At 46.5% G+C, this 72,089-nt stretch overlaps 1 protein-coding gene across 1 annotated transcript; it reads right to left on the bottom strand.

Moving 5' to 3' along the window:
• Positions 1 to 14,981: 14,981 nt before the first annotated feature.
• B3GNT7 (UDP-GlcNAc:betaGal beta-1,3-N-acetylglucosaminyltransferase 7) lies at positions 14,982 to 47,615 on the bottom strand. Its single transcript, XM_029616838.1, has 2 exons — positions 47,391 to 47,615; positions 14,982 to 17,943 (listed from the first exon to the last, which is right to left on the bottom strand). Exons 1-2 carry the CDS (start codon positions 47,432 to 47,434, stop codon positions 16,782 to 16,784), a joined length of 1,206 nt encoding a protein of 401 aa, XP_029472698.1. The 5' UTR covers positions 47,435 to 47,615; the 3' UTR covers positions 14,982 to 16,781.
• Between the last annotated feature and the right edge of the window lie 24,474 nt (positions 47,616 to 72,089).

Raw genomic sequence — 72,089 nt, 5'->3', positions numbered from 1 at the left:
TATTGTTCTCCAGGGGCTGGGTTGTCTTTTTTTAAACAACATCTTTATTGCTTTTTTTTTTTCCCCATAACCATCTCAAACATCATATAATACCAGGAACATCAATGGATAACCTATTTAACCCACCCCACCAGCCTCCTCCCGACCAGAGCACATATATGTGACTCAAGTGAGCCAATAATGGAACTCTTCATAACTCAAGTAAAACAAAGTCCCTTTTGCATATCCATTGGGAGCAGATGGATATAATTCCTTCCCATGTCCGTGTACACATTTTGAAAAACCTCGGTGGCTTGAAACTTGAGTCTTACACTCTAAACTCATTAATTCCAACAATTCAGACTTCTAAAAAGTAACATCTGGTGCTGACGTATCCAACCACTTGAGAGAAGACATTTTTGTAAGTAGGCAAGAAAACAGAAAGCTTTTTCCCCAGACCCTGAATATCTGGAGGAATGCCCAAAATAAACAATAGAGGTGACATAGACAGCCACAGGTACAACTTTGATTAATAACCTACCAAACATTCTGCCAGAACCTACAAACCACATCAAATTCTCACATACAGTTACTGCTACTGAATTGATTTCTTGGCATTTAAGACAAAAATTTGTTGATAAACCTGCCCTGAATGCCCAGTAAGGTGAAAAAATCATCCATATGTATAATTTTCCATTGACGTTCTCTTAACAATACCCATTTCATTTATATAGCATGGAATTACTAATTATCACTGCGTGTTCTGAAATGTCACTAGAGAATTCATTGCTCAATGAAACAGCAAGTGTTTGGAGAACCAAGTATGACGAGGGGGAATGAAGATGTTTGTAGAGGGAAGATAAGGAATATTTGTCAGTTTTAAAAATGTGCAATAATCTTTGAAACCCTTCACCGTATTCATCTGAAATTTAGACATAATAAAGCTAAGAATTTGAAGATAAAACATGTAGTCCCAGATTCTTAACAAAATAGGTAAAGGGATGAACTGAGTTGTCGTTCCGATCAATAAAGTCCATAAAGGTTCGCTGGCCCAGCCTCACTAATCTACCATAAATGTTTTACATATTCCCAGGAGGAAGTAAAGGGCTACCTTGCCCTGGCAAACAGAAAGACCTATCCCATCATAGGCACAAAGACTTCCAAGCGAATTACATAGACTTTATCATTAGAGAAATCATCAAGTTGCTAGATAGTTCCTTGTCAATATGCAATTTATACCTTAGCTCCAGTGGATGTTATCGTAGCACCCGCCAACTCAAGATCCGAAAAAACATAACTGTCCCATAACAGATACCCTAAGGGGCACAAAAGACAGGTCAAATTATAGAGCATGAAATCCAGGAACCCCAAAGCTTCTGGATTGTTATTCTGACCCTCTTCCCTTTCCAAATAAAATCTAAACATTATTATATAAGTTATGTGCAATCTTTGGACAACAAGTGCACTGGGATCATTTGTAGTGCATAAAGTAGTTTGGAAAGCAAGATCACTTTAATAAGCACAATCCTACCTATCCAGGCAAAAAACAGGTGCATCCAGCTCTGCCATGTGCTCTTGAACTCCCTAACGATAGGGAGAATATTCAACCCATACCGATTACCTGGTTTCCGATGGATTTTCACACCCGAACATTTAATAGAATCTGTGGCCCATTTTAAAGGGAAATCAGTCCGTGTCTCACTCCAGGAATCTAAAATATCAAAAGGTCCCCAATCTGTCCGAGTTTAATTTCAGGCCTGAAACTCTCCAGTACCGTCTGAAGGTTGAACTTTGCACCCGCAAGCAGTAGAAGGATATCATCTGCGAAAAGTAGAGCTTTTAAACCTGCATCCAGTGCACACCAGTCCTGGAGGCCTCCGATTTATAAGCCAAATAAATAACAGAGGTAAGGGGCAGCCCTGCCTCTACCTCTGCATAGAGCAAATGATGCTGACAAAGGCCCATTTGCCCAAATTCTAGCAACCGGGTTAGAACAGAACCCTTCAGTGTAACACGACATGAAACCCATGTAACCTGTATTTGCTAAGCGTGGCCTCCAAAAAAAACTCCAAGATATCCTATCAAAGGCTTTTTCTGCATCAAAGCCAATCACGAATGGGTCTGGAAGTTTTCCCCAGTGATTAACAACCTACGCAGAGAAATACTACATTTCAGCCCCTATACAAACCCCACCTGTCCAGGGGGAATAATGGTTTATAATAGACCATCCAGTCTACTGGCTAACACTTTATAAAGAAACCTTGATATCAACGCTTAGCAATAAGATCAGGGTGTGTGAAGCCAGAAAAAGCAAGTCCGTTACGATGTTGAATTTCACTTGCACGCACATGTGACGGGGCTATGCCAATCACTGTTTGCTCCCATTTACGTTTTTCCAGCAATGGACAGGGGGGAAGGAATTTTTGATATTCAGAGTTTCTTTCCTTGCTATAACCCCAGCTCTAGACCATTTAACCCTGCTCGCCAAACTCAAGAGTCCTCTTCATGGAGTCACCCTTGGCTCTCTGACCTGGCCCTTGTTTACTTGCTATATGCCTTGTGACCTCTCTAGGCCTTGCCTTGCCATGTGGCTTTTGGGCCTTCTTGCTCCTTATATCTTGCTCTGCAGCATTCTCAGAGATTACCTTGCCTTGCGGCCTCCGGACCTGCTACTCTCTTGTATTCTGCCTTGTGACCTATCCAGGCCTTTCCGTACCTATGAGCCTCCAGCCTTGTTGCCTTTGGGTTTCTGTGTTCCTTGTTCTGTGTTGTCTTGCCTTGTCCTTGGCCAGTCCTGTCTCTATTTGGTCTTGCCGTGCCCAGCCCAGTCCTGTTCCTGGTATTCACTCCCTGTCTTGTCGATACCCTGTCTGTATCTAGTTCCAGTCCCTGTTCAGTATCCTGCCTTGCCCTGTGTCTCTCCCCCAGTCTGTGCTCGGTACCTTGCCTTGTCTCTGCCCTCACTCAGCCCCAGCCCTTGTCCTGTATCCAGTCCAAACCTGCTCCAGCCTCTGTCTACAGTCCAACCTCGCCTCATCCAGCCTTCGCCAAGCCTTGCCTCGTCCAGCCTCGATCCCGCCTGCTGCACCTTGCTCTCGCCTACCTGGACTCACCTTGTTGTACTGTCGCAGCAATGCCCTACTGGCCCCCAGAACCCAAGGGCTCAACCTGCTTGGGAGAGGGCTGGCTTAGGTGGAAGATGGGCTCTTGTTCAGTCCGGTGTCCTGCCTTGCAGTCCTGCACAGCTGCAGGGATGGTGTAACCAAATCCCAGTAATCCTGACACACCCATTATTACTGAGCTGCTGATTTTGCAAGCTTCCCTAATTTCTCTTTGCAAGTCATTGTCTGTTTGTTCATTCTGGCCAGGTGGACTGTAATATGCCCTCACTGCTGTTTTATTCCCCTTTTCAACTAGAATTTTTATCTATAACAATTCATCATTGTATTTCGTTTCCCTGCAGAACTTTGATCCTGTTTGATTCATTGCCTGCTTTAATATTTAGTGCCACACCTCCACCAGTTTGATCCATCCTATCATTTCAATATAATTTGTACCCTGGTATCACAGTGTCTCTGAGATGCCGATTATATCTACCTCTTCATCCATCTTATTTCTCAGACTTCTAGCATTTGTAGACAGACATTTCAAAGTATGTTTCTTGTTTGTATTAACAACTCGCTCATTGGTTGACGGGTAATTTAGAATCTTCCTGCACTTTACTTAAAGGCACCAGATTCCCTCTGGCATTTATTGCAAGCTCTTTACTGGGATGACCTATTTTTCCTGTTCTCCTGATATACTTCAAAGATATAGCAGTCCGAACCATGCACTGCTGAGTGACTGTCGGCTTTCCCCTTTGTTCTAGTTTAAAAGCTGCTCTATCTCCTTTTTAAAGGTTAGCACCAGCAGTCTGGTTCCACCCTGGTTAAGGTGGAGCCCATCCCTTCGGAAGAGACTCCCCCCTTCCCCAAAAGGTTCCCCAGTTCCTAACAAAACTGAATCCCTCTTCCTTGCACCATCGTCTCATCCACGCATTGAGACTCCGGAGCTCTGCCTGCCTCTGGGGCCCTGAGCATGGAACAGGGAGCATTTCAGAGAATGCTACCTCGGAGGTTCTGGATTTCAGCTTCCTACCTAAAATCCTAAATTTGTCGTCTCCTCCCCGGCAGTATCTAAAATCCTATCTATGTGATGCATGAGATCTGCCACCTTTGCACCAGGCAGAAAAGTTACCAAGCGATCCTCACGCCCACCAGACACCCAGCTATCAACCTTCATAATAACTGAACCACCAACTACAAAGGCCGTCCTAACCCTTCCCTCCTGGGCACGTGCTCCTGGAAACCTATCCTCTGTGTGAGAGGATATTACATAGGGGGGGGGGGGGGGCACTCCATGAAGATAGCAAGCAGCTCATTTAAAACAAACAGAAGAAAATTGTTTTTCACTCAGTGCATTGTTAAGCTCTAGAATTCATTGCCAGAGGATGTTGTTACAGCACTTAGTGTAACTGGGTTTATGGTTAATCTGTTTTTTATTATTATAATAAATGCAACATAATGCAAATATGCATTTAACATACAACTTAATATCTTAGTATAGCATAATAAAGGGATACAACTTCGACTCTTGGGACGGGTCAGGTTTGGATAAGATCCTAGAGGAAAAATCCATAAACTGCTATTAATTAATTAATAAGCAATAGTAGCTTGAGATTTATTTAATCTGTGGGTACTTGCCAGGTACTTGTGACTTGGCTTGGCTTGATGGACCCTTGGTCTGACCCAGTAGGGCAATTCTTATGTACATCATCTTGAGGGCAGGTCCTTAGCTACAGGATTGCTTTCTTCTCACCAAGGTGATGCTCTCCTTCCAGGTGACCTTTCTCCTCCAAGGCATCACAGGGGCTACCAGATTGGAGGTGGGACTTCTCTACTATGACCCTGAAGGACTCCTCTATACACCTCTCCGTCTCCTGTAGCTCCTCCAGGTCTGCCACTCTAGCTTCCAGAGATCAGACTCGTTCTCTGAGGGCGAGGAGCTCTTTGCCCTTAAAAGCTGTAATTTTAAAGAGCCCGCGCGCACAAATACCAGGGAATGTGTGTGTGTGTGTGGGGCTGGGCCCTGCGCGTGCCAAGCGCATTTTTGAAAGGGACCCAGCCACACGTGTATCTCCCGATACGCGCAGAAGTGCCAGGCCATGCAAAAGGCCTGGCACTTCTGCGCGTGTCCCTGTGCGGGGTCAGTCGGAACAGCGGCCATTAGGTCCTGTCCCGGGAAAGGGCGTGCCGGCAGCTGGCCGGCGTGCGGAACTTACTTCATCTATTCGGATGAAGTAAGTTCCAAAATAAATAAATAAAGGTGAGGAGAGGGGAAAAGGGAGGCAGAGTAGGAAGGGGGTAGGGAAGTTCCCTCCCAGTCCCTCCTGCTGGTGTTGCCACGCGTTGTTTTTTGTTTTTTTTTTTTTTTTAATTCCCCCCCCCCCTGCGCGTACGCGAGTCCTGACCCGACTCGCCCGCACATACGCGCTGGATATTAAAATCGGCTCGCATGGACGCGCGCTCCTTTAACAATTCACCTCTTAGTGCACTCATTTGACCTCTCACCAGCTGGGAGGTGATCGTACATGTGGCTCTCAGTGCAAAAGACGGGAAAAAAACAAACCCTCTCACTGCTGGACTGCAATCTCCATCTTAATTTTTATTTATTTTTTTTTAACTCTTTATTTATGAACTTTTTTTGGCATACAGAAAAAGAAATACAGGATCAAAACAGACAGAAAAAATATGTAGATGGTATATATACTCCAAATCAAGCGATACTTGAACAGTTGGACCCTTCAAAGCAGAACGAAGTAGTTCTAGATCGGCTACCTCTTTCACCTGGGACTTCCAGTAAGAAACTTTGGGAACAAATTTCCAAAACGTTGCAATAGTGAATCAGGCAGCAAGCAGTAATTGAGCAATGCCCGATGTTTCACAGGGACACCAGACCCAGCAGGAAACATTTAGTACAACATAAGTAATCCTGACCTTTCTCCGAGGTCCTCACACATGATTCACATCATCGAATGGAGCCAGACACGGAAAACTTGTGTCAAAATTTCCATAACTTTGATTTGGCCACACTGAGCGTGCCCAGCATGCATTGTACTACGCGTCCACGTGGGACCCCCTTCAGTCTCTTTTCCACAGAGCCTATAGCTTCACGATTGAGTGAGCCTCACTCATTTTGGGTCTACTTTGCCTGTGTTGAAAAACCTTTTTCATGTGGTTTTCTTCATGGTGTTCTCTCATCTGCCTCGTGCGATCGATGCTGGGTTCCCTTCGATTCTCCCTCTAACTACATAGATAGGGTTTTCAACATTTTTGACAAGCTTTTTTTTTTCGTCTCGATACCCTCAGGGCAGTGCAGTGGTATGGTTGATGCCCACTGGCCATCGATTTCGACATTATCATACCTGGGAACTCTCCGGATTTGGCCCGGAGACTCAGGAATTCTAAAAGAATTACCAGGTCTCCGGGCCAATACCGGAAATCTCCGGGCGCTGCAGCAAAACCGATCTGCTTGGACCCGGAAAGAAGAAAGGAACATCATTAGTCTCGCGCAGCTGAAAAAGGAGGAACTCGACAGTGATTTCTACCATCTCCGGACCTTTTTAACTCTTAACTTCACTTCCTCGTGACACCACCTGCTCCTGCACAGCCTGTTTCCTGTGTCCAGCCACTTGCCCGCCCCATCCTGTCTGCCTTGGCCAATCGACATTGCGATTTCCCGCCCGTGCATCAAACGAGGAGTAAGAAATAGGCAGAGTCCACTTCCGCAGCACAGGAGCATCTGGTCCCACCTTGCAGTTGCCCTCCCTCCGCTAATCCATGGTAATTTCAGGGTGACTGAAAGTCAAAAGTTCCCAGGTATGATTACCAGAGACAGATGCCAGAGAGGAAGGGAAGAAGACAGGAGGAAAGAGAAGAAACAGAAAATGGAAAAGAGACACTGAAAAGAACTTAAAGACCAACATGGGGATAGAGGAGAAAAGAGACCGATTACCCTTACAAAAATAAAAAGATCAGATGATAAAAGTACAAAAAAGTTTTTTTATTTTGAGTTTTTAGCGATTGTAGGTATGCCATTTTTGGAAATGTGCATTTCTTATATTTTTGTATTTTGTTCTTTCTTCAGTGTTCCACTGCTCACAGGGTTTTGCTTATCAGGCTTTTCACTTCCGTTTTGTCTGCACATTTTTGTTTCTAAAATGAGGTCCCTTTTTCTGTATTGGGTAAAGGTTGGTCTGTGTTGTGTGTGTAACTGAAGTACAGTATTTCTGCTCGTGTGTAGTTTCTTTGTAGGGATTTGTAGCAGTCTGGCTTGTTCCGTTTTTCCAGTAGGAGGTGTACTAGGGCCTGGTGGAATATTTACATTGCAGCCATTTCATGGATAATGGTGCTGCTGTTTGAATCCTGGAAATTAGTGCTGTTATGATACGGCAACATTCTAGGTGTCTGGTTTTTTGTTTTTTTTTGCTGGGGGTTTGTGTTACTTCACAAAATGTTTGGCAGTGGAGGAAGTTTGTTTTGCTGTTACTGAGATGAAATTGAATATATACTGTATTTTTATCATATTGGGTTATAAAATGAATTGTCCTAGTGCTGCTCTGCACCCATTGTAAATCTTAAGTTAGTATGATGATTATTGCTCTTTTATTGTAGTTCTCATGTTCTCTGTCTTTCTGGAAAGTGGAATTAAAAATACATTATTTGTTTTATGATTGATTTGGTTTGATGGTTCTGTAATGTGTTGTTTTTTAAATTATATTTTTTTGTGCTTTTAAATATAATTATAAAATAATCCTTCAAAGGTATTTACCTGTTTTATTAATACAGATTAATATTTATTTATTTATTTAAAAACTTTTCTATACCGTCGTTAAGTTAGATAACCATCACAACGGTTTACATAAGGGCACAACAATAAACATATGGGTGGTATAGATTACAAATTGGTTATGTGCCATCATTGTATGGTAACAATTCATAATTATAAACTAAGTGTGTGTGTTAAGCGTGTTTGTTGGGAACATTTAGGCGGTTTGGTTTTACCATTCCTATGCATTGGAAGGTTAAAAATAACAGCTTCTAACTTAGTGCATCTTTATTCATCATCTGTTTTTCTCCTCTTTATCTTTATAAAAAGTTTGTTTAAAGAGCCAGGTTAGATTTGAATATTTTCAAATTTCTCTGCAGCCTAATTTCGAGTGGCATGGTGTTCCACTGGGGAGTAGTTACGGGTGGGCAGTAGCCCACCCACTTTCCATTCAGGCCCACCCAAATTTGTTTGCAAGACACTGCAGCCAATAAAAAGCAGGCAGCATCAGCAGGCACCCAAGGGAGAAAAACAATTAATAAAACCAGCTGCTGTGTTGCGGCTCCCGGTGTCCTACAGCCTCAGTAATACTTTACCTTCTTCCTGCCCCCGCGGGCCAATGGGAAACCTCCTCCCTTCTTCCTGCCCCCGGGCCAATTGGAAGCCTCCTCAGTTCTTCTTGCCCCCGCGGGGCCAATCGGAAGCCTCCTCCCTACCAGTGGGAGGAGAAAGCCTCTGATTGGCCGGTGGGCAGGAAGAAGGGGGGGCATCGGGCTGGGAGGAGTGGCAGTGTTCAAGCCACGGGCTGCAAGTGCTGAAATGCGGAGAGCCACAAAGAAACGAGGCCAGGAACCACGCTAGAGCAGGGAGTCCCCAAAGCCAGCATGCAGAGGCCGGTTGCTCCGTGGAGTCTCCTCCTTCCCCCAGTGTGCGCGCGGCAGAACCGCATTTAAAGTAAAAGTGGCACTCAGCCTTGCTGATTTCAGATGGGGCAATTGGAGCTCCCAGCAGCCCTAAAAGCAGGCAGATGGGGGGTGTGGGAGCCTAGGGATATCCTGACAGAAGAAAGGCTTGAGTGCTGTGGTATATTTTTCTAAAATAAATGTTTGCTGCTTCAGTGCGGCTGAGAAGGCAGTGGCAGCACTAGGAAATCTGCCACTGCGAAATTAAAGGGCAACACAGCACTGGGGCTCTAAGCAAAGTGTGTGTGAGAGACAGAGACTGGGCAGGGAGGTGACTAGGGGGTGTGTGAGAGACAGTCTGGGCAGGGAGGTGACTGGGGTGTGTGAGAGAGACAAAGACTGGGCAGGGAGGTGACTAGGGTGTGTGAGAGAGACAGAGTCTGGGCAGGGAGGTGACTGGGGTGTGTGTGTGAGAGACAGTCTGGGCAGGGAGGTGACGGGTGTGTGTGAGAGACAGTCTGGGCAGGGAGGTGACGGGTGTGTGTGAGAGACAGGGTTTGGGCAGGGAGGTGACTGGGGTGTGTGTGAGAGACAGTCTGGGCAGGGAGGTGACTGGGGTGTGTGTGTGAGACAGAGACTGGGCAGGGAGGTGACTGGGGTGTGTGTGTGAGAGACAGGGTTTGGGCAGGGAGGTGACTGGGGTGTGTGTGAGAGACAGGGTTTGGGCAGGGAGGTGACTGGGGTGTGTGTGAGAGACAGAGACTGGGCAGGGAGGTGACTGGGGTGTGTGTGTGAGAGACAGGGTTTGGGCAGGGAGGTGACTGGGGTGTGTGTGAGAGACAGGGTTTGGGCAGGGAGGTGACTGGGGTGTGTGTGAGAGACAGGGTTTGGGCAGGGAGGTGACTGGGGTGTGTGTGAGAGACAGAGACTGGGCAGGGAGGTGACTGGGGTGTGTGTGAGAGACAGAGACTGATCGTAGGGTTTAATTGGTGTGTGTGTGTGTGTTCGCGCGCATGCGCAGGGCCAGTGCTTCCATTAGGCAAACTAGGCGGTGGTCTAGGGCGCCACAATTTTGGGAGGTTGCAAACTCCCACCAGCACAAAAGGTCCTGTGACAATCCAATACCAAAGGAGGGGGCGCTGTGCCGGAGCTGCTGCCAATAGGTAATCCAGGGGAGGGGTTGCATTTCTGAAGGTTCGCCTAGGGTGCCAAATACTCTTGCACCGGCCCTGTGTGTGTGACTTGTGGGCCGTAAGGACAGAGCTTCAGCAGCCGCTGCTGCTCCTGGTCTGTGCTTTCAAAGGAAAGGAGAAGGAGAGTTGCTGGAGAGGGTAAGTAAAGGTGGCATTTTAAGTTTATTTTTCTTGATTGACTGCCATTTTAATTATTGAGTATTATGTGATGTGTCTGCTGTTTTGAAATATTTTATTGATATTTGGACAATTTTTAATGATTTTTATGAGTTTTGTTGGATGTTATTCTGTTCAGCTGTTTTGAAACATTTATTAATATAGTTTTACAGTTATTTCTGTGTGGGGCTCTATAGCAGCTTGGCTTATTCTGTTTTCCTAATAGGAAGTGTTTAGGACCTGATTTAATATTTGTAGTATTGCCTTTTCATAGATAGGGTTGTTATATGTTCCATAATGCAGACTTTGTTTAGTGCCCACCCATGTTAACCTTGGGCCCAGCCAAAAATTCATTTCTGGCTACGCCACTGGTTCCACAGCACAGGACCAGCCAGTGACAGTGCTCTTTCCCTTACTTGCGTGAGACGTGCTGATTTGACAGAGGGGATGGTTAGAAGAGCCTTATTAGCAGATCTCAGGTTTCTCTATGGAACATGGACGCGTAGTGCCGTGTTAAGCCAGTCGGCTTTTTCATCGTGGATTAGTTTATGGATTATACATAATGCCTTGTATTGAATTCTTTGTTCAATTGGAAGCCAATGAAGTTCAGCAAGTGTTCCTGTAGTAATGTGGTCATTTCTTTTTTTGCCTGTCAAAACTCTGGCAGCGGAATTTTGCAGTATTTGCACCGGCCGAATCGTAGATTGAGGTATTCCTAATAGCAGGGAATTACAGTAATCTGTGCTTGCGAATATCATTGCTTGTAGAACTGTGCGAAAATTGTTTGTCGTTAAAAGAGGTTTTAGTCTCCTCAGGATCATAAGTTTTGCGTATCCTTCTTTTATTTTCTGTGAGATGTGTTGTTTCATGTTTGGTTCAGGGTCATCTATTACTCCTAGATTTCTTGTTTTTATTGCAAACTCAATGTCTTGAATTTTTTTGGTTGTGAGTGTTGGTTGTATATAGTGTGTGTTTTTTCGTTCAAGGTGTAAGAACTCGGTTTTGTCAATGTTAATTACCAGTTCCATCTGGTTTAGGAGTTGTCTGATTATTTCAAGATACATATTGGCTAGTTTCATTGTTTCTTCAATGGTGTTTACAATGGGTAATAATAGTTGTATATCGTCGACGTATATGTCGTGAATGATTCCGAGTCCTGCTAGTAGGTGGCAGACTGGGAGGAGATAAATGTTAAAGAGTGTTGCCAATAGGGTTGATCCCTGTGGGACACCGGTTTGCAGTGTAATTTTTTCTGAGAGTGTATTTTTGATTTGTACCTGGAAACATCTATTGATTAGGTATGACTGAAACCATTTCATTGTTTTATTATAAGGCATTTTTTGTGATAAAACAAAGTTGAAGGATATATGCTAAGTTATATAAATTCTTTTGTCATAACATCAGGTGGAGCTTTAGAATACTTTGCAGGACATCGTGATGTATGTTGAGATTGTATAATACCCTTGTGCCTGGTCAACTTTAAGTTGTGGAGTATTGTTTCTTGAGATACCTGTAAATGTAACTGAATTGTTTCCATAAGTATGTGTGTATAATTTAGTGTTGGCTAAGTGCTTGGAATAATTGAGTTAAAATATTTTAAGGTGACGCTCATGATGCATGACAGATGTTGCAGGCTATTTAGATATCCATTGTCAGAATACAGTCTAAGGGGGTAGTTTTTAAAACATTGCGCGCGCACTACCCGGCGCGCACACATGGACGCAGTCTGGGAGGGAACGTCCCAACCCCCTAGCCTGACCTCCCTTCCCCTCCCCCTCTCCTGCCCTCCCCCATCCCTATCCTAAATCATCCCCAAATGCTTTGTCCTAGCTTTTGCGCGCACGCCGGCACCCTGCTGGCACGCGATTTCCCCCGGCACAGAGGCAAATGGTCGCTGTGCCGGGCGCCTCTAGTCCCACCCCCACCCCCCGACCACCCCTTTCACTAACCCCGGGACTTACACACACGTGGCCAGGCCCTTTGAAAATTGTCCCAGCGCGCGTAAAGGCCCGGCCACTCGCGTAAACCTTTTAAAATCCGCCCTTAAGAGAGAGATTTTAAAAGTGTTGCTCGTGCAAAAACAGCCACATACATGCAAATTTTAAGAAGCTGTGGGAAGGGACACATGGGTGTTCCAGCCCAAGACTGATGTGTGTAAGCATGAATTTGCAAAGGCAACACGCATGTGTAACTTTGCTACTGGTCCTCATCAGGTGTGTGTGAGAGGGAGGGACAGAGACTCTGTATAGGGTCAGTCTGAGACTCTATATATACGCAGCACTGTAGAGGGGGCACTTTGAATCGGGGTGGGTTTTCGGGAGGGGGGCTGGGGTTAGGTGTGGTGGTGTTGCAAACACTTTCAGAGGTGTTCATTGTAAAATTGACATCACTAAAGAATTTTAAACCTTATAATCGATGAAAAGGAGTTGGTTTGTACAACACAGCCAGCAGAGACTGCAGGATACAAATCTACTCCTCGTTAGACTTTTCATTGCATACAAGGAATTGGGGGAGTGAGACTTGAGGGTTTAGGACTACTGGGAGGGGGGCGAAGAAGGACAACTGGGTTATTCATGGGGATGAGGCTGGGTACAGAGGATCAGGATCCCCAGGGCAGAAAGAAAGAGAAGGGCTCCATACTCTCTACCCTCCCTCCTGCTCCTTACCCGAGTGATCCTCCATCCCCAGCCCCAGCCGTGCTCATCAAACTGGGAGCTGAGAAGTGGTGGGGGCTAGGGATGGAGGATCACTGGATAAGGAGTAAGGGACTGATCACATATGTGTATGTGAACGAGAGTGAGAGGGAGCTCATACCTGACCCTGGCCCATCCCCGGGTCACACCTGGCCCTGCTCCACCATGCCCCCCACCCCCAAACTCCACAGTTCCACATAGTAAGCCCTGGTTCATATTAACATTGTAGATGATGCAAAAGATGACCAATAAGAGCACGAGACTTGCCACACTGGGTCAGACCACAGGTCAATCAAGCCCAATATCCTGATTCCAATAGTGGCCAATCCAAGTCCCAAGTGCCTGGCAGGATCCCAAGGGATCTTATCCCAGGGATAAGAAGTGGATTTCTGCAACTCTGCCTAAATAATGGTTTATGGACTTTACCTTCAGGAACTTGGCCAAATCTTTTTTAAATCCCAGTACACTAACAGCTTTTATCACATCCTCCGCCAATGAATTCCAGAGTTTAATTGTGCATTGAGTAAAAAAATATTTTCACCTAGTAACTTCATCGCATATCCCCTAGTCTTTGTACTTTTGCATTTATCGAAAAGTACTAATCTCTTTAGCTTTTCCTCATAGGGGAATCATTTCATCCTCATGGAGTGATAGAGTCATTATGATATTGGCCATTTAGCCCTACTCTCTGTTTTCTATCTTTTTAACCAGTTCTCAGTCCACTATAGGACACTGCCACCACCTGTCCCATGACCTTTTAATTTCCTTTAGAGTCTCTTATGAAGTATTCTGTCAAATTCTTTCTGAAAATATAGATACACTATAATCAGCTGGCGCACCTTTATCCACATTTATCCATTCAGACTGCCCGGCTATTCCTCCTCACCTTGCAAGCATCCAGGTAGGATATCACTCCATATTCAGCACAATCTGTGTCATCTTCCTCATTCGTACACCGCTGTCTCAGGAAAATAAGCATACAAGATCCTTCACTGCCTGTGACAAACAGAAAGGTTTATAATAATCTCAATAGCTACCAATACTGGCACAGCCATTGCCCTGATGCCTAGCCTCCAAGGTCTGCCTGACGGACAGAGCACCGGCGTTTCTACTAGGGACTTCTACTTATTGCAGACCCAGCTGCTGATCCGATTCTGTCATCCCAGCCTGATCTAACGCGCTCCACTACCGGCGAGCCTCTCGGGTCATCCCCCCCCGCCAGACAGATCTGGCAGTGTGAGTCCCTAGGACTCCAAGCTATTACATGCGGCCTGCCAGAGAGAACTCCCCCGCTGCTGGTTTAGTTTTTGGAAAGCTTGGTAACGGAATTACAAAGTGCGTCTCAGAGATTTTCAGAATACAAGAGTGCAGGTGAATATCCCCTCAGGAACTAAGAGCGCCCTTGCAAGGGTGCAGAGAGATTCACTGGCAATTAACAGATATTGCAACAGAAAACCAATCACTCACAGACTCTTTCCATTTTTCAAGACCTTTATTTAGAAAGAAGGTTCCCAATGTGCGGAAAGCACTGCCATGCACCCAATATATAAGGCACAGATACACAATATGATTATATGTGTGTATACGTGTTCCTATACATTGAGCACATAGATCAATAAATACATCACCCAGCTCTTGCAGCAACGCACGCTGGGACTTAGTTCTAGCATCTTTATTATTATTATTATTATTATTAATATTATTATCATCATCATTATTGTGAACACTAGAAATCCCAGCTAGAAATTCAAAGTGCCTAGGGACACTTGTTACACAATAATTCATTCCATCACCCACCTAAAGCAGCCCTGCAAAATAGACCATTTATAAATAAATTTTCACAGTAACTATGAAAGTAAAAAACAAAAAACAAAAAAAAACCCCCGCAGGCATCACATCTTTTCTTGCAAAGGTGAGTCAGAACTGCGCGGCGTGAGGGTTGGACCCATGATCGCGGCCCTTCCAGGATTTCTTCGCTCGGCGCTCTCTCTTTCTTTGCCTTCTAACCGGGAGCAAGCAGCTTCGGCACAGAGCACTGGACCTCTCAGCACATTGGGGATGGGGGTCCCCGGGAGGTGGCGGAGTTTCCCTTCCACAGGCAGAGGCTGGAAGATGATGGACCCGTGGGCTGAGCAGCTACGATGACAGACAATTCCCTACCGTTTATTTATTTTAAAGGGTTTTTACGCCACCTCGTGGGGTAGATTCAAGGCGCTTTACATAGATAAACACACGAGTTACGGTGACGGACAGAAGACTTATCTCATAAAAACAACGCGAGAAAAACAAAAATCATCAAATGATACAGCTCTGCCCAGCATTTTGCTGCAGGTGGCACCCGAAGATGGGGGGGGGGGGACCGGCGTGGAAAGCTCATTTGCCAGGTCACCTGTGAAAGGCATCGCAGGTCCCAGAACTCAGAAGCTCCTTCAGGGCTGCTGTGGAGGGGGAACGAGGAAGGAAGAGGCAAGGGGGACTCCCAGCACCACAAGGGGGATCCCTAGGCTAAATGTAATACATGACCCTCTCTGCAGGGCTGCATTAACGGGGAAGGCCTCAAGTCAAGACATCGTCAAGCGGCAGCAGCAAGAGAATCGGCACAGGGACCCGGGAGCCAGCATGCACCCAGTCCCTCGGTGGCTTTCGGGTCTTCTGCACCTCAGGTTGGTCGGAGACGCTGCGGAGGCAGCATTCACAGCCCCCCCGCGGGGGGGGGGGGGGGGGGGGAGAGGGAGGGCGACACCTGGTGGTTGGATTTAGGGCATGGAGGTTGCAGAGTCTTGGCCCAGGACTATGGCTGCAATAACTGGAACTGGGATATTTGGGGAGGGTACCAGGATCCCAGCCCTGGTTCTGAATACATTGGCGACCCAGAGGAGCAGGAGGAAAGTGTTGGGTCAGAGAGAAAGGGATGTGAAATCAAGCAGGGGAGGGAGTGGGGGGGGGGGGGGGACGGGACGGGACCCTGGGTACCAGCGTGTTTGACAGAAGCCCTGAGTTCATGATGCAGGAAACACAGCAGAAAGGCCTTAAATGCAAATCTGCCAGTGCATTATGGGTTTGGCTTAAGTTTCCTGCTGAGAGATTTCACCTGTAAAAGGAATTACTAGAAAAGACAGAAAGAGAACAGAGTGAAATTTGGTGACAGAAGTTCGTGGAGACTCAGCAATACAAAGGTCATCTTAGTTCATATCCCAGGACCCCCAGGAGCCAGCGCCACAAGCGGGATCAGAAGAGGACCTGGGGAGCTGAGCTTGGTGTCCCACTCAGTGACTGCCCAAAACGTGTGGGAGCGATGCCGAGTCACTTTCACCGTTTCTGAGCCGAGGGCGGCCAACGGGCCTGACCTGAGATACCTGAATTGGCCAATTCATGTGAAGTTTGAGGAGGGGGGTCTCTGCCGCCAGCTGCTTTACACAATGTACAGTAAACCATAACCAACTCACCCTTCCTAAAAAGGGTCACATGTGTGACAAGTAATCATGGGATTGCATGCATGCATATGTAAATGTAGGAATGCATGCATGCAGGCTCACACACACACAGACAGGCCCAGCTTTAGAGCAGACATGATACTTCCTGAACATTACTTCAATATAAAGTGACAAAGGCGGATTGGTGTGCATGGTTTTCTTTAGACTTCTATTTTTGCTTTGTTTTTCTGTGTGCACAGACCTATGCACAAGGAATCGCATGTACATGCGTTATCCGTGCACATACGCAGGCATGCCCACACACACATGCAGACTAGAACTGTAAACAAAACCACACAGGAAGGGACTTGCAATTTAATGTTCCTGTTCCCAGGCAGACCATGGAGTCTGCCACCATTACTGACTGTCCCTTTTTCATCAAAACAGTTCCCTCCCCTATCCCAAGCCATCCAGAACATTCCCAGTTTGTCCTTCTACTCTGAGGAACACAAGCATCTTTGACGTTCTGTCCAGTCAAGCTCAAACTGCCACTCCTTCAGGGTGAGCTTCTGCCCAGAGCTAAAGTAGATGAAGTTTCCTGGAGCAGGTTAAGTTACTGTGGACCAGATCCCACATGAGATGCAGCTCGGGTGGTAGCAGCTTATGTACCACCAGCATGCTACGGAAGAAGCAGGGATCCTTGTTCATCTTACTGTTCTTGTTTTTAACTATCCCAAAGGTCCTAAAGCCTTCATGTCTGATGGGATTTATTTTGAGAACCTCCAGACACATCCCTAGGAAGACATCATCAATTGGGTACAGCTCCAACATTTCCGAGACTTTGTATAATTTCTTGGCCAGAGGCCCACCCATCAGGAAGCCCCCACCACCAGCGTAGGGTGGGTAATGACTCTTGCTATAGAGTGCATTAGGGATGTAGTATTTATTTTCCTTTCTTCGGATAGGCCTGGCATTGGATAGCACATCCCCTACAAAGAGGTTCTCTACCACGTTGCCTTCCAAATATTCCAGAATATTATTGGGGCTGACAAAGACATCATCATCCCCTTTGAAGATGTACTCAACATTGTCACAGTAGATGGACAGCCATTTTAGGAAGTGCACTTCCTTCAGGGTCAGATTGAAGAAGGTGTCTAGGAAATCCCACTGGAGGATATCCCTATAGATGTAATTCTCATAATCCAGGAGCTTTTGGTAATTAGCTCGTTCCTCATTCTTGGAGGCAGTCCCCAAGAGGAACACAGTTTTGATCTTCTTCCCATCCACCTCTCTCTCTTTACCCCAAGTTTTACGGATGGTCTCCCGCCTATCATGCTGGGTGATGATGGACTTGACTACGATCAGCAGATGGATTTGCTCACCGCACTTCTCGGGATGGTTAATGAGCATTGGGAAGTATCTGCAGTGTCTGTATAGCAAGAACTGTTGGAAGTTGGGTTCCAGCCCTTTGAACCAGTTCAATGTGGTGAAGTTTCTGTTGGCAGTGCAATTGATGGTCGTCACATCCCAAGCCTTCACCTGTTCCTCAGTTACTTGTGAGACATCTGTGGTCGTCTTTTCCTTTCTGACCTCCCAGAAATCGTCAGAGGGGGCTTTCACAGCATCTTGGGAAAGTTGTTCACCTTGCAGGAGGTGTCCAGGACTCGTCCCCATCTGCAGAAAGGTCAGGGCAATGGCAAGCAGGAAGGACAAACAAGCACTTCTGACGATGGCCTTTTTCCTGCAAGAAAAGACATAGGACACCATCAGATCTTGAAGCTGTGACCTTTGCTACACCCAACTTACACAAAACACAAACTCTTTCTCTGTAACACGCGGTGCAACGCACTGAAGCTGGGTGGTCTATGAACCCACCTCCCCCGAGTGTCAGTGGGTCTGATTAGTTAAACTCTTTGTTACATAGAGTTATGCCAGAAATGCGCATGCTCTGGGTGTCCATACTGCAGATAACTTTCCAAGGAGAAGACTGGAGGCAGAGAAAGGTATTTTCATAAATACCAAATTACACATGAATACACTGAGGCACAGAGACACAGTTATTCACCCCAGAGCTGGAATTAGTACTGAGGCAGAGGGAAACAAAGAGGCTTCTCTGTGGTCTTGGCAACTTCTGAATTTCAATCCAGTACTCCACCAAACTGGATGGTTGCTTCTCCCCAAGATGGTTTGTGCTGCATTAAAGTCACACCTCAAACTGGGGTATAAGCTGCTGCCTGAAGGAGCCAAAGGCCAGTCAGAGTGACTAATGTCCCCTCTTCAGGAGGAAGGCCTCACTTTTTGGACCCTCCAGGTAAACCTCTCCTCCTCCCCCCTTTGCTGGTATCGCCACCGTTCCTTTCCTCCCTACCCACCCCCTGGCATCATCATCATTGCCTTCTTTTTCTCAAGAAACCCTTCAGATATGGCCATGTACCACTGTGCCTTGCCCGGAGGGAAGTGCAGCTATGTTAAGCTAACATTTGACTTCACATTTCTTTGGTCATGCTGGAGGGGATCCCAATGCTATTGTTAAAAAAAAAGAAAAGTAATGTAGAGGCAGCTTGGTCTCCACCAGATGGCCCTTAGTTAACAGCTAGGAGGCACGTACCATTCCCTAAGGCACCTCCCCCTGAGCTTTGCCTAGGTGGTAGATTCCTTTTCTGGTAAGCGAGGGTGAGCTTAGGAGTAGTGAGGGCAGCAATCTGGGCTAGGTTGGGGGCCTAACTCAGAGAGCACACAGAAACACTTCCTCACTCAATGACATCCAAACCACACTGCCCTCACCACTCCTGGCTCACCCTCGCTTACCAGAAAAGGAATCTACCACCTAGGCAAAGCTCAGGGGGAGGTGCCTTAGGGAATGGTACGTGCCTCCTAGCTGTTAACTAAGGGCCATCTGGTGGAGACCAAGCTGCCTCTACATTACTTTTCTTTTTTTTTAACAATAGCATTGGGATCCCCTCCAGCATGACCAAAGAAATGTGAAGTCAAATGTTAGCTTAACATAGCTGCACTTCCCTCCGGGCAAGGCACAGTGGTACATGGCCATATCTGAAGGGTTTCTTGAGAAAAAGAAGGCAATGATGATGATGCCAGGGGGTGGGTAGGGAGGAAAGGAACGGTGGCGATACCAGCAAAGGGGGGAGGAGGAGAGGTTTACCTGGAGGGTCCAAAAAGTGAGGCCTTCCTCCTGAAGAGGGGACATTAGTCACTCTGACTGGCCTTTGGCTCCTTCAGGCAGCAGCTTATACCCCAGTTTGAGGTGTGACTTTAATGCAGCACAAACCATCTTGGGGAGAAGCAACCATCCAGTTTGGTGGAGTACTGGATTGAAATTCAGAAGTTGCCAAGACCACAGAGAAGCCTCTGTGTCCGTGTCTCCCTATGCCTCAACTTCTGATCCCAGCTCTGACAGTGAGCCATGTGTCTCTCTGTGCCTGAGTGTATTCATGTGTAATTTGGTATTTATGAAAATACCTTTCTCTGCCTCCAGTCTTCTCCTTGGAAAGTTATCTGTAGTATGGACACCCAGAGCATGTGCATTTCTGGCATAACTCTAAAGAAGGGTTTTGTCTGTTCTACTACTCTTGTGATACTTCTGGGACTATCCAGACCTGCACTTTCTGCGAGGCAGAAATCCCCCTTCTCAGGAGTTCAGGAGGAATCTGCCCACCTTTCTCAGCCAGCTAGGAGGGGTTTGCAGAGACCACCACAATAGTCCTGTTTTAAGATTATACTATCTGTTGGGAAAGAAGTGTTTTTCTGCCCTCTTCCTTGCCCAGGACTGGATGTTAAAATTCGCCTCTGGAGTAGACCTTTTCCCCAGAAAGGCCTCACGACAATCGAATTAGAGAGAAGGAGAAAGAACAACATCTGGAGTCCCCACACCCCGGGATGCAGAACCACAGCCAGGCTGGAATTCGGGCCACCCAATGTGGACCCCAGGTACTGTGGGCAACAAGGACCCTATCACAGTTAGGACACCCCAGCCATGTTGGGATACTCACTCTTCCCAAAGGAAGGAAACAGATATCTTGATTTCCCAAACTGAGGGACACAGGAGAAGAACTGTAAACATCTTGTACTCTAAAGTTCCCACCACACACACACACACACACACACACATACATATCCAGTTACTGGGCCTAGAAGGTTAAATCTTCACCCCACAGAAAGGACTCACACCTTGGAATACAGGAAAGGGGAATGAGAAGTGAGAAGATAGCCCCCAGATAGACTTCTCTACCTGGGTAACATCAAGCTAGGTTGAGAGAACATTGCACAAATCTCATCTTTGGGTGAGTTTCCTCACTCCGAAGGTCATCAAATCTTCACAAGAGTGCACTGTTCTGTTTGTATGTCGCACTCTGCATGTAAAAGTGGCCCCTAACCCTACACTACTACCTAAACCTCACCTTGAGTTACTAGATTGTCCTCTTATAGTAGCATAAATAGCTATCTACTACAAGGGCCTTGTAGATAGTCTCTCTCTCTCTCTCTCTCTCTCTCTCTCTCTCTCTCTCTCTCTCTCGCTCTCTCTCTCTCTCTCTCTCTCTCTCTCAAAAACTTGCAATATTACACAACTTAACACAATTGAAAAAGGTGTAGTTAAAACTGTGCATTATGGCTTCGTGAAGCCAGCCCACTTTTGCAGAAATTCCACCTCCAATCCCTCCTCTTTAAAAAAAATTTGCATCGCACCATGCATTATGGTGCTTATCGCATGCGTTAACACATTTTTCGCATGCAAAAACGCCATAACGCAAGTTGATAGATGACCCGGCAAGTCGGATAGCTGGCAATATTCAGCATTATCCGGGAAAGTTAGCCGAATAACTTTAGAACTGCATAAAAGCAGTGTCGCATGGGCATAGGGGGCTGGGAGGGATGTGGAAGGGGGTCAAGAGAAGGAGAGGAGACCACAGAGGGGAAAATTATGGGAAAAAAGATTAATAGCGAAATAAGTGATTTCTGGTGGATAAAAAGCTTTCGTTTCAAACAAGATCACTTAGAATCCAGCTGAGGATTCCGCTTAGCGAAATTCAAAGCCTGCAGGAGCTGAAGGGTTAAGCACAGAAGGAAACACCATGTGTAGGCTCCAGTATGACTTGAACCAAAGGGACTGGTTGGGTCCCAACATTTTTTTATGCCGCAGCACTAGGTTCACTTTGGCACTTTGTCACTGCACATGCTCTCTTTCCCTTCTGTCACCCATCCCTTGGCGCCATCCTCTTCTTGGCATCATCACATTCCCTTCCCTCTCCCAACCTCTGGCATCATCACCTTCCCTCCACCTCCCAACTCCTGGCGAATTCACTTTCCCTTCCCTCCCTCGCAAGAAGAGCTGGGAGGGCAGGGGAGCGGGCAGATTGCATAGTAATGGAAGCAGGAGATTTAAGGGTGACGCTCCACTTGTGATTAAGATTAAACTCCTAACTAAGGATGGTGGCCAATTCAGTCTTTTCTTAAAATGAATAGCTTTTCAAGCTTCTTATCAGCCTTATGGACCTGAGGACAATAGTTTCTGCTGTTGCAGAGAGGTTAATTATGTTTATAATGTTTATGTTTATGTGTTACAAAAATGTTTTCATGTATGAAGTTGTTCAGTTGTAAACCGGAGTGAAGGCTTTCTGCTATACTTCGGTATAAAAAAACAGAATCTAAATAAATCATAGTATGAAGACTTGACTACTGCAATGCATTGTATATAGGAATACCGAAGAACGTGCTGCATATATTACAGCGGCCAGGATAACCGGGGTGAGCTGTAAGGAGAGAATTAGCCCCGGTCTCGTACTGCTTCATTGGCCATCCATTAAAGAGATAGAAGAGATCTGAGTGAAGACATCCAAAAAGGTGGCAATCACAGATATTGGATCCCCACCAGTACGGCTTCAGAAAATCACTTAGTGCCAAATTGCTAATACTATCCCTTCTAGGTTCATTTAAAAGAGGTCTAGATTCTGGAAACGGTTATATTCTTGTTTCCCTAAACATTACAGCCGTATTCTATCCCATCGATCACACAATTCCTGTACATCGCCTGCATGAATGCGATATATATGGCATAAGAGTTGAGTTTGAGAATACATTTTCTCAGTGGGTCAGCCCTCTCAGCCTCGTTGTTTAATTTGTATCTAACTCCTCTGCGTAAAGTTCTAGCTGGATTGTGTGACGGCTATAAACTTTACACCAATGATATTCAGGTTTTTCTGTCCCTCTTGGTCTGAAATAGTCGACCTGGTAAATTTGTGTATAAAAACCATCATGAGGTGGCTGGTGTTTAACAAACTTGTCCCTAAACGTTGCTAAAACTCAATGCATACTCATTCAGCGTCCTCGCTCCAACATACTTCAATTATGATAGAAAATGTTTTTTACACTCAATTCCTGTATCCGCAATTTAGGTGTCTTGATTGACCCCGCTCTTTCCTTTCGTCCCCACGTTAGGAACATTATCAAGTCTGGCTTTTACAGACTGCGCACTTTACACGGGCTTAAATATTTGTTGGATATGGGAGATTTTCAAATCGTAGAACAGGCTTCTATCCTCCCGATATTGGACTACTGTAATTCTGTCTTATTGGGTTTAGCAGCCCTTACTCTAAAACCTCTCCAACTGCTTCTTAATGCTGCTGCTCATTTCATTACTGGCACGAAAAGACAGGAACATAGTACCCCGGGCCTCATTGACTTGCATTGGCTCCTCATAGCTGAGCGTATCAAATGCAAGGTTGCAGTGATCACTTTCAGATTCATTTCTTCTGCTGCCACCCCATGGTGCAACGCCTTGCTGCGATTGTACCGTCCCGCTCACCAGCTTCGCTCCTCGCAGAGGGGCCTGCTAGATGCTCAGCTGTACGAGAGACTGCATTTTCGGTCGCTGCCCCGGCTCTCTGGAACACATTCCCTGAACCACTTCAATTGGCAGACAGTCAAAAGACATTTAAGCAGACACTGAAGACATGACCATTCAGGCAGGCATTCTGTTAATTGTCCATTTTGTATGTTACTAAGTTTTTAAGAATTTTTAGCACGTTGATTGTTTGTCTGTACAAGATTGAAATCTTGTGCATGTCTTTATTTTGTACATCGCCTAGTTCTTAGGTGATTACTAAATTTTAATAAAGATAAAAGGGAGAGGTGTTGCTTGTAAGAGATTGTAATCTACTGGACCTGGCTTGGAGTATTCCTGTTGCAGGATCTGTAAGGCGTAGGGAGATTGTTGAATGGCGCCTTTCAGGAAGCTCTGCTTAAACAAATGGTGATAGAACCCATGAGGGGGAGAAGCAATACTGGACCTGATGCTCAGCAGTGGAGATATTATCTCTAGTGTCTGGCTACGTGCCCACCTGAGCACCAGTGATCATTAGACGGGATGGTTTGATATAGCAGGCCAGACAAAGAGAAGACACACAAAGACCAAAGTCCTAGATTTAAAAAATACAGATTTTAGTAACATGAGAACACCCCTTGTAGAAAAGCTAGAAGATTTGGAGAAGATGGCTGAAGTGGAACAACAGCAGGCCAAATTAAAAGGAGCTACAATAGACTCCCAATGGTGCCTTTCAGCTGAGAAATTGTGGATGGGAGTAGCTCCGACACGACCTACTCATGTATCAGTTAATTGGGTCTCTTGAGTAATTTTTCTTTGCTGCTACATTTGCTCCTAAGAATTTATACACTCTTCAGGTGTGAACTAATCTGGAAGATCTTTTTTTTTTCTTATATTTCCTGGTGATGACAACTCAAACCCCAAAGACTTTGAAGATCTGTGCTCCCGATTTCAAAATGGCAGCGATTGAGGAGATTTCAAGGTCAAGCTGTTCTGTGATACTTCTAAAGCAGGTTTCTGTTTGTCCTAGAAGACAGATGTAGGGAGACCTGATGGGTGTACAGGAAGCTCTGGGTGGTGGACACCCAAGGAATGAGCACTATCTGGTTTTTGGGAAATATTTTAAAAGTTGTGCCTGTGGTTGGCCACTGGATGGCGTTTTAGGTGTGTGAACGTGTGTTAATAGATAACACTGTGTGTTTATGGGGAAATATATAACTGTTCATTTAACATTTGGGGGCTTTCTAATTGAATGCCCAAGGATGAACCAGGGGGGAATTAAAAGAGTAAAGTTTTGGTGAGTTTTTGTCCTTTCTTCCCCCTGCCCTTTCCAGTGTGTGGGGGCTATAGGGACCTCCAGAAAATACCCAGCCTTTGAGCTGAAGGGACCAGAGATCCTCCAAAGGAAGCGAGACCCTGTAGGGGCTCTTCTTCTGAAGGGGAGAAGCCGGAGGCTGAGAAGATGGGGGGTGGTGCCATGGAGAGGAATGGTGGGGAAGTTACCAGGAGCTGAGTACAAGAGGTTCAAGAGTGGGTTTAGCCCTCCAAGAGGATCTCTGAGATGCAGTGGTACAGGGGACCTGCATTTGGAGGATGGAGGTAGAAACCAGAGGGATGTGTGAGTAAATCCTGGTTAGCAGGCATGTATTTGGCCTCCATTGGATGACAAGTTTGATGTGGATATATTGTTAAGAAATCCTAGCTTTCTCTAGGATTGGGAGTAATGTTAACTCGGTGGTCAGGGAGACCCATGCTGACTCTTCCGGTCAGTGTAGGTACTATTTGGGAGGCATCACCTATGCTCTTGAACTGCAGATTCTGTGTAATTTCATCTGTTTCGGAAGCCCATGGATCTCTGACACTGTTCATCAATAATGCTAGAGATCATTCTCATCCCTGTGAATAGTTTTGGCTGGCTGGAACGTCCAGGGGATAAGCTTGTTGTTTGTTGGAAGCTGAGCTTGGTGTCGGCTCCAGTTATTTGGCCAGCTTAATTTAAGAATGGGGATGGAGATTATGGAGGGGGAGAAATAAAAATTCCTCCCTGCCCTTACTGTAAAAGGAGAACGGGGTATTTTTTGAATTATGCTGTCATCACGCGGGTCAACTTGAAATGCAACATCTGCATGACCACCATTATAGGACCCCACAAAATACATTTGGAAAGCATGACCACTGTACAACCTGGAAGTCCCATCCCATCATTTTACGTACCCTGTTGGGAGGGGGGGGAGGGGGAGGGGAGTACACAGACTTGGGGAAACTCCAATCTTCCTTGGATGAGATAAAGGAGGGATTTGATCCCAGCCTGGGCTTAGGCACAGGAACACAAGCAATTGCCCAAATTTTGAAGGTGCCAAATACCCAGGTCAAAGAGGAGAGCAACTGTGCCAAGGTGGGGGGGGGTCCTGCTTCAGCATCCATTTGGACGGGAGTGGAGGGAGAGGGACCTCATCCACGATCTGATCTCCAGGGTTTCCCCACCCACCACTCGCCAGTCCTGCCTCTGTGCGCCCAAATCCTAAATCAGGGCCCGGATCCGACAAACATGCATGAAGAGACGCCGAGCAGCGGATGCTCACACAGGAAACGGTGCCGGAACAATTTGTTGGCTGAGCACAAGCTTTGCAAAAGGAGCAGGCAGCCTTCATGGAAACAATTGGAGACCGAGAGACCTGTGGCCGTAGGAGCCATGGCCATGTGACTGGGCTGCCGGAGACCGTGAATGGACAGGATCTTCTTCATTTTCTGGAAGGCTGCTTCCTGGAATCCTTGGGCCTGTCGCTGGAGGCAGAGCCCGTGGTGTTGTGTTGGAAGGAGATTTCACCGTAACAGCAGACCCCCCACCACCTAGAAGTGACAGACAGGTGACCCCTGGCATGGAATTACCATTTCTATGAAAGAGTTGCGACTTTTGGATGTACCCACCTGCTCCTTTTATTCTCATCCGCAGGATTCTCACGCCCGCAGAGATTATTTCCTGGTTTCTAGTTTCTAAAGTTCGAGGGCAGTTGCTTAATTTGTGGGGGAATGGCCTGGCACCGCATTTCGGGGGCAACGTCTTCTCAGACCCCAGAAGCAGAGTAGCAGGAGGTGTCCTGCGCAAGCCCCCTCCCCTTCAGGCAAGCTGCGGGGAGAAGAGGAGGGGAGGGCATGAGCTGGAGGGGACAGAAGGGGGCCACTCTGCTCCCTGATTCAACCCCTCCCCTCCTGTTCCAAAAGAAGAGGCGATACTGAAGCGGAAACTGCAGTGCAAAGAGCAGACACAAAAAGGGGTTGAATTAGCACTGGCTTGAAAGTTGTCGGCAATGCTGCCAGTCATCAAGGCTTCAGCCCTGGCCTTTGACGATTGCCACTGCAGCTCACAAACTTCAGTAAAATGAGTTCCAGCGCCCCTGCAGAAACAGAGCCCCAGGGGAAACAAAGCAGAGGTCGTTGAGGCTGACACATGGCCTTGATTTTTGCGCAATTTCCTGGCACAATTGAGGAGACTCTGAGGGATAATGGCCAGGGTCAGAGACACGAGGTGAATGCCTGTGTGCCCCACTTTTTCTGCCCTTGCTGGGTGTGTTGTCTTCCTAGCCAGGTTGCTGCTTCCTGGGTCCTGCTGCCTCTGCTACTGGTGCGCACCGGCCCTTCGCCGGGGCGCACGATTCTCTATTTAAATTAGGTGATGCGGTAGATCCGGGTAAAAGGAGGCGCTAGGGACACTAGCGCGTCCCTAGCGCCTCCTTTTTGACAGGAGCGGCGGCTGTCAGTGGGTTTGACAGCCAACGCTCAATTTTGCCGGCGTCAGTTCTCGAGCCCACTGACAGTCACGGGCTCGGAAACCGGACGCCGGCAAAATTGAGCGTCCGGTTTTCAACCCAACAGCCGCGGGCCGAATTCAAATTTTTTTTTTTTTTTTTACTTTTCGGGACCTCTGACTTAATATCGCTATGATATTAAGTCGGAGGGTGCACAGAAAAGCAGTTTTTACTGCTTTTCTGTGCACTTTCCCGGCGCCGGAAGAAATTAAAATGTGCGGCTTGGCTGCACATTTTACTTTCTGTATCCCGCACGCATACCTAATAGGGCCATCAGCATGCATTTGCATGTTGAGGGCGCTATTAGGTGCCGCGGGTTGGACGTGCGTTTTTGGCCCCTTACTGAATAAGGGGTAAGGGAAAACGTGCGTCCAAGAGCAGGCTAACAGTGCTCTCCGTCGCAGCGCACTGTACTGTATCAGCCTGTAGGGGAGGGGGAATGGTCAAGAGAGTGAGTGAGGGGATTGTGGGGTGGGATGGGCAGGAGAGTGAATATAGGAATCGGGAAAAGAAGAGTGGGGGTGGAGGAAGGACCAAGAGATTGAAAGGTGAATTTTCAAAGCAATACTGCATTTATTTATTTATTTATTTAAAATATTTATAGATTGTCTACAACAACACAGAAATCCACAACAATCACTATAAATAGAAACAGACAAAATAAATACTTAAAACAGCATAACACAAATCAAAAACCATGCACTTTATCTATCCATCAATTGTATAACAAATAATAAATTACCATTACTAATTACCATTGATATTAAAATCCCCGCAGGTTAGAATTCACTAAAGAAGGACTTCGGGGAAGTACCGTTGCTGGCTGGCAGGAGTCCAGACAGGTTTATGGTTTATTGTTTTTCTATACCGTTACTTCGGCGGGACCTTCACAACAGTTTACAATCAGTTACAAGGGAAATACAATAATATGTTAAAAGAATTAACAGCTAAAAATTAAAAAGATAAAAAGTACAGAAATCACATAACTTAGCTGTTAAAAGATTCAAAAACTAAAATATAAACATCACACATCACTCTTCATAAAACGAATATTAAGAACAGCAAAAGACATTATTACTAAACTAAAAACAGTTTCCATCTCTATTAAGCAGGCAGAAAAGTTAAGCCAATGCGTAACTAGTGCTCTTGCTCTGCATAGGCACATTTAAAGAACCAAGTTTTTAACTCTGCTTTGAATTTTTTCTTATCTGCTTGCAATCTCAATTGAGTTGGAAGGGAATTCCACACTTTTGTTCCTGCAATTGATATTGCACGTTCCCTTACTTGGCTAAGTCTGGCAGATTTTATTGTTGGCACAGTCAATAGTCTTTTGTTGTTTGATCTCAAACTTTTTTGCAGAACATACAATCGTATAGATGTATTTAGCCATTCAGTTCTTTCACTATATGGATGAGATTTTCAAACGGTTGCGTGCGTAACCCCCGAAAAGCTGTCCCTTCCACCCCCTGCGTGCGCCAAGCCTATCTTGCATAGGCTCGGCGGCGAGCGCGCAAGTCCTGGGGCTTTCCTGGGAGGGCGTGTCGGGGGCATGACGGGGGGGCGTGTCGTGGCCGGCGCGTCATCGGGGCGGGGCCGCGGGCATGGTTCTGGCCCAGGAGTGTTCCAGGGCCTTGGCCGCGGCCTCCGAAACAGCCCTCGGAATGGAACATGGCGCGCCGGCAGCCGGCCGGTGCGCGCAAGTTACGCCTACCTCAGGCAGGCCTAACTTGTAAAATAAAGGTAGGGGGGGAATTAGGGCTGGGGAGTGGGTTAGATAGGGGAAGGTGGGGGGGGGGGGCCGGAAGGAAAGTTCCCTCCGAGGCCGCTTCGATTTTGGAGCGGCCTTGGAGGGAACGGAGGATGGCTGCGCAGCTCGGCGCACGCAGGCTGCCGATTTTGTGCAGCCTTGTGCACGCTGACCCTGTATTTTATAACATGCGCGCGGCAGCGCGCGCATGTTATAAAATCGGGAGTAGATTTGTTCGCACTGGGTTGCGCGAACAAATCTACTCCCGCGTGCCCCTTTTAAAATCTACCTCTATATTATATTGTGTATTATACAGAGTGTTTTATATTGAACCTGATAAAATACCGGAAGCCAATGTAGGAAGATGAGTAGGTGTGATATGGTCACATTTTCTTTGGCCAGTTAATATTCTGGCGGCCGAATTCTGCAATACCTGGAGAGGTCTAATAGTAGATGCTGGTAAACCTAAAAGCATCGTGTTACAATAATCAATATTGGCAAAGTAACACTTGTAAGATCTAAAATCTGATTGGTCTAAAAATGGTTTCAACCTTCTCAAAATTAATAATTTAAAATAGCCATCCTTCAATTTGGACGCCCATCCATCAAAGAGTCCAATACAAAGCTTTAACCATTGTACATAAAATTCTCCAAAGCAACAAATCCAACTGGCTAAATCCACCCCTTCACTTCCACATTCCACCAAGGAACCTTCGCTCATCAAACACCGGCCTCCTACAAACACAGTCACCAAAAGAAACACACAAGTTATCAACAAACGAACGAACGCTATCACTCGCCGGACCCACCCTGTGGAACAAGCTCCCCATCGAACTCAGAACTGACCCATCAACTCAATCTTTCAAGAAAAAAAATTATAACCTGGCTATTTCCTAAAGCCTTCGCAGCAATAACATGACCAACCTCCCACACCAGAACAAACTCCCTTTAGCTCATTCAATAACCAGCCCCCTGTAAACCGACATCATACACACTACATACATCCTTATTATTTGGTTAATCTCTCACCAACCATAGAAGTTCTATTGTAAGATATAATTTCTGAGCCTGACCACTGTAAGACAGAAGTTCTTCCACTTTGTTTTTAATTGTAAGACATAAATCCTGCGCCTGCCTACTGTATGATAAGGGTCCCCCCACTTTGACCTTTGCTAATGTTCCTCTCTCTTTTTAACCATTTCTATGTTACAAATGTTCATTTTATTAAATAAAGGAAATGCCTGATTTCCTGCACTCTTCTGTTGAATGTAAACCGATGTGATATGTAAAATCAAACACCGGTATAGAAAAACAAACAAATAAATAAATAAATATGTTTCTTCATAGAAAGCTTAGTATCAAGGATATAACCCCAAGGTCTCTAGCAAAAAATAGAAAGATATCAACCCATTTCCGGAGGAGGATGTTTGGGTGGAACTAGCAAAACTGAAAAGCAGACAAAGCCATGGGGGATTGAGAGATACATCCCAGGATATTGAAGGAGCTCAGAGAAGTGCTGGTGGGTCCTCTGAAGAACCTGTTCAGTTGATCTTTGGAGACTTGGAATGGTGCTGCAAGACCGGAGAAGGGTCATTGTACTCCCATTTCACAAAAGTGCTAGGTAGGGAGGAGGCTGGAAACTGCAGGCTGGTTAATCTTCCCTTAGTCATGGGAAACCCAATGGAGATTAAGAACATAAGAACGTGCCATACTGGGTCAGACCAAGGGTCCATCAAGCCCAGCATCCTGTTTCCAACAGTGGCCAAACCAGGCCATAAGAACCTGGCAAGTACCCAAAAACTAAGTCTTTTCCATGTTACCGTTATTAGTAATAGCAGTGGCTATTCTCTAAGTCAGCTTAATTAATAGCAGGTAATGGACTTCTCCTCCAAGAACTTATCCAATCCTTTTTTAAACCCAGCTATACTAACTGCACTAACCACATCCTCTGGGCAAGTCACTTCACCCTCTGTTGTCTCAAGTACAAACTTTAGGATCTGCTTACTAAAGGGTTTCTGCCTTTTTATATCTATGGGAAAAATGTTCGGTAAATGGGACTTTAGATTGCAAACCCTCTAGGGTCAAGGAAATATCTACAGTGCCTGAATGCAACTCACCTAGAGAACCAATGAAAAGACATGAGATAAATTTAAAGTTTTAAATTTAATAAATATTCTAGAGAGTATAGTTGCTTGCACTAGTCCTATTAGAAGCCTTAATTTGATTAACATTTTCAAGGTAGGAGTTCAATGTCTTCATTATAAAACGTTAGTTCCAATGGAGGAACTTTTTAAAACTATGGAGATTATTGCCAAAGTTTGTACGTACTTTCCACATGGACTTTGCACAAGTTTTTGATGGGAAAGAACATACACGTTCTTCTCCTTTGAAAGCTGCCTAGGGAAAAAGTTCTTGCAGAGATTTGAACCCAGTTTTTCTATAGATACTTTTTTTCCCCCCTGAAAAACAACATATATAGACTGGAAAATGCAAAACTAAGCTCATTGTTGAAGGAAAGGATAGTGCACTATCTATAATCCAGTGGGATTGCAAGATATGAGGCAATATGGTTTTACCAGAGGAAGGTTATGTCAAATGAACATGACTGATTTTTTTTTTTTTTATTATTGGGTGACTATAGAATTAGATCAAGGAAGAGCACTCAATGGTTCACGTGGATTTAACAAAGCTTTTTATATGCATGGGAGGCTCATGAATAAAATAAGGCTGGGAGTGGGTTCCAAGGGATTGGAATGGATTACAGATTGGTTGATTGACAGACGAAAGCGTGTGATGGTAAATGGAGCCCACTGTGAAGAGAGAATGGCGATAAGTGGAGTGCCTCAAGGATTGGTTCTGGAACCTGCTCTGTTCAGTATCTTTGTGAGTGGTGTTGCAGAGGGGTTAGAAGGTGAAACTAAGATCTGCAACAGAGAAGATACTCCTGAAGAAGTAAGTGAGAATGAGAAGCAATCTAACAAGGCTTGGTCGAAGGTTTGGCAGCTGGGATTCAGTGCCAAGAAGGTGCAGAGTCACGCATCTAGGATGTGGTAATCCAAAAGAGCTGCATGCGATGAGGGTGAAAGACCAATGTGCACGGACTGGGAGATGGACCCTGGGGTGACTGTGTCTGATGATCTGAAGGTAGCGAAGCAATGTGACAAGATGGTGGCTAAGGCCAAAAGGATGCTGGGCTGCATAGAGAGAGGAATGACCAGTAAGAAAAAGGAGGTGATAATCCCTTGTACAGGTCCTTGGTGAGGCCTCACCTGGAGTACTGTGTTCAGTTCTGGAGCCCGTATCTCAAGAAGGAAAGAGATAGAATGGAGCAACCAAAAAAGGTGGGTGGTCTGCAAGAAAAGACTTATGAGATGAGACTGGACTAGATGATCTATATATCTTTACCCTGGAGGAGAGGAGAGACAAGTGAGATACGATACAGACTTCTAAATATCTTAAAGGTATAAATGATGGACACCTCAGGCAGGGGGCGATAGAGACAACACTACTGGGACATTTTGGGAGTGGGACTCTGCTAAATCAGAGCTTAGACTGCAGGAATTACCGTGTCTGTAACCAGTCCGATTTCTTCTGGAGGCCTGGTGCTCGCGCTGCTGAAAAACCATCTCCATTTCTTACCTTCTTCCTCAGGTCCTTATCATTTTAAGTCCAACTGGCCAGACTGCGTTCGCTTTGTTCATCAGAGGTGGGAGGAGGATTACAGTTATAATGTACTGGTAATAAAAACAGGTGTTTCTTTCCAGAGGCTGAATCAATAAAAGGAGAAGGAAGCCTGGCTCCTGAGGTTGCCAGATGGCCCTGTTTCTGCTGTGCAGGTCTTAAGGAAACTTCCCCACACCCCATGACTGATGCATGCTGACCACCAGAGATGCGACAGACCATACACCGAGTCTATCCCCACACTGAACGACTCCTGCATGCTGACCACCAGCTATGCGATAGGCGATGCACCAAGTTCATTTCCCTCATAGCACGATTCCTGCATGCTGACCACCAGACATATGACAGGTGATGCACTGAATCCATTCCCTCACTGCATGGCTCCTGCACACTGACCACCAGAGATGTGACAGGTGATGCACTGAATCCATCCCCTCATTGCATGACTCCTGCACGCTGACCACCAGAGATGCGATAGGCGATGCACTCAGTATGAGTTTTCGTCGCTGTGATTTTTGAATAGACGTTTGTTTTGTTGTTAGTTTTCAACAAATTTAGGACCTCTTTTACTAAATATTTTTCTCCTAGACAATCAGGGCCTTATTGAGAAAATTCTCCATCGCAGCTTCCAAATCAAACAAACAAGCAGCACATTGTGAGGAACAGAGCTCGCACACGCGTCCTTGGAGGATGTTTGCTGCCCAGAGAAGGAGCATTTTGATGCTATAAGTAGAGCTTCAACGGAGCTTGGTCAAGGCCCCAGGAACCCACAAACAAGCAGAGCTGTTTACAGAGCCTGGGAGAGGACCCTCCGAGGCCCAGCACGCACACACACACACAAAAACGCTGAATGAAAGGGTCACTTTTAGCTGCACTACTTTCAGGGGGAGCTGGAAGGGAAGTGCATAGCGCTGCCTGCCCTCTGGCTTTCATCCAAAAGCAGGGTCTGCGCAAGGCCCGATTCTTCTCAGACATGGAGAACCTGTACAATACTGGGGGTGGGGGGAAGCTCAGGGGTTAAAGCCCCGCCACCTGAACCCCCGTCGGAGACAGGAAACTGCCTGGATCCCGAGCAAAGCCAGAGGACTAAAATTTCCTCTAAGGAAAAAAAAAAAAATCCGGTCCTAAGTATTTGTAATTTTTTAAAGTCCGGCCTTGTTGTGCTTTCTGATGAGAGCTGTCCTGGCTGCTTCCTGCCTTTTTATTACAGTGCATCAAGCAGCCACTTAGCTTCTAACCTGGCAAGACAGGCTCTCTTTCATCTTAAATTCCTCTTTAATTGCTTTGAAACCAAAGAGTTTGTAGGATACTTGGCCTCCAGTTCTTGCTGCACTGGAAGAACAGGAGGGAGGGAAAGTTGTGTTTTAAGCTGTAAACTTTGCAGATCTCACCTGAAACTTCACAGTAGCAGGATCCCTTCCTCTGCTTTATGCTTTAAACATTGAACCATCTCCTGTCCTACAGATATGCAGGGAATGCTTACTGCAAAAGCTCAGGTTGGGTGACAGCAAACACCCTGCGTGTACATGACCCCCCCCCCCCCCCCCCCCACACTGTGGTTCCAAAAACCTCTCTGCCCCTGCCCAACCACTCCTGTCCTCTCATCATGAGTGAGATAATCAAATTTGCAGATGACACAAAATTGTTCAGAGTAGTTAAATCACAAGCAGATTGTGATAAATTGCAGGAGGACCTTGTGAGACTTGGAAAATTGGGCATCCAAATGGCAGATGAAATTTAATGTGGATAAGTGCAAAGTGATGCATATAGGGAAAAATAACCCGTGCTATAGTTACACAATGTTGGGTTCCATATTAGGTGCTACAACCCAAGAAAGAGATCTAGGCGTCATAGTGGAAACCACATTGAAATCGTCGGTTCAGTGTGCTGCGGCAGTCAAAAAAGCAAACAGAATGTTAGGAATTATTAGGAAGGGAATGGTGAATAAAACGGAAAATGTCATAATGCCTCTGTATCGCTCCATGGTGAGACCGCACCTTGAATACTGTGTACAATTCTGGTTGCTGCATCTCAAAAAAGATATAATTGCGATGGAGAAGGTACAGAGAAGGGCGACCAAAATGATAAGGGGAATGGAACAACTCCCCTATGAGGAAAGACTAAAGAGGTTAGGACTTTTCAGCTTGGAGAAGAGACGACTGAGGGGGGATATGATAGAGGTGTTTAAAATCATGAGAGGTCTAGAACGGGTAGATGTGAATCGGTTATTTACTCTTTCGGATAATAGTAGGACTAGGGGGCACTCCATGAAGTTAGCATGGGGCACATTTAAAACTAATCGGAGAAAGTTCTTTTTTACTCAGCGCACAATTAAACTCTGGAATTTGTTGCCAGAGAATGTGGTTAGTGCAGTTAGTATAGCTGTGTTTAAAAAAGGATTGGATAAGTTCTTGGAAGAGAAGTCCATTACCTGCTATTAAGTTCACTTAGAGAATAGCTACTGCCATTAGCAATGGTAACATGGAATAGACTTAGTGTTTGGGTAATTGCCAGGTTCTTATGGCCTGGATTGGCCACTGTTGGAAACAGGATGCTGGGCTTGATGGACCCTTGGTCTGACCCAGTATGGCATTTTCTTATGTTCTTATGTTCTTTACAAGCTACGGCTAGTAAGAGATCCGAAGCCACTTCTGTTCCCTAATAATTTTTGATCAGTGGTACAGAAATTTTTATCTGCGATTTTAAATTACCGCAATTCTCTCTACTTGAGGATTCCTCTATCCTCAGTTAAACCTTTCAATTACTACAAAACGCAGCAGCACGACTTCTGGATCACATTTCTCTAGTCTTTAGAGACTTACATTGGCTACCTGTTCACCCCAGAGTCAAGTACAAAATAGCAATGTTAACACATAAGTTGCTCTCGACCGAGTCGCTACCTTGGGTGAATGCTATGTTGCAGGTTTATCACCCGGTTAAAGCTTTGCGCTCTTCGCAAAAGGCCCTTCTGGATGTGCCCCTGGTGAAATAATCCAGACTCTCCGAGACGAGAGATTGTGCCCTATTCAATTGCTATGCCTATTCTATGCAATTCTCTTCCTCACAACGTGAGAGAAGCGAATGTCCAAAGAAATGTAAAACCCTTTCATAAACTGTTATTGTATTATCCAGCTGCCTGGATTTTATATTGTTCTCAGATTTTTATTTCCTGGATTTTTTTTTTTTTTTTTTTAAATGTCTGCAGACATTTACATTTTTATTATGTATGTTTTACTGTGAGCCACTTCGGGCCTTGGTTTATGTGGCCTATAAATGCAATTACAACACAGATGGAGTAAGACGGGTTCAGGAGGGGGATTCAGTTTTTACAGTTTAGGTTGCCGGAGAAAGCTGGTCTCTTTCCGGCAGGGAAGGGGAGTCCAGGACAGAGTGTGAGAGAATGTGAGACAGACAGAAAAAAAAAGTGAAAGTGAATGTGAATACGAGAGACTGTGCGTGTATGTGAGAGAGAGAGAGAGAGAGAGAAGCTGTTTCTATTGTATGTTGGTTATTGGAAAAAAAATGAGATGGAGAAACCATCCTCACGTTTCTGGAGCTTTCAAGTGGTTATATTGCCTCATCTCCCATCTTAGATGGCTGCAAAGCGATAAACAGCAGATTTAAAGCAGTTTTCTTTTACAAAACATGTCACCAAGGACGGGGGTGAACATGGCACCCAGGCCGCGACTAATCTCGACAGTAACGGAGCAAGGCTCCCTCTACAGCGGATCAGGGTCTGCCAAGTTACCCACCGCAGAAGAAATGCGCAGTTGGTTTATGGAGCTATGTGCTGATATGAAACAGCATAAGAACGATTTGTTGGCATCCTTTTCGGAAGTGCAGGAAGATATGGCGGGCCTAGAGACTCACCTAGATGGTCAGAGCGATACCTTGAAAAAGCTAGCGGGACAACAAAGAAACCTGCAAATGGAGCATGATTCTTTGCTAGATAAGTTGGAAGACCTAGAGAATCACAGTAGGCGGTGTAACCTGCATATTTAGAGGGGTCCCTGAGCGATCTGCAACTCCCTCCTGGCTAATTCCACGGAAGACACAGAGACAATCAGAGCATACACCACAAAGAATTACTATTAAGCGTAATCATCTGCCTACATAGCCACGTTCTAAAATCTCGCATTTATGAGGCTACAAGGAGGAAAGCAGATTGGAGCTGGGAGGGTCACACCATCGCAATTTTTAATGATTTGGCGTCAACAGCCCTTCACAAGTGCTATGAGCTAAAGGAGGTGACTGAGGCTCTGAGAACTGAAAACATTCGCTATCAGTGGACTTTCCCTTTTGGTCTGCAATTTGTGCTGAATGGTATCACTCACCGGCCTAAGACCCTATCCGAGGCTGTTGATGCATTTACAAAGGCTAATTTATCCGTGAATTTCACTACAGCTAAGCCAGCTAATACTATGCTCCAGCCCAATGCCTTTCCAAGATGGTGGTGGGCTGGAAAGGGCGGTCGGCACCTGTGGCGGCATTCGGAGGAGTCCCGCTCTGCTCTCTCAGACCAAGGCTGAGACTGGGGGTCTGCGTCGCAACAGACTGCGCCAAGTTTTCTCTGCCTCTAATTGCATTCTTTTCTCTTTCAGATGCATTGGAGGTTTATATTTCCTGATTATGTTGCTTGGAGATTTAATTTACTGACCATTAGGGTGTTTATGCTGCATTTATTCTTATCTTAATGTAATAGTGATGGTATTTTGGAAGGTTCATGCCTCTGCTATTTCAGAGGGGAAGCGTGGATGGGCCTTCATCTTCTTTTGATTGTCACTGCCTACTTTGGTTGGGGAGATCTACATGAGGGATATGGTAGATCCTTCTGTTGAGGGTGAGGAAGGGGGATATGGAACCGGATGAATGGGGCTCTCAGACTAACTATTTTTGGAATATACAAGGCGGGCAATTCGGATCTCTTGTTTGGTACCCCAATCATGCTAGTGGGCACTTTGGAGTGGTTACATTTGAACTTTTTCTAAGCGGCTAGTCGTATCTTGTCTATCAATTGTAAAGGCCTGAATACCCAGCGCAATCATCACCTGCTTTACCGAGAGCTATCTTCTCAGAAAGTCTCTCTATTGCTTTATTGCAGGAGACTAATTTGAGGAAACAGCATGAGAGGTTGCTACTTACTAAGAGTTTTCCTTATCAATATTTTGCTGCAAGCTCCTGCGGGGAGAAGTACACAGGGGTAGGCATTTTGATATCCTGTCACCTTGTCTTTGACATCCTATTTCACTTGGCAGATCCACACTGCAGATTTTTACTGCTAAAACTGAGATTTGGCAAAGACATATTCACAATTGTCACACTGTATGCACCTAATCAAGACCAATTGTCTTTTTTGCGCTCTCTGGGGGAAAATTTCTTGAATCGTGCTGAAGGGCTTTTGTTGGTTGGGGGGAATTTTAACTTTATTCAGTGCCCACATCTCGATTCTTCGTTCCCGATATCCAAGTCCTCTCATGGGGTAAGGAGCAAGCTCTCTACTATAATGTCTCAGTGGAGCCTGGAGGATATCTGGAGGCAAAGACACCCTAAGTCATGCAACTCTACATTCTACTCCTCACGGCACAGTTCATACTCTCGCATAGATTATGTTTTGGTGGATAAGCTGCTGCAGAACAGGGTGCATGCTACTGAAATAGGTAACTTTACATGGTCAGCTCATGCCCCAGTCTGGATCAATGTTTTCCTCCAGGATGTAGATCCTGGCTATAAATGTTGGCGTTTGAACAAATCTTTGCTGAAAGATGAGCCCTTTTGTGCTCATCTTCAAGAACAAATGCAAGAATTTTTCCATTTTAATACAATGGAATCCACCTCGATTGGCACTGCTTGGGAATGTTCCAAAGCAGTGATGCAGGGCTTATTAATCTCACGCACTGCCTTTTGTAAACGAGAGAAAGAAAAACAGTGGTATTGTTTGATGGGTAAAATTACAGACCTTTCTCGTAGGCATATGCAAACCCAATCTTCCAATATTTACAGGCAATTGACATTAGTGAGATCTGAGCTTCAAGCTTTGGAGAATGATCTTATTGTTCACCAAATGGAGATTAATAAACAGGCTTATTTTGAAGGGGGCAATAAGGCTGGGCGGTATCTAGCTAGGAGATTAAAGGCTGTCCGTGGGCAATGCTCCATAGCTAAAATAAAAAAACCCCAACGGGAATTTCTCACCTCGTCCAAAGGAATTAGGAAGTGTTTCTCTCAGTTCTATTCTTCCTTATATGAAAAGGATTTGACTATAGAGGATGTGGCTATTGATAAATATTTATCTGGACTCCCTTTACCATCACTCTCAGGCGAGCAAAAGCATCTCCTCAATAGCCCAGTTCGTGCACCAGAAGTGTTACAGGTTATAAAATTCTTGAAATCAGGTAAATCACCAGGCCTGGATGACTATTCTAGTGCATATTATAAAAATTTTCCCATATCTTAGTAGCCCTGCTATTTTAATTATATACAAGATGGGGGCTCTATTAGGGGGGCCGCCAATGTGGCGGGCATTTCGGTCCTTGCAAAACCTGGCTGGGACCCAACTCTGGCCGGTAAGAACCGCACAATCTCGCTAATTAATTTGAACCTCAAGATTTTGGTGAGGGTCCTGGATGAACAACTGAACCAGGTTATACCAGAATTGGTTCATACCAATCAGGTTGGTTTTATACTGGGCCAAATGGCAGCTGATAATATCTGCAAGATTATCGACCTATTATGGTAGGTTCATAGAGAGCATGTTCCTTCCTTATTCCTTTCCCTTGACGCTGAAAAAATGTTGGATAGGGTACACTGGTCATTCCTTTTCAAAGTATTGGAGAAGATTGGTTTTGGGCCTGTCTTCCTTTACTGGGTGAGATGTCTTTACCTACGCCTCAGGCATGTGTGAAGGTAAATGGGGGAATATGGGGAACGTTTTGAAGTAGGGAGAGGTACGAGGCAAGGTTGCCCTCTGTCCCCATTACTTTTTGCTTTGTTTCTTGAGCCCTTTTGCTGCCAGAGTGCAACTATCCGGCCAGACTGAAGGTGTGAAAGTGAGGGAGGCACAGTACAAGCTCTCTTTATTTGCGGACGATATCATGGTCAACCTCACTAACCCAGGACATTCATTAGCTTGCCTGGTGGCTGAATTAAATCAATTTAGTGCTGTGTCTGGCTTTAAGGTTAATTATGATGTCGGAAATTTTAAACGTCAACCTGCCAGCCTCTCAAATAGGTTTGTTGAAGTCTCAGTTTCTCTTTAAGTGGGCCAAGTCATCCCTTAAATATTTAGGAGTTCGTATTGGACCTTGTATTTCGGATTTATTTTGTCTCATAAGAACATAAGAAATTGCCATGCTGGGTCAGACCAAGGGTCCATCAAGCCCAGCATCCTGTTTCCAACAGAGGCCAAAACCAGGCCACAAGAACCTGGCAATTACCCAAACACCTAGAAGATCCCATGCTACTGATGCAATTAATAGCAGTGGTTATTCCCTAAGTAAACTTGATTAATAGCAGTTAATGGACTTCTCTTCCAAGAACTTATCCAAACCTTTTTTGAACCCAGCTACACTAACTGCTCTAACCACATCCTCTGGCAACAAATTCCAGAGCTTTATTGTGCGTTGAGTGAAAAAGAATTTTCTCCGTTTAGTCTTAAATGTACTACTTGCTAACTTCAGGGAGTGCCCCCTAGTCCTATTATTCGAAAGTGTAAATAACTGATTTACATCTACTCATTCAAGACCTCTCATGATCTTAAAGACATCTATTATATCCCGCCTCAGCCCCTTTGTTAAAAGAGTTAGATAAAGATTTAGATAAATGGCATAGAGAGAGATTTTTTCTCTAAGGTCATTGCCATCATAAAAATAAATAATTTTGCCTCGATTATACTTTTTTAGCATGCTGCCAATTTTTGTCTCTGTGGCCATTTTACACATCTGGCAGAAAAGGGTTCATGACTTCATTTGGAAGCATTGGCCACCGAGGGTGATGAGATGGGTACTCTATCAACCCAAGATCGTGGGGGTTTGGGGGTGCCTAATCTCCACTGATATTTCACTCCCTCCCAATTAAGAGCCTTCTTGGATGTTTTCAGGCAGAGGTCCCCTAAACAGTGCGTAATACTTGAACAATCGGTGATTGGATTGATGCCCCTTTCAACTCTACCATGGCAACTGAGAATTACTTGAAGATAGTTAAACTGTTTCCCCATTACTTTATCTGTTACCTTGAGGGTGTGGGCACAGTGGAAATCTAAACTGGTGGCGGAAGGGAAATATTTTTCTTATCTCATCTTTTTCATAATTACTCTGTTCCCGGTAGCTCTATTCGAGATATGGAAGCAGAGGAGTGTTACTCACTTTGAATATCTTTTGTCTAGGGGTAGTATTATTTCACAGAGCTCTTTTGCTGAAAAATATAATTTAAGTACCGCAAACTTCTTAGCATTGCCCAAGTGCGACACTTTGTATTATCTCACACTTGGTAGGGCCTAAATCTATTTTTGAACATTATTGTGATAATGTAGATCACTTGCAGAGTGCGATCTCATAAATCTATTCCTTGTTGAATAAAGAACTCCAAGTGCCACATAAGCATATTCTGGCTTGGGAGTCAGATCTAGGGGAGACCCTGAGTATAGATGATTGGGACTTAGTGTTTCTGTATGCACAAAAGTGTTCTATTTTAGATGCTTTGCATGAGAATTGTTATAAATTACTATATTGATGGTATCTAACTCCACTCAAGTTTCCTGCTATGTACTCTCGGGTGGAGGACAAATAGAGAAAATGTAAAACTGTGAAGGATTTCAAAGGGGCATGGGATAAACACTGTGGATCCATAAAGGCTAGTGGATAGGAATGAAGAGAAGAGCCATGGGGGTGGCTTGCTGGAATGGAGGCTACTACCTGGTGATACTACCCTTACTCAATAAGCCTTCGCACGGTTAATGCAACTCCAACATTGCTCTCTGCTTCAACGGCAAGGGGAAATGTGGAAAAAAGGATTTGCATTCAGACAAGAACCAACAAGGACTGAACTTCACAGTCTGGGTAAACAAATAAGCGAGGGGGTAGCTTGCTTATTACGGCGGTTCTACCCTAAACCAATTAAGCTTGATACATCACTTTGAATGCATATACAGCGATGCTCTCTGCTTCTACGGCAGGGGGAAATGTGGAAAACAGGATTTACATTCAGACAAGAACCAACAAGGACTGAACTTCACAATCTGGGTAAACAAATAAGCATGTGGGTAGTTTGCTTGTTATGGCGGTTACTGTCCTAAACCAATTAAGCCTGATACATCACTTTGAATGCATATACAGCGTTGCTCTCTGCTTCTACGGCAGGGGGAAATGTGGAAAACAGGATTTACATTCAGACAACATCCAACAAGGCATTGATCTGTACAGTCTGGGTAAACAAGCATCAGGGTAACTTGGTTGATGTGGCGGTTGCTATCCTTAACCATTAAGCCTTATGCTCACCTTTGATGCAACTCCAACATTACTCTCTGCATCAATGACAGGGGATGGCAGGAAACTTGAATCAAACAGTTACCAACAAGGGCCCTGAACTTGGTGGTTGATGAAATAGATAAGTCTGGGAAAACAAGTGTGGGAGCTTGCTGGGCAGACTGGATGGGCCGATTTTTCTGCCATCATCTCTATGTTTCTATGAATATGTGGGGATGTTGGTAACTTATATCATATCTGGTGGACATGCACACCTGTTTCCAACTATTGGATATTACAGATTTTGGGGGTGAAAGTTGAGTCAGATGCCCACCATATTTTGCTCAATATCCCACGGGAGGCTTTGGATAAATATCAATGTAGCTTTTGCCTCCAAGTTTTTATAGCGGCTCATCCCCTCTATTTCTGATGTTCTTCTTAGGCTACATACCCATTAGCGAACAGCGAACATTACAGCTTCCTTTCACAATCAGATGTCTTCTTTTACGAAGACATGGAACCCAGATGTAGATTGGCAGGCGTCTCAGTCTCTAGCTTAGGCCTCCTCTCTGGGATTTATTTCACTGTGATACCCGATATTCTTGTTCATGGAAATCTTATTTCACTTGTTCATACACTGCTGATCTGGGAGCTGTCACGCTGGGCTGGGTATTCTGGGCTATAGTATTCTTTTTATGCAATCTATCTTGTACTCCACTACTTGGTTCTGTGTCGTTTGGTTTGGGTGGGACCGCAGATTGAGCTGTCTTATTTGCCTCACTTTCTGTATTTTTGGGCTAGTTATATGGAAATCAGGGGGGGTTAAAAGGGAGGGAATATTGTTCTTATCAAAAAAACAAACACAAGGCATTGAATGTAAGATATGTTTTGTTGTTCATTTGTATTGTGGCAACATTCAATAAATCTTAAATTGAAAAAAGCAAAGGTAAGGTTTGTCTGTTTGCAGATGATATTAAGATCTGCAACAGAGATAGCATGCCTGATGGAGCAGAAAGAATGAAAACAGATTTAAGAAAGCTTGAAGAGTGGTCAAAGATTTGGCAGCTGGGATTCAATGCCAGGAAGGGCAGAGTCATTCATCTGGGATGTGGTAATCCAGAAGATGAGGGTAAAAGCTTGATGTGCACAGACCAAGAGAGGCATATTGGGGTAATAGTGTCTGGTGATCTAAAGATGGTGAAGCAATGCTAAAGCCAGAGGGATGCTGGGCTGCATGGAGAGAGGCCTAAGCAGCAGGAAAAAGGAGGTGATAATCCCCTTGTACAGATCCTTGGTGAGGCCTCACCTGAAGTACTGTTTTCAGATCTGGAGCCCGTATCTCAAAAAGGATAAAGACGGGATAGAGGCTGTCTGTAGAAGAGCGACCAAAATGGTGTGGTGTCTGTATCAGAAAAGTTATGAGGAGAGGCTGAAGGATGTGAATATGTACACCCTGGAAGTGAGGAGGTGCAGGGGAGACATGATACAGACCTTCAGATACCTGAAAGGCTTTAATGATGCACAAACTTTGAGCTTTTGCATTGGAAAGAAATCAGTAGAATTAGGGGTCATGGAATGGAACTCCAGGGGGGACGACTCAGAACCAACGTCGGGAAATATTTCTTCACGGAGAGGGTGGTGGATGCCTGGGATGCCCTTCCTGAGGAGGTGGTGAAGATGAAAATGGTCAAATATTCAAAGGGGCATGGGATAAACACTGTGGATCTTTAAAGGCTAGAAGATGGGAATGAAGAAAAGAGTGCATGGGGGTAACTTGCTGGTGTGGCAGTCACTACCCTTAACATAAGGCATGGGGGTACTACCCTTAACCAATAAACCTTGATTCCTTTGACACAACAGCAACATCGCTCTCCACTTTGATGGCGGGGGAGGGGGCGGAAAGAGGAATTGGATTCGATGTTAACCAACACGGGCCCTGATTTTTACAGTCTGGAGTACTGATAGACAGCCATAAGGAAAAAGCACAGGACGGCTTCTGAGGCCACGTCCCCATAAGCAAAGCCCGTCAAGCAGCACTGCCTGAGTTATCAAGAAAGCTCATCGCCCAGTAAGAGAGAAACACGGGGTTAACCTGCACTGGATGGGCCATTCTGGTCCTTTTCTGCTGTCATTACTGTGCTACTGTATTGGCTGGAGAGGTTCAGAAATGTTTGTGATCAGCCGAGGGTTTTTTTTTATGGTGCAGGAGCGAAATATTTAAAATAAGTACATTTGAGTTGCTGTCAGTGGTCATGTGACTGTGACTTTTCTGGTGTTAAAATGGGGAGAAGCGTGGCCAAAGGTCTGGGAAGCTGAGCCCTACACCGGATAAAGGCTGCGGAGAGCAGCGACAGGGGAGGACACTGCTCGCTTTGTGGAGAAAGGAAAGCCAGCTCGTTGCACAGGGGAAGGGGGAAATCAGCCACATAGCATCAGCTGCTCAGACCGAGCTTCGCAGCTTCCCAGGCAGCAAACGAGCCTCAGAGGAGGACTCAGCAGCCTCCCGGCAATCCCTCCACACAGACGTGCTATTCTACTAGCCACCCGCCCAGGGAGCTGGGTAAACAGTGCAAGTACACCGTGCGGACCAGGGCACTACTCAGTGACTAGCGAGGGGCGAGAAGAAAGGGGGCCTTATTCTGTAGTAACACACACACACGCAGACACATACACACACACAGACATACACACACACACACACGTACGCACACACACACAGACACACAGACAGACAGACACGCACAGGCAGACACACACACACACATGCGCACACACACACAGACACGCACACACAGGCAGACACAGACACACACGCGCACACACACACAGACACACACACACACACGCATGAGCATCAGGACCACCGCTGGGAAACTGAACAGGGCTGAGATGAGTGACCCTGAAAGTCAGCTCCCATCCCCAGGCCCAGAAAGCCAGACACTGGGTGCAGGCCGAAGGACAGCAAGGGGGCTCCATCCCCAGGTCCCACTTCCTGACCAGGTGAGAAGAGAAGAGGGCAGGAAAGGGGGTTTTGTAAAGTAATACAAAACTCCATAAAAAAAAACAAAACAAAAACAACAACACCACCAACACTTAGTATCGATGCAGCAACCCACCATACCATCCATAAGAGTGCTAATACCCAGGACTCAAACAGCAAGAGCCCTACCCATGAAAAGGCAGCAAAGCAAATATTACACCAGGCCGTAGAACCCCAGGACACCTCCTGCCGGGTAAAGAGAATTTATATTTATTTATTTACTTAATTTTCTATAGCGATGTTGGTGTATACCTTCACACCGGTTTACAGTGTTTCTTAATTAAAATACATAAAAAATCAGTGCTTCATAAATAAAACATAAAATACAATAAAATTTAAACCAATCATGAGGGAACTATCAGATATATACTTAAAATAATATAAAATGTATTTATTTATTTATTTAGTGCTTTTATATACCGACATTCTTGATACTGATCAAATCAGATCGGTTTACATGGAACATAGGGAAGGAACATTAACATATCCAAGAATAAACGAAAGTTACAATAAAACAGGGGAACTCAAACTGGGAATAAGAGGAGCCAATGGCAGAAGAATTCGGAACTAAACCATATCAATACAACAATATTTACAAATGCGATGACTAGAGGGCCTTGGAGTGAGCCTGTAGCTGGAGAGGTCCCAGATTAAGGGAAGGCTTGTTGGAATAGCCAAGTCTTCACTTTTTTTTCTGAAGGTCAATAGACAGGGTTCTAGTCTAAGGTCAGAGGGCATAGCATTCCAAATGTTCGGTGCCACTGTCGAGAAGGCTCTCTTTGGTGGCTGAGTGGAGTGTGGATTTGGCTGGGGGGGGGGGGGGGTGAAGCGATCCCCTGTAGGCTTCTCTGATCGGTCTTAGGGACGTGTGTAGAGTGAGTGGGTATTGGATATCGATGGGGGTTTGATTGTAAACTGATTTGTGAATGATGGTGAGACATTTGTGTAAGATGCTGAAGCTTACAGGAAGCCAATGCAGATTTTTTAGGATAGGTGTGATGTGGTCTCTTCTGTTGGCGTTTGATAAAATTACATAACAAGAACTAAAATACTAAATGTAAAAGTAAAAGTCTCAATAAACTATGCCTATTAACATAAAATAATCAACAAAAAGTATCCACGGAGGAAAAAATCACAGGAAATTACTAACTGACTTCTCCTTGATTGGAGGGTCGGCAAACGAGCTGTGAGGGATGGCTTTTCATAGTAAACATAACCCGGCTTCTAGTGAGAGGAGAGGCGCATCTCCCTGCAGCAGCAGCCAAATGTCTCAGGGACCTTCAGCCACCTTTGCAAGGGACCTGACCGGGTGTGGGGGGCAGTGATTGCTGTGGCTGTGAAGAATGGAAACTTCTCTCACCCCCTCCCCAGCTAAATCTCGCCGGACCGTGCAGGGGACGCCTCTTTACTGAGCTGCCCTGCTCACTGCGCATGGCCAATCCAGGGTCGTCTTTCAAATGCCATCTAATATTTCTTTTGGGGTGGGGGGGGGGAAGAATCTTAGTGATCAGTGCAGGGAAGGGAGGGTAGGAGAGAAGGGTCTGAAAGGGAGGGAGGGAAGGAGGGTGGTGAAGGATAAGGAGAAGGGACAGGAGGAGGAGGACACGGAGGAAGAGAGTGGAGACGGAGAAGAAAGAGGAAATAGCAGGGGAGATGGGGGGGGGGAGGATCTGGGACTGGGGGAGGGAGGAGATCCCCCTTCTCTCTCTCTTTGGTGCTAATTCCCTCTAACTCAATCACTCCCCCCTGCCTGTCTCTTACCCCCTCTCTCAGTCTCTCATCCTTCTCCGTCAACTCTCCCCCCTCTCACACTGCGGATTCTCTCATCCCCTGTCACTTCCTCCTTCCCCTGCTCCCCCCCCCTTCCCTCCTTCCACCCTGGGGGCTCTGGGACACCTTAGGGGCAGAGGAAAAGGCTCCGCTCTCCTCCTCTATTGGGGGGGGGGGGGGAGAGCCAGCTGCCGTCCCCTGCTTATCCCAATCTCTTCCTCAGGGGCCCGCGCCCTTCCATGGCTGGGGCCACTTTTTGCAGCCATGGGTATAATCCCATGGAAAAGGGGGAGATACGGGGGCTTCAGCAAGCAACTTTGTGGTTTCTCCTGGTCCCCAGGGGCAGAAGCGGAGACAATGGGGAGCAGCACCAGGACCTACAGTGCAAGGAAATCCCTACAGCACCTGAATGTAATCCGCTTTGAAGCGCTGAAAAAAGTGCGAAAAGCGGAATATAAAAATCCACCAGAAAAATAAATTAATAAATATAAGCACCTTAGCCAAGAAATCCTCCTGAATCTGATGGAGGGAGGGGAAGAAGGAGTAAGAGAGAAAGTGGAAAAAAAAAAAAGAAAAGGAGAAGGTAAGCGAGAAGCGATCTCCCCCTCCTTATAAAGCAATTACTGCCTTCCCTATAATTAGCAAAATTACTGCGCTGAGAGTTTGCAAGGATTTCACGCGGCACAAAGCTGCTTCCCAGAGCACCAACAAGGCTGAAATGAAATGTGCGAAAAGCAGCTAAAACCACCCCCGGCTTTCTCTCTGAGAGTCAGGACTGGAAGTGCTCCTGCCCCAGCCCCAGCCCCTCACTGCCCCCCGGCCCCGTGAAAGCGAAGGAAAAGGCGACTCACCAGGGGAGCATCCTGGGCTGGATGAGTGCTGGGCAGTTTGCCATCAGGGGAAACGCTGCCACCAGCCTTGGGCTGCTCGGGATGTCCAGAATCCAGACCCTCTCCAGCCAGAGACACTCACACACACACACACAGTCTCTCTGCTGCAGCCAGAGACACTCTCTCTCTCACACACACACACAAACACTCTCTCTGCTCCAGCCAGAGACTCACACACACACACAAACACTCTCTCTCTCTCTCTGCTCCAGCCAGAGACACTCTCTCTCTCTCTCTCTCACACACACACACACACATACACACCACACACACACACACACTCTCTCTCTCTGCTCCAGCCAGAGACTCACACACACACACTCCCTGCCCCAGAGATAGAGACACACACACACTTGTACGCTCTGCTCTAACTCACACACACCCGGCTTCAGAGATACACATATTGACCACTGGCCCTTCTCTGCTCTCAGGGGCAGTCTCTCCTCCCCTGAGGTGGAGTCAAAGGGACTGAGCCTGTGACAGGTATTCAACCCTTTCACTGCCGTCCCCAGAGGAAGAAGAAAAACCTGCTTTCCCTGGCAGTTGGAGGAAACTTTTGTTAGGAACACATGAAGGGATATTTGCAGAAGAGCGATCACGTCTGACTCCTCCCTTCCTCTCCCCCCTGTCCCTTTGCTCGGATCTCACTGTAAAGCACTTGGGGAGAAACTGCTGCAGTTACACAGGCAGAGTCGTGAGGTCTCTGCTTAATTCCGTCCCTTTTTCTCACTGAGGAAACGCTGCTGATCTTTGCTGCTCCTACCGTTAAAAATCCAGGAAAAGCAGGGGCCAGTGCAGGCGTCACACTGATAAAGCACTGAGAATGGATCTAGATCAGCGCCCCATACAGGCATCCCATTCCTACACCCAGACAACTGGAGAGTGGATGTACATCACATCTGTGTGCAGGCATCCCACTGATACAGGTAAAGCATGAATACAGCACAGACAAGCAAAACAAATCGATCTAAATCAGAGCTCCATGCAGACCATTCCCCATGATATGTGTACAGGCTTGAATCACAGTACGGACAGCCTTGAAGAATTGGAATTGTACATCAGATCTGTGTGGCAGGCATCCCACTGATTACAGGTTTAAAGCATGAATACGCGCAAGACAAGGCAAACAAATCGATCTCCATCAGAGCTCCATTGCAGGAATCCCCACTGCATGTGTACAGCTTGAATACAGTAGGACACAGCTGAAGAGTGATGTACATCCAGATCCCCCTGCAGGCATCACACTTGATACAGGTTAAGCATTGAATACAGCCACAGACAAACACAAACAAATCGATCTACATCCGAGCTCCATGCAGACATCCACTGATATGTGTACAGTTTGAATACAGTAAGGACAGCTGAAGAGGGATCTATATCAAAGCATCATGCAGCATCACACTGATACAAGGTAAAACATGTATACAGCACAGATAGGCAAAACAAATGTACATCAGAGCTCCATGCAGACATCCCACTGATATGTGTACAGCTTGAATACAGCACGGACAGCTGAAGAGTGGATCTATATCAAAGTGTCATGCAGGCATGGCATAGTTACATGTAATTATACATTCAATAAGCAGCATTGAAGAGGAATTTCAAAATCTTTAAGTTATAACCATTTTTCTTTTTATAATAAGGGACTTAGTATCAGATTTTAATGTGCTCACGTGTATACAGTCTTTTGGCTCTTGCCCGCAATGGGCTGCAACCAATTTCATGTACGTTGGCACTTGATTTTACCTCATTTACTATTTCCCAATATTATCGTGTTTGCTTTTTTTTTTTTTTTTTTATTTAAACCTTTAAAAGTGCACAAGTGATTCAACTTATCTCAACTTCTTGCCGTGGCTTCACCTATGCCCCAGTGTTCTTCTGGCCATAACTTGACCAACGCTTAATCAAAGACCATTCCTTTTATTCTGCTTTTCCTTGAATGCTGCCCTCTGCCTTGCTGGCATTAAACGACTCCCTGCTTTTTGGGCCGCAGCTGGCTCAGCCCTGCAGCTCACACCTTCACCAAAGAGAAGAGAGGCCTTACCTTACGGAAAGCCTTGGTAGAAAAACATTGGGTCAAGCTTGCAAGCGCTGCTTCTTCCCGTTACTACCTCCTAGCGAGTACTGGCAGGGCTGACCTACCTAAGGCAGAAGAGTTTAGGAGTTTACAAATCAGGGAATTCTTATAATTTCGGGTGGGAGAATATCTTCTTCTTTATATCCGCTAAGGCCCTTACGGAATAGCTAACAAATTAAAAACAAAAGTTGTGCTCTGTGTAATGAACGCACGTAAGACTCGAGCGCAAAAAGAAAATAATTATTCAGTAAGGCGATGTTAACGTTCTATTTCTCTGTGCATACATTAATAAAAATAATAATACAAAAAAAATCAAACTGAATCTGAAATAAAATAGGGAGACCACAAAGTGATTTTTACTTTGTACTCTGTTTTTATTGCTGTATGTTGTTATTTTATGTTTTTATGGCTTATTACTTTTATTGTTAACCACTTTGATTATTGTTGAACAGCACCAGATGAAATCGATCAAACTAAACTAAGCTCAGTGCAGGAAGTTATATGATCGTATGATGGGCCACAGTATCGTGAACTGCTGGGAGCCCAATATTCAGAGAACTGCAAAAAACTTCGATCTAGTTAAAGTGAAGGCAGGATTAGTTGTTATCACATCCTCCCCAACCTCAACAAGCACACAAGTTACAAATTCTCTGCAAGTGAAAAAAGGAAGACCAGAAAGTTAGATGAGCATCAAAATCAACATTTTCAGGACTTCAGCTCCACCTCTGGAGGTCGCCTGATCCATAAAGCCTCCATTTTTCAGATCGATTAAGACTTAAGTTTATTCGCTTCCAATCAGCCAAAAATCATCTGAAACCCAGCATTCAGCTTCACTTTTGTTGCAAATGAAGGGCCCAGAACCTGGATCTCATCCACATACTCAGCAGTGTTAATCCCGTGACAGCCTTGTTGTCAGATACATTTCCAAAAGTAACACCCAATTCAGCTTCTACGCATCTGAACTATTTGCTCCAATTTGTAACCAACTCAGCTCTATCCGAAAGAGAGGAATAAAGCGAGTTGTGAAAAAAATACAACCCCAAACCTGAGCTAAATCACAGGTACCCAAGGCCTGCAATGCAGATAATAAAATAGAAGGCTCCACCGTATCCAACCCTGAACGAAGATCAAGAAGAACAAGCGCCATGTCCAGGTCACTGCCCAAATCCCGTTTTCTGCGTGTAAATCCCGAGCCCAGGATCTCCAGGTACAGCTCCATAGACTAACACTGGCCCTGGGAACCTTACTCCGCCTCTGACCGGGAGTTAAATCCCCAGCACCGCCCTGAGGGGAAACAGCTAATGCCCTGGTGGTTAGCGTGGGATTTACGCGGACGCGCGATAATTTGTGAGCGCACCTGCGGGGCTCGCCTGGGCAGAGAGCCGAGCACCCTTGATTGCATCGCCATCCGCGTTACTTCCAAGAACTTCGTAGCCTTGAACGGGTAAATTTGACACCTGACTGCTGAACGCACCTTAACAAAAAATAAAAATCGACTCTCCATTTGTTTGAGCTGTGAAAATATCAATATAAAAGGATATTGGGGGGGGGAACGATGATTGCATTGGGAACTGGCATTCAGAGAGAGCTTCAGCCTGTAGGAATCATCATTAAAGCCCCTGAGAGGGCTGCGGGGAAGCCCTGAGAAAACGTCATCCTCAGTTTAGATTTTGTTCTTACTGCTCAGATTTTGGAGCCCCCTTTGACTTGTTACCCTGTACCCCAGTTTTCCTGAGAGGGCTCTGCTTTTATCCCATGTGATAAAGAGCAAGCTGAGCCAGTCCTGCTGTCCCTCCGTTGTGGCTGTGCACTTGTCGTCCTGCCTTTTTTTTTTTTGGGGGGGGGGGGGGGGTCGGGTCTATCAATTAAGCTGTGTAAAAGGTGCGTTACACATCTCCTTTGGCCATGTTGTGCACCTTTGGTTGTGTACTTACAGTGCATTCAGAAAGTATTCAGATCCCTTCACTGTTTCCACATTTTGTTACGTTACAGCCTTATTCTAAAATGGATAATATGCATTTTTTCCCCTCCTCAATCTACACACAATACCCCATAATGACAAAGCAAATTAAGGTTTATAGAAATTTGTACAAATAAATTAAAAAATATATATTTATATAAGTATTCAGATCCTTTGCTAGGACACTCAAAGTTGAGCTCAGGTGCATCCATGATTGGACATGATTTGGAAAGGCACACGCCTGTCTACATAAGGTCCCACGCTTAGAACATAAGACGTTGCCATGCTGGGTCAGACCAAGGGTCCATCGAGCCCAGCATCCTGTTTCCAACAAGCTACAAGTACCTGGCAAGTACCCAAACATTAAATAAATCTCAAGCTACTATTGCTAATCAATTAATAGCAGTTTATGGATTTTTCCTCTAGGAATTTATCCAAACCTTTTTTAAGCCCAGCTACACTAACTGCACTAACCACATCCTCTGGCAGTGAATTCCAGAGCTTAACTATGCATTGAGTGAAAAAGAATTTTCTCTGATTTGTTTTAAATGAGCTATTTGCTAACTTCATGGAATGCCCCCTAGTCCTTCTATTATTCGAAAGTGTAAATAACCGAGTCACATCTACCCGTTCTAGACCTCTCATGATTTTAAACACCTCTATCATATCCCCCCTCAGTCGTCTCTTCTCCAAGCTGAAAAGTCCTAACCTCTTTAGTCTTTCCTCATAGGGGAGCTGTTCCATCCCCTTTATCATTTTGGTTGCCCTTCTCTGTACCTTCTCCATCACAACTATATCTTTTTTGAGATGCGGCGACCAGAATTGTACACAGTATTCAAGGTGCGGTCTCACCATGGAGCGATACAGAGGCATTATGACATTTTCCGTTTTATTCACCATTCCCTTCCTAATAATTCCCAGCATTCTGTTTGCTTTTTTGACTGCCGCAGCACACTGAGCCGACGATTTCAATGTGTTATCCACTAGGACACCTAGATCTCTTTCTTGGGTTGTAGCACCTAATATGGAACCCAACATTGTGTAACTACAGCAAGGGTTATTTTTCCCTATATGCATCACCTTGCACTTGTCCACATTAAATTTCATCTGCCATTTGGAAGCCCAATCTTCCAGTCTTGCAAGGTCCTTCTGCAATTTGGGCCGGATTTTAAAAAGGCCCGGCAATGCGTGTAAAGCCCCGGGATGCTTTAATAAAGGGGTGGGCCAGAGGCCTCCGACACAGCAGCCATTGCCACTGTGTTGAAGGATCACATGCTGGCAGGCTGCAGGCAGGAGCAAAAGGTAAAATAAAACTTTTTGGGGGGGGGGGGGTTAGAGTAGGGCTAGGAGGAGGAAAGGTTAGGGAAAGGGGTGGGAAGGTCAGGTTAGGGGAAACGGGGGAAGGCAGCACAGCTCAGCGCGCACAAGGTGTACAATTGTGCACCCCCTTGCGCACACCGACCCCTGCTTTTATAACATGCACGCACATGTTCTAAAATCGGGCGTAGATTTGTGTGCGCCGGGTTGCGTGCACAAATCTATGCGCTTGCGTAATTCTGAATATCCAGCCCTTAGTCTCATGGAGGATCTTTATCCTGTTGGATTCTATGCATCCCGGACATAAAGCGCCACACCTCCTCCCGAGTGCTCCTCTCTGTCATTGCGATATAATTTGTACCCCGGTATAGCACTGTCCCATTGGTTATCCTCTTTCCACCATGTCTCTGAGATGCCAATTAAGTCTATGTCATCATTCACTGCTATACATTCTAATTCTCCTATCTTACTTCTTAGACTTCTGGCATTAGCATACAAACATTTCAAAGTTTGTTTTTTGTTTATATTTTCATTCTGCTTTTCAGTTGACAGGGATACATTAGAATTTTTTAGCTCAGGTGAGTTTTTAGTTATCGGCACTTGGACTACTTTTCTAATTATTGGAACCTCACTGTCGGGATGCCCCAATTCTAATGCATCATTAGTATCCTTTGAAGATACCTCTCTCCGAACCATGCGCTGCTGAGCGACTGTCGGCTTTCCCCTTTTGTTCTAGTTTAAAAGCTGCTCTATCTCCTTTTTAAAGGTTAGCGCCAGCAGTCTGGTTCCACCCTGGTTAAGGTGGAGCCCATCCCTTCAGAAAAGTCTCCCCCTTCCCCAAAACGTTCCCCAGTTCCTAACGAAACTGAATCCCTCTTCCTTGCACCATCGTCTCATCCACGCATTGAGACTCCGGAGCTCTGCCTGCCTCTGGGGACCTGCGCATGGAACAGGGAGCATTTCGGAGAATGCCACCCTGGAGGTTCTGGATTTAAGTTTTCTACCTAAGAGCCTAAATTTGGCTTCCAGAACCTCCCTCCCACATTTTCCTATGTCGTTGGTGCCCACATGTACCACAACAGCCGGCTCCTCCCCAGCACTGTCTAAAATCCTATCTAGGTGACGCGTGAGGTCCGCCACCTTCGCACCAGGTAGGCATGTTACCAGACGATCCTCACGCCAACCAGTCACCCAGCTATCTACATTCCTAACAATCGAATCGCCAACTAAGACTGCCAACCTAACCCTTCCCTCCTGGGCAGTAGGCCTTGGGGAGATATCCTCGGTGCAAGAGGACAATTCACCACCTGGAGATCAGGTCCTTGCTACAGGATCCTTTCCTGCTGCACCAGGTTGGTGCTCTCCAATCATGAGACCTTCCTCCTCCAAGGCAGCACCAGGGCTGCAGTCTGAAGTTGGGACTTGGCTACTATGTCCCTGAAGGTCTCATCTATATACCTCTCTGTCTGCCTCAGCTCCTCCAGGTCTGCTACTCTAGCCTCCAGAGATCGGACTCGTTCTCTGAGAGCCAGGAGCTCTTTGCATCGCATGCACATGTACAGTTTCTCACCGGCAGGTAAAAAAATCATACATGTGACACTCTATGCAAAAGACTGGGAGGCCTTCCTCTTGCTGCTGGACTGCCTTGTGTCAGAGCAAAATTGAAACCATGGAATTATCTGTAGACCTCTGGGACAGGATTGTATTGAGGCACAGATCTGGGGAAGGGCACAAAAAAATTGCTGCAGCACTGAAGGTCCCGAAGAACACAGTGGCCTCCATCATTCTTAAATGGAAGAAGTTTATAATCACCGGGAATCTTTTAGAGCTGGCTACCCACCCAAACTGAGCAATCAGGGGAGGTGACCAAGAACTCAATGGCCATTCTGATAGAGCTCCAGAATTCCACTCTGGAGATGGGAGAACCTTCCAGAAGGACAACCATCTCTGTGGCACTCCACCAATCAGAGCTTTATGGTAGAGTGGCCAGATGAAAGCCACTCCTCATTAAAAGGCACATGACAGCCCACTTGGAGTTTGCTTAAAGGCACTTAAGGGACTCTTGGAGCATTATAGACAAGATTCCGTGGGTCTGATGAAACCAATATTGAATACTTTGTCCTGAATGCCAAGAGTCATGTCGGGAGGAAACCAGGAACTGCTCATCACCTAGCAAATACCATCACCATGGTGAAGCATGGTCAGGATCAAGGGAAAGATGAACAGAGCAAAGTACAGAGAGATCCCTAATGAAAACCGGCTCCAGAGCGCTCTGGACCTCAGCCTGGGGCGACGATAGAACAAGCACCTTAAACACACAGCCAAGACAATGCAGGAGAGGCTTCGGCACAAGTCTGTGAATGTCCTTCAATGGCCCAGCCAGAGCCTGGACTTCAACCCAATCAAACTTCTCTGGAGAGACCTGAAAAAAGCTGGGAATCGACGCTCCCCATCCAACCTGACAGAGCTTGAGAGGATCTGCAGAGAAGACTGGGAGAAAATGCCCAAATCCAGGTGGGCCAAGATTGTAGCATCGTACCCAAGAAGACTCGAGGCTGTAATCGCTGCAAAATATTTATCATAAATAAATATAAATCAACAACGTATTTATTTTAATTTATTTAATATTCCGCTTGCTGAGTAAAGGGTCTGAATACTTATGTAAATTACAAATTTCTACAAACCTGATTTTGCTTTGTCATTATGGGGTATTGGGACTGAGGGGAGAAAAAAATGCACATTGACCATTTTGGAATAAGGCTGTAACGTAACAAAATGTGGAAATAGTGAAGGAGGTCTGAATACTTTGTGAATGTGGGGTAACCTCTGGGGAAGGAGGTATCCTGGGCCTCCATCCTCCCCCACACTTCCTCTAACCCTGAGCAGAAGTCCCTGATATGCTCTGAGATTCCCCCACTGACGCCCTTCCAGGGTATACCAAACTTCCCTTGCACTGGGGAAGCAGGAGGAGGAGAGTGGCCTACCTGACCCCTGCCGCTTCACCGCTCCTTGACTGAATAGCAGCACTGCACATACCTGCAGGTCAAACCAGGTGGCCTGCTCTCCTCCTCTCCCCACTCCTCCAGCCCTGGAGAGGGGTGGATGGCCAAAGGCAGGGATTTTGGACCTCCATAAGGGTCAGGTCATTCTGAAGTGTGGATGCAGGGGTCTTCAGGGCATTAGGAACTATGGTGGTGGAGAAAGGCTGGGGGTCATCTTCATTGGTGGCTGGGACTGGAGAGGCCTTGACTGGATCAGTGAAGAAAAGCTTCACTGTTGGTGGGGTGAAGGGAAACCTTTTTTTTTATGGAGATGGGGGGTGGGGGTCTTCATTGGTTTGGTGGGATGGAGGGACCCCCTGGTTCTGGTGCTCTTCCTGGTCCATGCTAATTAGATCCTCAATTCCAGGCCGCGTAGCACAGGCTGCAGAGCAAGACCCAGATTGTGGCCACATTAAAATGACTGTGTTCAGTTTAATGCAACCATAATCTGCGATAAAATGCACTTTAGCTTCCAGTGTTACTGTGGCACAGTTGATAGACCCCCTAAGGGTCAGGAAGTTATAACACAGTAGTAGTAAAAGCCCATCCAGGGATGGGGAAATACTGTGAAGTGTAGGAAGTGCATAACTGAGATGTGTGGTGGTAGAGAGTGCACGCTGGGTGGGGAGTACTAATGGTAGTAGAGAAGGGATTGGATAATTCATAGAGAGAGGGGGGCACAGCTGAAGAGTAAAGCCAGAGAGAGGGGTAGAACTCAGTTTCAATATGTGGTAGTAGACAGTGACTTGGACAATAAAGAGAGGGGGCGGAGCTGGAGAGTACAGGGAGCGAGGGGGCGGAGCTGGAGAGTACAGGGAGTGAGGGGGCGGAGCTGGAGAGTATGGAGGGCTGGAGCTCAGTTTGCATTCCAGAGATACAGGTTCGGAGCAGTTTTCCTCTTTATTATATAGTTACAGAGCTTGAGGTCACGAGGGTCCGGTCTTTAGATCTCAAATTGGTTTGCACTTGGTTAGAAAGTGTCCTAGCTTACAGCTCTGCAAATGCTGCTTGTGCCGACCTTCACTTCTGGCACATTTTCACTAGTCACAATATTTGGGAACTCTCTGTCATGTGTACAAATAGTTTGCATCCCTGGAAAGCAGAAATGCATAGCTGAGAGGAAGTGATGGAGCAGAGCTGTGGAAGAGTCAGTGAAGAGCAGCGTCTTCAGGGACAGCACCGGATAAAAAAAAAAGCTCAGAAAGCAATAAGGAAAGCGATCTATGAAAGCCGTGAGGGTAAACAAAATAGAATAGATGCCAAATGTCCTCAAAGTTACCCAGAAAGCAATACAAAAAAAAAAGCTAACTGCAGCTGGCACAGGGCAAAGGGCGGGTGGTACCAGCGGAGGAACGGCGAATGCTAACGGTGCTGCGGCCGAAACACAGATAAGAGGGAGATGGCAGCAGGGACAGTCCCTGGGGCCAGGACGTGCAGAGCTTCCTGCTCTGCCAGCGCCTGGCCCTGTTTCCAGTTCTGCCGACACACTGCCACCTTTCAGAGCGTTCACTGGGAACATTGGCCCGGTTTTCACATCTCCAGCTCCCTGGGGGGCCGGCGGCCTGCAGGTCACACTGCTCCTTTTCTTAGGCAGGGACGCAGAGGTTTGGCAGGCTGCCTGTTTAAAGCCAGAGCGCAGGCAGAGACTCCCCCTCCCCCCATCCCTCCCTCCACCCATACAGACATGTGTGTGTCTGTGTCCGTGTGTGGGGAGGGGGGGAACGGACATGCACCCCCTCAAGCTAGCGTGCACTGGCAGGCACCCAGCCCGCACGGCATCCGTCTCCCTGCAAAGAGCTGCACCTCTGGGCCCAGGCTAAAGACATTGCTCCTCATTGCGGGGAGGCCGGGGGCAGGCAGGCACTGCTCAGGGAAGGGGGTGCGCGTGACATGCTATGGCATAGTAAAAATGTAAGCAAATGAAAAGAAGAGGAAAGAATGCCCAAGCAGACCAATCTCGAGTCTTCCTGCCTTCCCCTGCGGTCACTGTTCGGAGATAAAGCAAAAGGAAGACATAAAAAGCCTAAGCAAAAAAAAAAAAACCAAGCACGTGGCATAGATATTTTGGTTTGTGTAAAATGGAATGGTCTGTGGCATTTCAGGGGGTGAAGAAGGGAGGCTGCGTCGGCAGAGCCCAACCTGCCAGAGGCGAAGATGAGACAGAGATTGTGCCAGCTGCTGGTGGCAGTGAAGAAGGGTGGAAGCCGTGCTGGCCGGCAGCAGCAAAGAAGACAGGCACACAGCAGGAGAACATGAGTGGCCTCTGTTCTACTGCCTACAGAACTTAACCCACCCACAGGAAAAAAAAAAGAAGGGGAGAGGCAGCATATGTGGGAGAGCTTGTGCACGCCTACGTATGAGAGAGTGTGTGTGCACGCATACGTATGAGAGAGCGTGTGAGCAGGCATACGTATGAGAGCGTGAGCACGCATACGTGTGAGAGAGCGTGCGTGCACGCATACGTGTGAGAGAGCATGCGTGCACGCATATGTGTGAGAGAGCATGTGGGAACGCATACGTGTGAGAGAGCATGTGAGCACGCATACCTATGAGAGAGTGTGCACACTTCCGTGTGAGAGAGCATGTGTGTGTGAGTGTATCTGTGTATGAAAGAGAATGTGTGAGAGCATGTGTAAGAGCATCATTGTGTGTGTGTGTGTGTGTGTGTGTGTGTGTATGTATATATATATATATATATATATATATATATATGAGAGGAGAAAGTTCCCCCGCCCTGCCTCACACACTAATCCACAGCAATGACAGGGTGACTGGAAATCAAAAGTTTTAATTATTGGGTGTTATTTGATATGTCTGCTATTTTGAAATTTTATTGATATTTGGGAAAAAATATATAATTTTATATGATTTTTTTTTAATTATTAGCTGTTTATTTAACATTTTTTATATACTGCACCCTTCAAACAATGTTGATCGGGGCAGTTTACAATATGACATTCACAGTGTTAATTAATAAAACAACTTAGGACATTTAAAACTAAAAATTAAAAAAATATACAGTGACCAATTTACAATTTACAGAAAAAGAAATGAAAACATTTACTTCCGGACATGCTTCGGTGTTTAAATAATAAAAATATTAATCCAAACTGACAGAAACCTTTTCAACCTGTGTTGCTAAAAGCCTGTTTTAAAGAGGTATGTTTTTTTAATTTTTCTTAGACTCTTAAACATCAGGGCCCAGTGATAGAAAAAGCGCGCTCTCTAGTGAGGGCAAGTCGAGCTATCTTACTTGTAGGAATGCCAAGGAAGTATTTATTTGCTGAACAGAGGTGGCTTCCAGGTTGGTAGATACGTGAGGTGATACATAACCAGAGAGAAGAGTTACTGCATATTAAATTGTGAATCACCGTGAGATTTTTTATGCTGTGTACAAAAGGATATAGGTAGCCAATGCAAGGATTGGAGGATGGGTGTGATACATTCATGCGGGTAGAATTCGCAAATGTAAGAGCAGCTGCATTCTGATTTAACTGAATGAACTTGGATTGAATTGGCTGGAAGGCCTATATAGAGGGCATTACTGTAATCTAGACCAGTGAGAATCAGTGCTTGTAAAACTAAGCCAAAAAAGTCATCCCTATTCATTAACTGTTTTGAAATATTTATTCTTTGTATTAGTATGGTTTTCTCTTATGATTGATTGCTTTATAGTCCTTGATTTTATTGTTTCGAAGAATGGGATTTTTACATTGTTGCACTGAATACAGAGGCTGGCTTGCTGTGGTTTCCAGTTCAGTTTTTGTCTGCACGTTTCTATTTATACTTTATGGTCTCTTTGGTCTGTATTTGGTGAGGCTCTGTCCGTGTTCTGCATGTGTATCCAAGGATAGGTATTCTGTTAATCTGTAGTTTCTGTGTAAGGCTTCTTCTGCAGGTGTATTGGTGTTTAAGGCCTAGTGTAATACTTGCAATAGTTAGGGTTTTTACTGTTTGAGTGCTGGCAGTCAGTGCTCTTTTAGTATGAGAGGTTTACAATATTTTAATTGTAATTCAGTTTATTCTGAATTACACCCAACATGCATTACAATAGGCCTAATACCAGATGCATTCTGCATGAGATTTTTTTTTTTTCATTGTTCTGATATTTTGTGATAACTTTACTTCAAAATACTATACTTTCAATATCCTTTTTAATGTTAACTTTATTATAAATGCAGAATTTGCAATTGTGTGTGGTGAGGGCAGGGTGGCATGGTCATAAGGCTGTAAAATTTGCCTAGAGTGCTTAATGCCCTTGCACTGGTCCAGAGAGCTTGTGACACAAGGACCCTACCACTCACCCATCTCCCACTCCTCCAGGGGAAAATGCTGGGGAAACGGTGGGAGGCAGGTCTTAGGCTTCCTGGGAGTGTGGCAGGGTTGCCAGCTTCCCAGAAACATTATCACTGCCAGTCTGCCACTTCTGTGGAAACTCTGATCCCTGCTTTCTCTGTTCCACAACATTTAAAATCACCAAAGTAGCCAGACTACAAAGAGACCCTCCTCTCGATGATATGACCTGTGTCGTGTCGTGCCATGCCTGGGGGGAGAAGGAGGGAGGACAGCATCTCATCCCTCGCGTCAGGCAGCACATCGCCCTGAGCCGCCCCTGGTTGTAGTTTGTTTGTGTGTGTAAGAGAGAGGGGAGCTTGCACTGCTGCCTGTGCTGTACCTGTCCTGTGAGGCAGTGTTGGGCAGATTTTCAAAGGCTACGCGCGTAACCTGAGGAAATCTGCCCCTGCGCGCGCCGAGCCTATTTTGCATAGGCTCAGCGGCGCGCACAAGCCCCGGGACACGCGTATGTCCCGGGGCTTGCAAAACGGGGCGGTTCAGGGGCATGGCCAGGGGGCGTGGTGTCGGTTCGGGTGTATTCGGGGACATGGCGGCGGTCCGGGGGCGTGGCCGAGTGGCCCGACACAGCAGCCTGGTGTCGGGGCCTGCCGTGCCAGCAGACATTCGGCGCGCGCAAGTTATGACTGCCCGGAGGCAGGCGTAACTTCCTGGATAAAGGTTAGGAGGGGGATTTAGGTAGGGCTGGGGGGTGGGTTAGATAGGGGAAGGTGGGGGGAGGCGGAAGGAAAGTTCCCTCCGAGGCCGCTCTGATTTCGGAACGGCCTCAAAGGGAACGGGCCGTGCGCACTGGGCTCGGCGCGCGCAAGGTGCACAAATGTGCACCCCCTTGCACGCGCTGACCCCGGATTTTAAAAGATAAGCATGGCTACGCACGTATCTATTGAAATCCAGCGTACTTTTGTTTGCGCTCGTGCTTTTTTTAAAAATGTACCCCTGTGTGTGTGTGTAAACTTGCACTGTTGCTGCCCGTGCTGTACCTGTCCTGTGAGGCAGTGTGTGTGTGTGTGTGTGTGTAAAGCTTGCACTGTTGCTGCCCATGCTGTACCTGTCCTGTGAGGCAGTGTGTGTGTGTGTGTGTGTGTAAAGCTTGCACTGCAGCTACCCATGCTGTACCTCTCCTCTGAGGCAGTGTGTGTGTGTAAAGCTTGCACTGCCGCTGCCCGTGCTGTACCTATCCTGTGAGACAGTGTGAGTGTGTAAAGTTTGCACTGCTGCTATCCGTGCTGTACCTGTCCTGTGAGGCAGTGTGTGTGTTTGTGTGTGTGTGTGTGTAAAGCTTGCACTGCAGCTGCCCGTGCTGTACCTGTCCTGTGAGGCAGTGTGTGTGTGTGTGTGTGTGTGAGTGAGTGTAAAGCTTGCACTGCAGCTACCCATGCTGTACCTCTCCTCTGAGGCAGTGTGAGTGTGTAAAGTTTGCACTGCTGCTATCCGTGCTGTACCTGTCCTGTGAGGCAGTGTGTGTGTGTGTGTGTGTGTGTGTGAGTGTAAAGCTTGCACTGCTGCTGCCTGTGCTGTACCTCTCCTGTCAGGCAGTGTGTGTGTGTGTAAAGCTTGTACTGCTGCTCCCCGTGCTGTACCTCTCCTCTGAGGCAGTGTGTGTGTGTAAAGCTTGCACTGCCGCTGCCCGTGCTGTACCTGTCCTGTGAGACAGTGTGAGTGTGTAAAGTTTGCACTGCTGCTATCCGTGCTGTACCTGTCCTGTGAGGCAGTGTGTGTGTTTGTGTGTGTGTAAAGCTTGCACTGCAGCTGTCCGTGCTGTACCTGTCCTGTGAGGAAGTGTGTGTGTGTGTGTGTGTGTAAAGCTTGCACTGCAGCTGCCCATGCTGTACCTCTCCTGTCAGGCAGTGTGTGTGTGTAAAGCTTGCACTGCTGCTGCCCGTGCTGTACCTGTCCTGTGAGGCAGTGTGTGTGTGTGTGTAAAGCTTGCACTGCAGCTGCCCATGCTGTACCTGTCCTGTGAGGCAGTGTGTGTGTGTGTGTGTGTAAAGCTTGCACTGCTGCTGCCCGTGCTGTACCTGTCCTGTGAGGCAGTGTGTGTGTGTGTGTAAAGCTTGCACTGCAGCTGCCCATGCTGTACCTGTCCTGTGAGGCAGTGTGTGTGTGTGTGTGTAAAGCTTGCACTGCTGCTGCCTGTGCTGTACTTGTTCTGTCATAGGGCTGTAACATGTGTGTGAGGGGAGTCTGCACTGCCGCTGCCCATGTTGCAGTGGTTCTGCAGTGGGGCAGTATGAGTATGGTGGGGCAGTGTGTTTACAGAATGAATTGGAGCATTGCCTTTGCGCCTCTGCAACATTAATGCGGGAATCAGGAGGTCCTTGCTTAGCCCAGGACACTGTTGCATTCACATATCATGTACACTGTATGTGTAATTCAGGGCTTCCCAAACCGTGAGCGAGGGCACCAAATGGGATCACAAATCTCTCAGCTGGTGTGACAAGTGCCCCAAACGGCAGTGATATCTCCAGGGGGCAGCAGCAGCACTAAGGGAGGTTAATATGGGGCCTGACATCAGCGGGCAGGGTTTTTACATGAGTTTCTGCGTCAGGAGGGACTGCCCTAGCTCACAGGCCAAGGCTGCTTTGGAGCAGTCATGATAGGAGGGAGGAAAGGGAAGGGCTGAGTGTGTATGGGCCGATGGGGACTGCAAACTTCACCTCTCTCCTCACCCTCTATCAGATTTACTTCAGAGAAAAGTGGTGCCCCTGGCGCCAGCCTGCCCCCTCTTTATTTTATTTATTTCCAGGTTTTATATATTGTCATTAAGATAAAAATCTATCACAATCAAATCAATAAAAGTAGATATGAAAGAGAAAAGATGCAATAAAAGCATAATAATAAGTTCATTGCAATAATATTACTTCATAAAAGAATTGCGGAAACAATAGGACTTGTAATATAAAAGAGGAATAAAAGTAAAAATAATCACGTGCATTAATTAAAAACTAAAATAAAAGTTCAATAAATAAAAGATAAGAGCACAGTTAAAAGTAAATTAATATCAGCTCTGCTATTCATTGGTTGCTAGGTTTGTTCTTGCTCGCTGTTGTACGTTATCTTGTTGGGTTTGCTCATATTCAGTGGAAGCTTTATGAAAGAGCCGTGTTTTAAGTTCCTTTTTAAAATCTCGTATATTATGTTGGAGTCTTAGCTTTTCAGGTAATTCGTTCCAAGTTTTAGGACCAGCTATAGGGATCACTCTGTTTCTCACTCGCGTTAGTCGTGCTGTTTCTATGGTTGGAATAGTGAGCAGGGCCTTGTTACTTGATCGGAGGTTTCTTTGTGGAGTGTGGAGCCTAATTGAGGCATTAAGCCATTCAGTGGCTTCGCCGTATAATATTTTATGAATAATGCATAGAGTTTTATACTCTGTGCGTCGGTTGATGGGTAGCCAGTGTAGTTTGATCAAACCTGGTGCAATATGGTCATATTTTCTAGCGTTTGTGAGAATCCGTGCTGCTGCATTCTGAAAAACTGGGAGGGGGTGAATAGTAGTTTGAGGAAGACCAAGAAGTAGAGTATTGCAGTAGTCAGTATTAGCGAATAGTAATAACTGAAGTACTGTTCTAAAACTATTTTCGTCCAATAAAGGTTTTAGTCATTTTAACGTGTGCAGTTTATTGTATCCATCTTTAAGTTTATTAGTAATATGATTCTTTAAAGACAGTTCGGAGTCTATGATTACTCCTAAATCTCTTGCATTATTGTTTATTTGAAGTTTGGTAATATTGTCTTCCAGAGTGATGGATATGGGTTCATTGTATCCATGTCTCCTGTCCAATAGTATAATTTCTGTTTTTTCAACATTTAGCATTAATTTCATGTTTGTTACAAGTTTCTTAATGAGAGATAGGTACATTGCTACAAGTTTAATTGATGTTGTAATGGGAATGAGAATTTGAATGTCATCAGCATATATATAATGGGTTAGACCAAGGCCACTTAAAAAAATGACATATTGGTGCCATATATATGTTAAATAATATGGCCGATAGCGAAGATCCTTGAGGAACTCCGGTATTTAATTCGAATTTATCTGAAGTCCTATTTTTGATTTTGACTTGAAAATGTCGATTTTCTAAGTAGGAGGAGAACCATTTTAATGTGTTATTTGTTAGCCCAATTTCCTCAATCGATCTAATAGAATAGGGTGATCGACAGCTTTCATCCACCCTTGCCTCGGGGCTCAAAGGAAAAAGTTTCTGGGTTGGCTGGCCAGAGAGATGTTCGGAGGAGGGGATAAAACGCAGGAGGGGTTTCAGGGATGTTTCAGGTGGAGAGGGGAGGGCTATGGGGGGAGGTGAGAGACAGAAGGAATGGCAGATCAGCTGGGGGATGGAAGAGGACCTGGGTGCTGAGAGGGGATCAGCCTTCTGGGACAGGGAAATAATCTGCAGTACCTGAACGGAATCTGCTTCAAAGTATCAAAAGGTGGAATTGTAAATCAATGAAGAAACAGCCGAGGGAAGTGAGAGAAGGGGAGGGATTTATTTATTTTGGAGGCGATGCGGCAGAGAGCTGAGAGAGAGGGGATGGGGATGGTGGTGAGGCAGGGAGGCATGTCAGCATTAAAGTTAGGGAGGAGGTTATAAGAAGGAGAGGGATGGTGAGGCAGGGAGGCATGTCAGCATTAAAGTTAGGGAGGAGGTTATAAGAAGGAGAGGGATGTAAGTGAGAGGGTGTGGCGAGAGAGGATCGGCTGGAATGGAGGGGAGGGGAGGGGAGAGAGGAGCGATTGCTGGAGGGAGACTGCACCCCTGCTAATCTGATTTAGTTGTTCTCTGTGGTAAGGTGAATTTTCAGATAATAAAATGGGATCACACTGGCTAGCCCTGGTGCAATTAAAAAGTTCCTTTGTGTTAAGTTCAATTTCTAATCTTTTTTCTCAGTGACCTCAAAATAGAAAACACTTTCCAGCTATTGAGGCCCAGCTCCTCGTGTGTTTCATACTTACAGAGTCAGATTGAGGACAAACACCTGAAACATAAAAACATGAACCTGAGAACCAGTCCCATAAAATAAATAGGACTTCTGGGCTGCTGAACTCGGGGCAGAGACAGAGTGAGAGACCCCGCGTGTGGCGGTGCAGGCTTCCCTCTCTCAGGAGACTCGCGCAGGAACCTGGCAACCACTCAAACACTCACTGGAGTAGCAGAGAGGCAGTAGGAGAGCCGCCCACCCCTGCTGGCCTTTCCTTTCCAACAATGTATCCAGGAGGGCGGGACCTACTGATAAGAGTCTAACAATATTGATTGTATGATTTATCTCAGCAGAAACTGCCAACCATCTCAAACTATGATTGCACTATTAAGCAACGTGAAAGTTTGTCTCTCACAGTTGTCAGGTGCTGACTCACCGGAGGTACCAGGCTCTGTATCCCTGCACCCAGCCCCTGATCCCTCCAGTCCTAGAGGTGACAGGCTCTGTATCCCTGCTCACATCCCCCAGGGCCCTCCAGTCCTAGAGGTGACAGGCTCTGTATCCCTGCTCCCATCCCCGATCCCGCCAGTCCTAGAGGTGACAGGCTCTGTATCCCTGCTCGCATCCCCCAGGGCCCTCCAGTCCTAGAGGTGACAGGCTCTGTATCCCTGTACCCATCCCCTGATCCCTCCAGTCCTAGAGGTGCCAGGCTCTGTATCCCTGCACCATCCCTGATCCCTCCAGTCCTAGAGGTGACAGGCTCTATGTCCCTGCGCCCATCCCCTGATCCCTCCAGTCCTAGAGGTGACAGGCTCTGTATCCCTGCGCCCATCCCCTGATCCCTCCAGTCCTAGAGGTTATAGGCTCTGTATCCCTGCACCCATCCCCTGATCCCTCCAGTCCTAGAGGTGACAGGTTCTGTATCCCTGCGCCCATCCCCTGATCCCTCCAGTCCTAGAGGTGACAGGCTCTGTATCCCTGCGCCCATCCCCTGATCCCTCCAGTCCTAGAGGTGACAGGCTCTGTATCCCTGCGCCCATCCCCTGATCCCTCCAGTCCTAGAGGTGACAGGCTCTGTATCCCTGCACCCATCCCCTGATCCCTCCAGTCCTAGAGGTTATAGGCTCTGTATCCCTGCACCCATCCCCTGATCCCTCCAGTCCTAGAGGTGACGGGCTCTGTATCCCTGCTCCCATCCTCTGATCCCTCCAGTCCTAGAGATGACAGGCTCTGTATCCCTGCTCCCATCCCCTGATCCCTCCAGTCCTAGAGGTGACAGGCTCTGTATCCCTGCACCCATCTCCTGATCCCTCCGGTCCTAGAGGTGACAGGCTCTGTATCCCTCCTCCCATCCTCCCATCCCCTGATCCCTCCGGTCCTAGAGGTGACAGGCTCTGTATCCCTGCGCCCATCCCCTGCTCCCCCTCCAGTCCTAGAGGTGTCAGGCTCTGTATCCCTGCTCCCATCCCCTGATCCCTCAAGTCCTAGAGGTGACAGGCTCTGTATCCCTGCACCCATCCCCTGATCCCTCCTCCCATCCCCTGATCCCTCCAGGCCTAGAGGAGACAGGCTCTGTATCCCTGCCCCCATCCCCTGATCCCTCCAGTCCTAGAGGTGACAGGCTCTGTATCCCTGCTCCCATCCCCGATCCCTCCAGTCCTAGAGGTGACAGGCTCTGTATCCCTGCTCCCATCTCCTGATCTCTCCAGTCCTAGAGGTGACAGGCTCTGTATCCCTGCGCCCATCCCCTGCTCCCCCTCCAGTCCTAGAGGTGACAGGCTCTGTATCCCTGCGCCCATCCCCTGATCCCTCCAGTCCTAGAGGTGACAGGCTCTGTATCCCTGCGCCCATCCCCTGATCCCTCCAGTCCTAGAGGTGACAAGCTCTGTATCCCTGCACCCATCCCCTGATCCCTCCGGTCCTAGAGGTGACAGGCTCTGTATCCCTGCGCCCATCCCCTGATCCCTCCAGTCCTAGAGGTGACAGGCTCTGTATCCCTGCGCCCATCCCCTGATCCCTCCAGTCCTAGAGGTGACAGGCTCTGTATCCCTGCCCCCATCCCCTGATCCCTCCAGTCCTAGAGGTGACAGGCTCTGTATCCCTGCCCCCATCCCCTGATCCCTCCAGTCCTAGAGGTGACAGGCTCTGTATCCCTGCCCCCATCCCCTGATCCCTCCAGTCCTAGAGGTGACAGGCTCTGTATCCCTGCTCCCATCCCCTGATCCCTCCAGTCCTAGAAGCAATATATAGAGTTGGACAGTGGGATCTGAAATCCTAGTCTCAAGGTTCACTCACAGGTATAGTTTTCAGGAAATCCACAATAAATATTTATCAGATTTTTTTTTTTGTTACCAGTAATTTTGCATAAATTGGTTACCCTGAAAGCCAGGTAGGCTGGTTTGAGGCCTCAAGGAGTGAAGACCTCCAGCTCTGGTCCGCATTACAGTGATCTGCTTGTAGCTTCAGTTTAGGTTCAGGATCAGGAAGGGGCCTGGTGTCTCTGGGCTCCTACTGAGGAGAGCGGAAGCTGCGGAGGGAGCCGGGGGGGAGGGGGGGGGGGAGAAAGGGCAAGATAGGATCCTTGGCTCCGGCCCTCAGCACCTTTCAGCTGGAACTCACAGCGGCCGTTTCCTGCTGCCCTGATAAGAACCACCCTGACAGGCCTCCTCCTGGGACCCGCACAGCAAAGTGATTTGTTCATCCCGGGATGCGTCTGGCCTCTGCCAAGGTCAGCCACGCTGCCAGGTTTCAGATAAGACAGAGGGGGCACAGTTGCCAGTGCACGTTGCTAGGACAAGGAGCCGGCTCTTTCGGCACAGTATCAGCCTGGCCCAGCGGGATCCATCTTACACGTCCTCTCTCACCTTGGCTCCCGGCTGTCTCTCCGACAGGCAACCTCCAAGCTGCACTTTTGCTCCCTGCATGGATGTCTGCCCCAGCTCTGAATTTAGGATTGCGGTGCCCGTAAGAGGAGGTCCTGGGGTGGGAAGGGGGGGGGGGGCAATTTGAGAGTAAGGGAGCAGGTGCGGCCTCCCCCAGAGCAGCAGGGGCAGTCCCAGGTCAGGCGTTTGCCCCCAGCCTTGATCCGGAGTGGTGGGGGGGGGGGGGGGCTTGGGACACGAGGAAGGGGCATTTCAGCAGGAAAGCCGTGGGTGTGGGGAAACCCCCAGGGGAAGTGTGAATGAGCTCTCGGGGAAGAGGAGAGCGGTTAGCAAAAAAAAAATACAAAAATAGGGCCATATCTTTGTGATGGGGTCAATATCTTTTCCTTCTCAGGTTGGCTCTCAGCGCGAGTAAAAGGCACTGCCAGAAAATAGGTAAATCATAAAAAAGCTGTTGGTAATCATGAAATAATTCACACTATGATTGCAATGCCTTGTATGTTTCGCTGATATTTACTGCTGATATAACCTGTTGCTCCTCCTTTTCTAACCATTTCCTATTTAATCGCTCCACTCCACTCATCATTTTACAGACCTCTATCATATCCCCCCTCAGCCGTCTCTTCTCCAGGCTGAAGAGCCCTAACCTCTTTAGCCTCTCCTCTTAGGGGATTCGCTCCATCCCCTTTTATTGTCTTGGTCGCCCTTCTCTGTCCCTTTTCTAATTCTGCTCTGCCTTTTTTTTTTGGAGATGAGACCACACAGCACTCAGTTTATTGATGTGATCCTTCATTCCGTCTTCTAAACACGTCAAAGCAGATTTCATTCAGGTACCGGGGGGGTATTTCCTCTCCCCAGGATCTACATTTGTACCCGAGGTAACAGTGGACGAAGTGACCTGCCCCACGGTCCCAGGAGCAGCAGCGGGATTGGAGCCCCGGCTTCCCTGGGTCATAGCCCCCTGCTCTGCCCAGCAGCCTACTCCGTCCTCTGTGGTGTGCATGCACCATGCATCGGTACACAGGCATTACTATCCCATTCTGTCCTGATAGCCCCCTCTTTGCTTTTTGTGATTTCAATGTACGGTGCACAATGACTCTAAGCTCCTTTCCCAGGATGGCGACTCCTGATGGCGATGGATCCCAGCATGCTAGACTTGTAGTTTCCCCTTCAGGCGCGATCACTCTGCCGCAGATCCTAGTGACGTCCACAGAAAGACAACCGTTTCCTTCTAAACGCCTTCCGCTCACAAAGATACTGAGCAGAACCGGTCCCAAAACCGATCCTTGAGGCACTCCACTCGTCGCTCTCCTCTCCTCAGAGTAGGTTCCACTTCACACCAGTTGCTTAGGATGGAAGAGAAGCTGTACAAACCGCACGGCTGAGGGAGGGAGTCAGGGTGGCACCCAGCGGCTGGATTTAGGGCCTGCGTCTGCAGGGAGTCCTGGTGCATGGCCGGACCGGACCACTGGACTCTCTGTGTGGTGGAAATGTAAAGCTTGCCCTGTCACACAGTGCAGCCGGGTGCCCCTTGTATTAGTAGGGACCCACTTGGTAAATGAACGCTATGACCTGAAATCCTTTTGACTCGGCTGGTGAGTTCTGTTTTAGTTTGTGGTTGGGGCCGCTAAGAGATACAGATGTTAGGTTTTGGAAAAATCAGCGGGAAGAAGCTGAAGAGTCAGCACTGAAAGTTGCAGCTCACCTGCTGTCTACTGCAGAAGCCCCTAGGAAGCTCATGCAGAGGACTAAGAGACCAGTGCCCTCAGGGTTTCATCTGATGTTGGACTCAGAGATACTGAGCAGTCAGAATCTGCAAATTACTTTGATTTATCTGGGAACTAAACTGGAGGATAGAGCAGATTTTCCACTCGGTCCACGGTATCCTTGAGCTCAGACCAGACAGTTGGAAATTCACCCTTACAGCCATGCTGAGACCTCCCCAAACCTCCTGTTAGAGAACACAAGGCCCGGGAAAGCCATTTACCCACCGCTGCTAACTTGCAATGATTTCTCTATATCATCACCGTGAAAGGGCTGCTCAGCTCTGCCAATGTCCTGCCTCCACAGGTGGTGTCCTGTTTAAGAACATAAGTAGATGCCATACTGGGTCAGACCAAGGGTCCATCAAGCCCAGCATCCTGTTTCCAACAGTGGCCAATCCAGGCCATAAGAACCTGGCAATTACCCAAAAACTAAGTCTATTCCATGTAACCATTGCTAATGGCAGTGGCTATTCTCTAAGTGAACTTAATAGCAGGTAATGGACTTCTCCAAGAATTTATCCAATCCTTTTTTAAACACAGCTATACTAACTGCACTAACCACATCCTCTGGCAACAAATTCCAGAGTTTAATTGTGCGTTGAGTGAAAAAGAACTTTCTCCGATTAGTCTTAAATGTGCCCCATGCTAACTTCATGGAGTGTCCCCTAGTCCTTCTATTATCCGAAAGAGTAAATAACCGATTCACATCTACCCGTTCTAGACCTCTCATGATTTTAAACACCTCTATCATATCCCCCCTCAGCCGTCTCTTCTCCAAGTTGAACAGCCCTAACCTCTTCAGCCTTTCCTCATAGGGGAGCTGTTCCATCTCCTTTATCATTTTGGTTGCCCTTCTCTGTACCTTCTCCATCGCAATTATATCTTTTTTGAGATGCGGCGACCAGAATTGTACACAGTATTCAAGGTGTGGTCTCACCATGGAGCGATACAGAGGCATTATGACATTTTCTGTTTTATTTACCATTCCCTTCCTAATAATTCCTAACATTTTTTTGCTATTTTGACTGCTATAGCACACCGAGCCGACAATTTCAATGTGTTATCCGCTATGACGCCTAGATCTTTCTTTCTCTCTCTGTTTATTCACTGCTGCCCTGCATTCACACTGGGTCCTGCTGTTTCTGTTTGCCAGTGCCGGGTTAGCACTTTTACCCTGCGTACAGTTCCTTTGTTTATTGTTGTACTACCAACTGGTGGCTGGCCCGCACGGTCAGGGCCTGTGCTGTGCCCAGTGCAGCTGCCTCTGAAGGGTTAACCTTGGTCCCGGGAGCAGAGAAGCTGCCCTGTTTTTGTGGGTTTCAGCTGCTGATCTGGCTTAGCTGTGCAGAAGAAAATGCTCTTTTTTTTCCACCTGTCACTGTTTTCTGTAACCCAGACTTCATGGTTGCTGTTTTTTTTTTTCCAGTTTATTTACAGTAAGACTTTGCTTACCTGTTTTACTTTTTAATAAAGTTTGGAGCTGAAGAAGCAGCCTCCTCTGTCTGCAAAGTAATGACTGAGTCAAGCTAGCTGGTTGAGCTGCTCGTAGAAAGTGTGGAAGAAGAACAGAAAAGTGGCATTTGTTGGAACTCCCCCAGTCCTGATGGCAGTTCTTTAAGAACTGATTATCAGTGGAAGGTGCAGATAATCGGGGCCCCTGCAGTTTCATTGCAACTGTCTGAAATTCAGAGGGTGCCGTGCAGAGAGGGTCCCCCAGTCAGCCCTCTCGCCTTGGGTGGTCCACTGTAACACAGAGCTTGCCCAAGATTGTGAAACAACCCCCGTGATCGTGGCAGGGACCGGAGCCCGCTTACTGAACATTAACTAGAGGCAAGCTCTCCGGGCAAATGCAAATCAAGGCTCAAGGTACAAGATCCCAGCTGTGATTCTGAGCAAGCAGGAAGGCGCAGGAGGAAACTGCGGGTCAAAAACAAAAGCAAGGGAAACCTCATTCCACTGAAATGAGAATAATATAGTGAGATAAAGGTGGCAGCAGTGACCTCTACTCTGTCTCGAAAGATCAAAAGGTTCAGAACTTGTGCAGTAACATTAACGCATCCACCTCTCGCACGTCTTAAACACAAAGCCATAAAAAAACAAACAAAAAAAAACAAACAAACAAACTAAATTAAATGAACTTCCTAAACCTCCGGCCTCCTAGTGCCCCGGTAGAGCCGGTCACACAGCCCTGCAAGCATAAAAAAAAAAAAAAGATGAGGTTACAGTCAAGCTCTACAGCGTCTCCTTTCCTGCTGCCTTGGCTGAGGCGTCGCGGGCGTCTCGTTCATCCATTCCTGCACGTTACTAATCAGAGACCGTCTTGAGGAGAGTCGTAAACGTCGTC

Source organism: Rhinatrema bivittatum, chromosome 9 (assembly GCF_901001135.1).
Source record: "Rhinatrema bivittatum chromosome 9, aRhiBiv1.1, whole genome shotgun sequence".
NCBI lineage: Eukaryota > Metazoa > Chordata > Amphibia > Gymnophiona > Rhinatrematidae > Rhinatrema > Rhinatrema bivittatum.
Note: the sequence above shows the minus strand (reverse complement) of the source record. Positions and strands in the feature narration are given on the sequence as shown.

Coding starts and splice junctions, on each gene's coding strand:
- B3GNT7 (XM_029616838.1), bottom strand. CDS start 47,434: ATGGCAAACTGCCCAGCACTCATCCAGCCCAGGATGCTCCCCTG. Junction 17,944..47,390: donor CAGCCCAGGATGCTCCCCTG/GTGAGTCGCCTT, acceptor CTTTTCTTGCAG/GAAAAAGGCCATCGTCAGAA.